Source organism: Clarias gariepinus, chromosome 24, assembly GCF_024256425.1.
Source record: "Clarias gariepinus isolate MV-2021 ecotype Netherlands chromosome 24, CGAR_prim_01v2, whole genome shotgun sequence".
NCBI lineage: Eukaryota > Metazoa > Chordata > Actinopteri > Siluriformes > Clariidae > Clarias > Clarias gariepinus.
The window spans coordinates 18,059,673-18,125,658 of record NC_071123.1 but is presented as its reverse complement, the minus strand read 5'-3'; the positions used below and the strand labels follow the sequence as shown (position 1 = coordinate 18,125,658).

General features: G+C 41.8%; 1 protein-coding gene and 1 long non-coding RNA gene across 2 annotated transcripts; one reads left to right on the top strand and one right to left on the bottom strand.

The window, feature by feature from the left end:
* Window positions 1-16,687: 16,687 nt before the first annotated feature.
* On the top strand, window positions 16,688-28,843 carry LOC128512214 (uncharacterized). Its single transcript, XM_053485385.1, has 7 exons — window positions 16,688-16,833; window positions 19,813-20,136; window positions 25,524-25,555; window positions 25,699-25,731; window positions 26,321-26,381; window positions 26,473-26,652; window positions 26,982-28,843. Exons 2-7 carry the CDS (start codon window positions 19,968-19,970, stop codon window positions 28,247-28,249), a joined length of 1,743 nt encoding a protein of 580 aa, XP_053341360.1. The 5' UTR covers window positions 16,688-16,833; window positions 19,813-19,967; the 3' UTR covers window positions 28,250-28,843.
* A 16,378-nt stretch (window positions 28,844-45,221) lies between these two features.
* Window positions 45,222-47,573, bottom strand: LOC128512220 (uncharacterized). The gene is made up of 3 exons (XR_008356267.1): window positions 47,508-47,573; window positions 47,311-47,388; window positions 45,222-45,275 (listed from the first exon to the last, which is right to left on the bottom strand). It is a non-coding gene; the product is annotated as an uncharacterized LOC128512220 (long non-coding RNA).
* Window positions 47,574-65,986: the final 18,413 nt, after the last annotated feature.

The window sequence follows — 65,986 nt, the reverse complement described above, 5'->3', positions numbered from 1 at the left end:
TATTATTTTAGACACATTACAGTGGTGTGAAAAACTATTTGCCCCCTTCCTAATTTCTTATTCTTTTGCATGTTTGTCACACTAAAATGTTTCTGCTCATCAAAAACCGTTAACTATTAGTCAAAAATAATATAATTGAACACAAAATGCAGTTTTTAAATGAAGGTTTACGTTATTAAGGGAGATAAAAAACTTCAAATCTACATGGCCCTGTGTGAAAAAGTGATTGCCCCCCTTGTTAAAAAAAACTTAACTGTGGTTTATCACACCTGAGTTCAATTTCTGTAGTCACCCCCAGGCCTGATTACTGCCACACCTGTTTCAATCAAGAAATCACTTAAATAGGAACTACCTGACACAGACAAAGTAGACCAAAAGCATTTCAAAAGCTAGACATCATGCCAAGATCCAAAGAAATTCAGGAACAAATGAGAACAAAAGTAATTGAGATCTATCAGTCTGGTAAAGGTTATAAAGCCATTTCTAAAGCTTTGGGACTCCAGCGAACCACAGTGAGAGCCATTATCCACAAATGGCAAAAACATGGAACAGTGGTGAACATTCCCAGGAGTGGCCGGCCGACCAAAATTACCCCAAGAGCGCAGAGACAACTCATCCGAGAGGCCACAAAAGACCCCAGGACAACATCTAAAGAATTGCAGGCCTCACTTGCCTCAATTAAGGTCAGTGTTTACGACTCCACCATAAAAAAGAGACTGGGCAAAAATGGCCTGCATGGCAGATTTCCAAGGCGCAAACCACTTTTAAGCAAAAAGAACATTAAGGCTCATCTCAATTTTGCTAAAAAACATCTCAATGATTGCCAAGACTTTTGGGAAAATACCTTGTGGACCGACGAGACAAAAGTTTAAATTTTTGGAAGGTGCGTGTCCCGTTACATCTGGCGTAAAAGTAACACAGCATTGCAGAAAAAAAACACCATACCAACAGTAAAATATGGTGGTGGTAGTGTGATGGTCTGGGGTTGTTTTGCTGCTTCAGGACCTGGAAGGCTTGCTGTGATAGATGGAACCATGAATTGTCTACCAAAAATCCTGAAGGAGAATGTCCGGCCATCTGTTCGTCAACTCAAGCTGAAACGATCTTACGTGGTGCAGCAGGACAATGACCCAAAACACACCAGCAAATCCACCTCTGAATGGCTGAAGAAAAACAAAATGAAGACTTTGGAGTGGTCTAGTCAAAGTCCTGACCTGAATCCTATTAAGATGTTGTGGCATGACCTTAAAAAGGTGGTTCATGCTAGAAAACCCTCAAATAAAGATGAATTACAACAATTCTGCAAAGATGAGTGGGCCAAAATTCCTCCAGAGCACTGTAAAAGACTCGTTGCAAGTTATCGCAAATGCTTGATTGCAGTTATTGCTGCTAAGGGTGGCCCAACCAGTTATTAGGTTCAGGGGGCAATTACTTTTTCACACAGGGCCATGTAGGTTTGGATTTTTTTTCTCCCTAAATAATAAAAACCATCATTTAAAAACTGCATTTTGTGTTTACTTGTGTTATCTTTGACTAATAGTTAAATGTGTTTGATGATCAGAAACATTTTGTGTGACAAACATGCAAAAGAATAAGAAATTAGGAAGGGGGCAAATAGTTTTTCACACCACTGTATTTTTGTTAATACCTTGACTTAGATAAAGATCGGATAACATTTAATGAAAAATAAATGCAGAAAACCATAATATTTCATTAGGCTCACCTGCTTTTTTTTTTGCCAGTGTAGAATTCACAGCCATTTGAACTTAATGGTTAATGTTCATACTGTCTGCAGAAAGAGCTTGAAGAGGTTAATACACAACCAAGTCTATTAAAAAGATTAAAAAACAATATTAATAATTAATAGGACAAGAAATACCTAGGATAGTGTTCATTATACTTTCTTTCTATACATTTTCTACACATTGTTTTGCCGAATTCTCCCCAACCTGTCTACATTTCTCAGGTGAGTACACAGTTAGACACCCCTACTGTACATGTCTAATTGATATATGGCTATACAGAATATTATCAACTATGTAAACAAATTTAATTTAAATGTTGTTGGACTTAAGGTTAGACCCAGACACGAACCACCCCAACTCCTCTACTCCATGCATTTGCATGTCTTTTTTATTTTTATTTTTTTTCCCCACAGATAGAGAATGGAAAAAAGAGGAAAATACTATAATGGAGAAATCTGCTCTGCTGACTGGTAAGTACAGAAAGATGTGTGAAATAAAACATTTCTGAGACTGCTAGATAAACTGCTAGATAAACCCTTCCTGACCAAAAAAAAAAAAAAAGAAAGTCACACACTTAGATTTTTTGTACAACTGCTTTTATTTTGATTACAGGACTTACATGCTTGCTTTCTCTCTAATATTAATGATGGGACAGTCAGACCTGCGTTACAGTAAATTCTTTTCCACCGCATCCCTAAGATTCTCAGTAAGGTTGAGGTCTGGACTTACGTATCAATCCATGCATGAAAATGATATCTTATGCTCCCTAAACTTTCACAATTTCACAATTTGAGCCCATTGAATCCTGGCATCATCATCTTGAAATATGCTGTGCCATCAGGGAAGAAAAACAACACTTGAAGGAAAAACCTGGTCATTCCGTACATTCAGGTTGTCAGTTGACTTCATTGTTTTGGGCAATTTTTTTTTTGCTGATCCTGTATGTGACCAACAGAAACAACCCCAGATCCTAACACTGCCTCCACAGACTTGTACAGTAAACACTATGATGGGTGCATTACTTTATCCGCCCCTCTTCTTACTCTCAATCTGGACTCATCAGACCAAATGTCCCTTATCCAATGCTCCACAGTCCATAGTCCCTAGGTTTTTTTCTTTCTTTTTTTTTCCGAATAACCTCACATGGTTTTCTTTACATAAAGGAAATGCTCTTACTTTCACTATTAATTTAAAATACACGAGTTCTGCTTTTTATGACTTGATGTCACCTAACAATGTCTTCTCCAATGACAATCATTTAAAATTGTTTTTTTAACCTAATTTTAGTAGTTTCAGCAATCTTCTCAGTTGTTTTCTTTGCCTGATGCAGTCAATTAATTTGACCCTACTGAAACAGAGTAAGATATTTGCCATGATCACATGATATGCTTCCTGACATGATTGTTTAAGAAATAGATAACCTATAGAATGTTACACCACTCTAGTGGTCACAAGATTCAGCTACACATTAAGAGTTTTTAGCAAATACATATGTAGGTCTGTGACACATTAAAAACACTGCAGGAATTATCCAGTGGAAAGTTTGTTTAGTTAAATCAAGGTGGTGACTTTTTTGGCATGGCAGTCTATAATTATAACAGACACAGTATAAATTATGCTTCTGCAAAAAATACCAACTAACAATTACTTTTAATAATTTCAGAATATAAAGCAGTGGATGAAAGGCTTGAGCAGCAGTTAAATTAGAGTAAAAAACAGACAGAGGATAAAGATACAAAACTGAGAAACAGAGACAAAATCATTAAAGGCCTGAAGGAGGCAAAAAGAGTTTTACATGACAGAAAGCAATGGCTGAATGTGAAAGTGGAGGAAATGGAGAACAAACTTGAAAAGAAATGGAGAAATGGAGAAGAAACAATTAATAGAAACAAAAGAAAAACTTCTGACAGAAAATACACAAACACTGCAGATAAAGGACAAGACACTGGAAGAGAGGGACACTTTGCTCAAACAGAGGAACACTCTGCTCAGATTATATTATGATATGGGCCAAGATGGCGGCGCGGCAGTAGCACGCAGCGGCCGCTCTGGAGCCAAAATGGTGCTACGTTGTTTACGTTTTGTGTGTAGCGCGTTTATTTTTCTATTTGTATGGATATCTTCGCAACTGGTGTCCGTACATAAATAACCTAAATAACCCGGTTAATGATATCGACGATGAGCTGCGGGAAAAAGCTACGCGACCTCGGCTTGCTGCGTGAACCAGGTCTCGAAGCCTCGGCGTTGCCTGATGCAGGAGGTCGGAGGAAGGGTCATCGGAAGTGGTGCGCGAGGAAGCGGAAGCGCGGCAAGCGGGCGGGAGTCTGTGCTAGGCTAAAAACAAACCCTAGCCGGCCGGCTCTCCCGTCCATCATCTTATCCAACGTCTGCTCTCTGGACAATAAACTGGACTACATCCGACTCCAGCAGGCTACACAGTGTAAGGTTAGAGACTGCTGTGTCTTTGTTTTCACGGAGACATGGCTCAGCGACAGAGTACCGGACGCCGCTATTCAGCTAGACGGGCTAGCCTCGTTTCGCGCCGACAGAAATGCAGCTCTGTGCGGTAAGACTCGCGGTGGCGGCTTGTGTGTTTACATCAACACGAAATGGTGCAAGAACTCATTGCTAGTGGAGTTTGTGATTGTTAGATGCAGACCTTTTTATTTACCGCGCGAATTCACCACTGTTTTCATTATCGGAGTGTACATTCCACCTAGCGCTAATGCTAAGGAAGCGCTATGGGAACTGTATACAAAGATCAGTGAACTGCAAAATACACACCCGGATGGACTGTTTATTGTTGCTGGAGATTTCAACCATGCAAATCTCAAGTCAGTGCTTCCTAGATTCCATCAGTATGTGGACTTTGCAACGAGAGGGAAAAACACGCTGGATCTTGTTTACACAAACATCCCCGGCGCATATTGGGCAGAGCCCCGCCCCCACCTCGGCTACTCAGACCACATCTCTGTTATGCTAATTCCAGCATACAGACCACTCGTCAGGCGCTCAAAACCGGTTCTGAAGCAGGTGAGAGAACGGAGCCATCTCTGCTCTTCAGGACTGTTGCGAGAACACTGACTGGAACATGTTTAGGGAGGCTGCAACTTACGGCGACTTCACTGACTTGGAGGAGTACACGTCATCAGTGACCAGCTACATCAACAAGTGCACCGATGACGTCACTGTCTCCAAGAGCATCATCTCACGACCCAACCAGAAACCATGGATTACTGCGGAAGTGCGTGCACTTCTGAGGACCAGAGACTCTGCCTTCAAAGCGGGAGACAATGTAGCCCTCAGAACAGCAAGGGCCAAACTTTCTCGGGCCATCAGAGAGGCAAAGCGCGCACACACCCAGAAAATCCACAATCACTTCAGGGACAGCGGCGACACACGGCGCATGTGGCAGGGCTTACAAGCCATCACAAACTACAGGACGACATCACCTGCCTGTGACAGTGACGGCTCCCTCCCAGATGCGCTGAACAACTTTTATGCTAGGTTTGACAGGCAGAACGACGTGGCGGCGAGGAAGACCACCCCTCCTCCGAACGACCAGGTGCTGTGTCTCACTACAGCTGAGGTGAGGAAAACTCTACGCAGAGTCAACCCACGTAAAGCTGCTGGACCAGACAACATCCCAGGCAGAGTGCTCAGACAATGTGCTGAACAGCTGGCAGATGTTCTCACCGACATCTTCAACATCTCTCTGAGCAGCGCCGTCGTTCCCACGTGCTTCAAGGCCACCACCATCGTCCCCGTGCCCAAGAAGTCTACTGTGTCCTGTCTCAATGACTACCGTCCCGTTGCACTCACACCCACCATCATGAAGTGCTTCGAGCGGCTCGTCATGAGACACATAAAGACCCTGCTGCCCTCCTCACTGGACCCACTGCAATTTGCGTACCGTCCTAACCGCTCAACGGACGACGCCATCTCCACTACACTCCATCTTGCCCTCACACACCTTGACAAGAAGGACACATATGTTCGAATGCTGTACATAGATTTCAGCTCAGCATTCAACACTATCATCCCCCAACAACTGATCGGGAAGCTGAACCTGTTGGGCCTGAACACCTCCCTCTGCAACTGGATCCTGGACTTTCTGACCGGTAGGCCTCAGTCAGTACGGATCGGGAACTGCACCTCCAGCACCACGACACTGAGCACTGGGGCCCCACAAGGCTGTGTGCTCAGTCCCCTGCTGTTCACACTGCTGACTCACGACTGTGTAGCAACACACAGTTCGAACCACATCATTAAGTTCGCTGATGACACAACCGTGGTGGGTCTCATTAGCAAGAACGACGAGTCAGCGTACAGAGAGGAAGTGCAGAGGCTAACGGACTGGTGTAAAGACAACAACCTGTCTCTAAATGTTGACAAGACAAAGGAGATGGTTGTTGACTTTAGGAGGACACGAGGCGACCATTCTCCGCTGAGCATCAACGGCTCCTCTGTGGGAATCGTCGAAAGCACCAAATTCCTGGGTGTCCACCTAGAGAAGGACCTCAGCTGGTCCCTCAACACCAGCTCCCTACACAAGAAAGCCCAACAGTGTCTCTTCTTTCTGAGACTGAGAAAGGCCCAGCTTCCACCACCGATCCTGACCACCTTCTATAGAGGAACTATCGAGAGCATTCTGAGCGGCTGCATCACTGTCTGGTTTGGGAACTGTGCCATATCGGACCGCAAAACCCTACAGCGGATAGTGAGGACAGCGGAGAAGATCATCGGGGTCTCTCTCCCCTCTATTGAAGACATCTACACCACACGCTGCATCCGCAAAGCCACCAGCATTGTGGCTGATCAGACACACCCCTCTCACACACACTTCACACTCCTGCCATCTGGAAAAAGGTACCGAAGCATTCGGGCACACACATCCAGACTGTGCAACAGATTTTTCCCACAAGCCATCCGTTTCCTCAACAAAAAGGGACTGGACTGATAAACACACACACACACACACACACACACACACACACAGACACACTAACACAAACATTATCACACAGCTTAACTCAACTACCTCAAAATATTGGGACTGGACTGACTAATCAACACAGGTGCAGACACACTGACCTACACCACCAAATTATTGTACACACCAACCTGTAACCTGCTTCACCTGTAACCTGTAAATGCTTCACTGTTTATCTTTTGCACAATGATCATTACTGGACTAATTTTTGCACTAATTCCTCAATTCTTGCTGCTGTTTTTAAAGAATGTTTACGTTTACCCACTACCTCAACACCATATTTTATGTTCTGTTATGTCGTGGTTGCGCACTGCCACTTTGTTGTTGCTCTTGTTTGCACATTTGCACGTGCACTTTATGTTGTCTGTAAAAATAGTTATACTTAGCTAGTTAGTTTTTTGTTAATTTATGTTGTAATTTATGTTAGGTCTCTCTGTCCTGTCTCTGCTAGCCAGTTAACTAGGCCTCTTGGTTAGCTAGTTTAGTGTCTCTGTTAATTTATGTTGTAAATTTATGTTGCATGTAGCACCTTGGTCCTGGAGGAACGTTGTTTTGTTTCACTGTGTACTAACTGTATATGGTTGTAATGACAATAAAGCCAACTTGAACTTGAACTTGAAACAGGCAAAAGTTAAATTGGATAAAACTGTTATGCAGTTAAAAGAAACACAGTCAGCAACACATGGAAGAGCAAAGCAAAGAACTGAAGAATACAAACAAGCTGCTAAGTGAGAAAGAAACACAACTGAAGAACACTGAGAAAGAGCTGGAAACGAGTAACAATAAACTGGAGACACTGAAACAGGAGCTGCAGGACAAAACAGGTGAACTACAAAAGATGATGATACTGAAGCAACAAAAAACTGAGTTACGAGAAAAGAGACAACATTTACCCGAGAAAGAGAGACACCTAACCGAGAGAGAAACACAGCTAAGGGAAAAAGAAAAGCAGCTTCAGGAAAAAGACAAACTTCTGTCAGAAAATGCTCAAATGCTTCAGTTAAAGGACAAATCACTTAAAGAAAATGATACCAAACTCAGCGATGTAAACAGTAAGTTGCAAGATATGGCTGAGAAATTACAAGGGAGTCAGAGACAGTTGGAAGAGAAAGAGAGACAAGTGGTAAACACAGATAAAAAGCTGGAGAGCAGGAACAATCAATCAGAGATTCTGGGACAGGATTAGGACAAAAACAGTCAAATAAATGAGCTGACAAATTTACCGGAGCAACAGAAAACTGAGTTAGCAGATAAGAACAAACAAGTTGAAAGAGACAAGCAGACACATCTAGACTTTTCAAGAAAAGAAACTGCCTCCCTACAGTAAGTACTTTTATTCAACACATGAGGTGGTAGGAACCAAAGACTGGAATGGGAAATTTAGACCTTTACTGTATTATTTACATTAAAAAAAAAATTCAGTATTTGAACATACATAACACCTGAACATGCCAGTATTTAGTCATTTCTGCAACTGGTTGCACCAGGTACTACCTTATTTGGTGTGCAGGTAAAACTAAAAAGCTTAGCTAAAAGACAAAGAACTTCCTACTATTTAAAATTATTTTTGGAAGATTGTTTGAGATTTGTTGGATGACTTTTATTTTGCAAAGTATCTCACAAAAGTGAGTAGATCCTCACATCTCAGCAACCACTTTATTATACTGTATGTTCTCAACGGACAATACTATAGAAATAAAAATTGGATATATTTTTAGAGTGTAGCTTGTATAACAATACAGATTTACTGTCCTCTACCAATAATTCAACATGCAGACTTTATTGTCAAAATAACTGGCAACGAACATGAGTACACCCTAAGTGAACATGTTAAAACTGTGTCCAAAGTAGTGATGGGAAGTTTGGATCATTTAAGTGCACTGCATAGTGTCTATGGGAGTCACGAACGGACGATTCAGACTAGAAGACTCAAAGATAACAACTCATATCTGTTTCCTGTACATAACTTATGAAGGTTTTGCGATGCCTTGCACATGCGCACCCAGTAGAAAATTAATGAATCACTCTCTGAGACTACTCGAGTAAAAAAAACGTATTCTAAATCACGAGCAGGGCCTTTATCCTCCTGGGCATGGAATTCACCAGAGCTGCACATGTTGTTGCTGGGATCCTCTTCCACTCCTCCATAACGATATCACGGAGCTGCCCATGATGTTAGACACATGGCACTTTGCTCAATAGGTTTCTGGTCTGGAGACACACTCAGCCACTGACAAACACATGAACATGATGAATAGGAGACGTGAATTTGCATGGTGGAAGAGGTACAGCTGTTATTACTTGTACATGTTATGTACTTACTTTTGTTGCCAGTTATTTGAACAATAATGGCTGTAAGTTAAGTTTTTTTCAAAGGACAATAAATCCATACTATTATACAAGCTACTCATTGCCTACTCTAAAATATATCCAGGTTTCATTTCTATAGTATTATTCGCTTATAAGATATACTAAAATGTTTGCAAAAATTAGAGGGCTGTACTCACATTTGTGAGTGGGTGTATGTCTCACATTTATTTTTTCATTGGGTTCATAAAAGGAAAAGAAAAAAAAGCTAAAACAGTATATTTTTTATGTAAAACCATAGAATAACTTAATTTCATAAATACTTAGTTTTCTCTAAACAAATAATTTAACACATGCTCTAGTATAACATGCCGTTAAATTCCAAACAATAAGAATAAAGATGTTAGGTAAAATTTAAACACTATTCTTTATACTCCATATCTAAGAAAGTCTCGATCTCTGAAGCCATACAGTGGAACCTCGGATTACGAGCATAATTCGTTCTGGAAGTTGGCTCGTATTCCAAAACACTCGTAAACCAAATTTAATTTTCCCATAAGAAATAATGGAAACTTAAATTATTTGTTCTACAGCCCAAAAAAAAAATAAATACATAAAAATAATTAATACAAAATATTAAGTAAAAATAAAAATTAACCTGCACTTTACTTTTCAAAAAAGTTAAAAATAAATCCCGGCAGATAAGCTTTTCCCTTTGTGCACGCAGTGTGGCGCTGTGTATGTGTGTGCGTGTGTGTGTGTGAGGCTAGAGTAAGTGGAGACTCTTGCTTCAAATTCAAATTAAAATTCAAAAGCCCCTCCTGTCTCCCCCTCCTCTTCTTACACATTAAAACTTTCTTCTCTCGTTTAAACACACTTACACACACATTAACGGCAAGACTGTTGTTCTCATCCGAATTATTAAAGCTTCTCCGCTTTATTTTAATGTTGCTCGCGACAGCCTAACAGCCTGTTAATTCATGCTCGTGTTATGATGAGATGGACAAACTGCTCGATGCCCCCATTCTTTTATTTTCTGCATTGTCAGGTTATAGTACAAACTTTCGGGTGGATCCTGCACTTAAATCCAACAAAAAAAACTACTGAAGAACAAAACTCAGGCTCTTTATCCTAACTTAAATCTCGCATTCGTGTTCACACACACTGCATTACCCACAATGCATCTCCCGCACTGGACTACACTTCCGTAAACAGCGGTCATAAATCAACATCTCTCTCCCGCTACACTGTTTTATCTAAAAAAAAAAAAAAGCAATAAACATCGCTAATGACACTCGTGTGAGCGCAAACTAACAGAATCACTGCTGTAAAGTAAAACAAACAAACAAATGACCCAGCACCTTACCACTGAAAAGGTTTGCAACAGAGTTTCTTCGGAGAGCAGGGTGTGTGTCTCTTGCCTTCATTTTTGTGAATGGGGGTTTTACAAACACACACACACACACACACACACACACAACCACGATGAGGAAGAAAATAGATTTTTAACCTCTGTATTGAGATTTTCTTTTTCCTTACTCGCGCGCACACACGTGTGTTATAAGAAACAGTACACGCGCTGTACACACGCGCTTCCAAACACAAAATAAAATATGTTTTACACACACATGTAGTCACAGTGTTATAGTAAACAGTACACGCGTGCACAGATGTTGATTATACCAGTAAGAGACAAGCACTAAGACCCAGCAGGGGAGACGATTCCGCAGCGCTAGAAAGAGAAAAACTGTTGGCTCAGTTGTGATCACGTGATGCACATGAAGCACATGCGTGAAACATGATACTCGGTGCTCGTAAACCAAGACAACGGTGCTCATTTTTCAAGTTAGATTTTATTTAAAAACTTTGCTCGTCTTGCGGAACACTCATAAACCGCGTTATTCATAATCCGAGGTTCCACTGTATTTATAAAGTATGAGATTTGCCAGTTTTATTTATTTATTTATTTTAAATAAAGGCTTATTCAATCCATGATTGTTTTGGGGTTGTTTTAGACCTAATAGTTATACAACAAATGTGCAAAACTGAATAGAATTGTATGAAAATAAATACATGTAAATATAATTTTTTTGATTATATGCTAATTTTTGTTATCATTTGAATGAGTAATAAATTGTCCGTGTTGTTTTATAATTCTTGTCCTGTCTTTCTGTATGTTCAATATTAAAATTTAGCTAAGTAAACACTTTACAGTATATAAGAAACAAAAAAACAAAAACAAAAAACAGAACATTTGGGGCAAATGTTTACACATTAAATATGTGCACATGAATATAATATTAATAATAAATATGACATAAATATAATAGTTTTTGACAGAGACATCAGGTTTTTCAACACTGCACTACACACAATAATTTTGGCAATAATTTTGGCATGGCCCCACCAATTACATTATATAAACTATTTAAATTCCTTGTGTGTGTCAGCATACAGTACTTGGTGTATAAAATCCAATTCTTATTCTAATTAACATTTACTCTTTGAAAATCTCAGGCACTCATTCACAGCTCTACTTAGTAATACATTATCAACTTAATTAAAATACTTATTACCTCTTTTAAATGACAACAATAAAAAAACAGGCTTTCTTTTCCACAATGTTGATTTGCTAGCCTTTCTAAATGTTACACCATTGTGAAGCAGAGTACCTGGCACCTTACAGAGCTTCTATAGAGTTATGCTGCATTCTATATAATTTATCATTCCTGACATCTGACCAGGAGAAGCCAATATAGTATATGAACGCATACTGAATGAGTGTGTTGACTCACTATAGCAGATTACTCAACTCTCATAGCTGCTTGTTGTTTGATCATCATCTCTCCATAACAAAAATTATCATTGTTCTTCACCACCAAAATCTATGGTCACAAGAGGCTATGAGTACTATGTTTAACTTTTAAGATAATAAACTATAAATGTATACAGTGACACAGCGTGCATGGTGTAACAATAAGCGTAACAATATGTAACAATAAGCCAAATAGCTCTAAAATATTTACAGGTTTACTTCTCTCTGAATATACAGGTCCTCCTCAAAAAATTAGCATATTGTGATAAAGTTCATTATTAAAGTAGTAGTAGTTCAAGCCTTTTAATTATTTTAATATTGATGATTTTGGCATACAGCTCATGAAAACCCAAAATTCCAAAAAAATTAGCATATCATGAAAAGGTTCTCTAAACGATCTATTAACCTAATCATCTGAATCAACTAATTAACTCTAAACACTTGCAAAAGATTCCTGAGGCTTTTAAAAACTCCCAGCCTGGTTCATTACTCAAAACCGCAATCATGGGTAAGACTGCCGACCTGACTGCTGTCCAGAAGGCCATCATTGACACCCTCAAGCAAGAGGGTAAGACACAGAAAGAAATTTCTGAACGAATGGGCTGTTCTCAGAGTGCTGTATCAAGGCACCTCAGTGGGAAGTCTGTGGGAAGGAAAAAGTGTGGCAGAAAACGCTGTACAACGAGAAGAGGTGACCGGACTCCAGACCTTGGGAGACCTGCGGAAGCAGTGGACTGAGTCTGAAGTAGAAACATCCAGAGCCACCGTGTACAGGCGTGTGCAGGAAATGGGCTACAGGTGCCGCATTCCCCAGGTTAAGCCACTTTTGAACCAGAAACAGCGGCAGGAGCGCCTGACCTGGGCTACAGAGAAGCAGCACTGGACTGTTGCTCAGTGGCCCAAAGTACTTTTTATTTGGATGAAAGAAAATTTTGCATGTCATTCGAAAATCAAGGTGCCAGAGTCTGGAGGAAGACTGGGGAGAGGGAAATGCCAAAATGCCTGAAGTCCAGTGTCAGGTACCCACAGTCAGTGATGGTCTGGGGTGCCATGTCAGCTGCTGGTGTTGGTCCACAGTGTTTTATCAAGGGCAGGGTCAATGCAGCTAGCTTTTAGGAGATTTTGGAGCACTTTATGCCTCCATCAGCTGAAAAGCATTATAGAGATGAAGATTTCATTTTTCAGCATGACCTGGCACCTGATCACAGTGCCAAAACCACTGGTCAATGGTTTACTGACCATGGTATTACTGTGCTCAATTGGCCTGCCAACTCTCCTGACCTGAACCCCATAGAGAATCTGTGGGATATTGTGAAGAGAAAGTTGAGAGACGCAAGACCCAACACTCTGGATGAGCTTAAGGCCGCTATCGAAGCATCCTGGGCCTCCATAACACCTCAGCAGTGCCACAGGCTGATTGCCTCCATGCCACGCCGCACTGAAGCAGTCATTTCTGCAAAAGAATTCCCGACCAAGTATTGAGTGCATAACTGAACATAATTATTTGAAGGTTGCCTTTTTTTGTATTAAAAACACTTTTCTCGGATGAAATATGCTAATTTTTTGAGATAGGAATTTGGGGTTTTCATGAGCTGTATGCCAAAATCATCAATATTAAAACAATTGAAAGGCTTAAACTACTTCAGTTGTGTGTAATGAATCTGGAGGGATGAACGCGAACGTAGTCCTGAGGCGGTCCGGCCTCCACAGAGTTCAATGTTTCCCCGGCGTGCGGCTGGCAAGGCGCAAGACGGTCCCGGTGGAGCAAAACTTGTGCCCGCCCCGCCAACCGCACCCGGTAGATGACATCGGAGAGCCGAGCTATTACCGTACAGGGGCCCACCCAGTGAGACACACTCACGGCCGAGAGCCCCCTCCTTCTCCTTCCGGAGGAACACACCCGCAACTTCGCCCAGTCCTTCCGCTCATCCGCCCGGAGGTCTTCCAACGCCCGGAGCGCCTCGCCCTCCAGCGAGAGGGCCACCCGGACGGCTGTCTCCGCCGGAAACCAGCCCGCGAAGTCGGCAGCTAGCTCCACCTGGGCGAAAATGCGTGGGGCTCGACAGTGCCGCCGTAGGACGGCAGGCGCAGCTGCAGGTCGGCTCGCTGGCTGACGGCGCACGGAGCTGTAGCTTGCTCCGGGGTGCGCTCTAACCCGCTACTCTCCATCCCACTTCTGACACCAATGTAGCGTTTTTCACCGCTAAGCAGGAACTTGGAGAGACGAGTGAGCTTCCTGGCTGCCCAATGCAAATGGCTGGGAGTATTTTATTGAGCACCAGCACAAGACAGCACATCCAACTTCCAAAAAGACACATCCACACTAATTGAAACAAACATCTACCCACACACACACACCCTGGCCGAAACCACTACCCCAAACACCTTTCCCCAACACGGTGAACACATAACAATCCCTCCCGCAAAGCATGATGGTTGTTACTCAAACCCCACCCACGCCACACTGCCCCCACCCGAGCTGTGACCGTCCCCGGACACTATGGCGAACTCAGTCTTGGAGGCGTGACGGTGGTCGGCGCTGGCATTGTGATCGCCTGTAGTCGTTTCGCCTGTGCCACAGATGGACTGTGATCAGCTAATTGCCGAAAAGGAGAAAGATCCGGCGCTGCAGCGGGTCCTGGGGTGGGTTAACGCGGGCCAGAGACCGGATTATGCCGCTGTTGCTCACTTGGGGCCCGAGGAGAAAGCTCTCCACTCGCAGTTCAACCGACTAGCGTTGCGGGGAGGTTTACTCTACCGCCACTGGGAACGGCCGTGCGGCGCTGGCGAATCTTTTCAGCTGCTGGTGCCGCGGAATCTCCGGGCACGAGTGTTGGGAATGGTGCACGGGCATGCGGGTGCAGGACACTTCGGAGTCACTAAAACACTGCGGCGGTTGCGCGCTCGCTTCTACTGGCCGGGCTGCCACACGGATAGTGAACTCTTTGTGCACAGATGCGACGTCTGCACGGCAAAGAAGGGCCCTACCCAGCGCTCGCGAGCACCCCTGCAAGACTTTCGGGTGGGGGCACCTATGGAGCGTATGGGCGTGGACATTCTTGGGCCGTTTCCCATCTCCGATCGCGGGAACCGGTATGTGCTGGTGGCCATGGATTATTTCACAAAGTGGCCGGAGGCGTTTGCTGTCCCTGACCAGAGCGCTTCCACCACGGCTCGAGTGCTGGTGGATGAGGTGTTCAGCCGATTCGGCGCCCCGGAGCAGTTGCACAGCGATCAGGGGCGTAACTTTGAGGCGGAGGTGTTTGCGGCGGTCTGCGAGCGTCTCGGGGTGAAAAAGACCCGCACCACGCCCCTTCATCCGCAGAGTGACGGCCTCGTGGAACGCTTCAATCGAACGCTCACCACCCAACTCGCCGTGCTTACCAGCGACCGGCAGAAGGATTGGGACGAACATTTGCCTCTCGTGCTTTGGGCTTATCGCACAGCAGTGCAGGAGTCCTCACAGCTGACCACAGCTGCGTTAATGTTCGGTCGCGAGTTGCGCACGCCCGTGGACCTTGTGTTCGGGTCCCCTCCACAAGTGGATTTACCCAGGAAGCCGGGTTTGGATTATTTTTTTTTTATTGAAAGACAAACTGTTCCGTGTCCACGAGTTGGCACGTAGACACTTGGCGAATGCCGGTGTTAAGCGGCGCCGCGTGTATGACACTCACAGCCGGGGGCGAGACTTTGCTACTGGGGAGCAGGTGTGGGTGTATTCCCCCGGAAGGAAAAGGGGGCTCTCCCCTAAGCTCATGTCTCACTGGGTGGGCCCCTGCACGGTCATTGCCCAGCTCTCTGATGTAGTCTACCGGGTGCGGTTGACGGGGCGGTCGCGAGTGGTCGTGCTCCACCGGGACCGTCTCGCTCCCTATCGGCCCAACGCCAGTGCAACACCAAACTCTGTGGAGGCCGGCCCGCCTCCAAGACTGAGTTCGCCATAGTGTCCGGGGACGGTCACAGCTCGGGTGGGGGCAGTGTGGCGTGGGTGGGGTTTGAGTAACAACCATCATGCTTTGCGGGAGGGATTGTTATGTGTTCACCGTGTTGGGGAAAGGTGTTTGGGGTAGTGGTTTCAGCCAGGGTGTGTGTGTGGGTAGATGTTTGTTTCAATTAGTGTGGATGTGTCTTTTTGGAAGTTGGATGTGCTGTCTTGTGCTGGTGCTCAATAAAATACTCCCAGCCATTTGCATTGGGCAGCCAGGAAGCTCACTCGTCTCTCCAAGTTCCTGCTTAGCGGTGAAAAACGGTACAATATTAATACTAAAATTGGTCTAAGTTTCTAGAAGCATATGACCTGTAATAGTTTTTTCCATTTTTTAGGTTTGTCTTTTTATGTAAAATCCAAACTGTCCAAGTTTCATCTGTGTGACAATTAAGATCATTGAAAGAGTTGAAATTCAAAGAAGTTACAGACACTACATAAAAGAGCATAAAATTGTAATTGTAATTGTTTCTTTTTATCTTTTGTAAAAAGATAAATGAAGAAGGATCAGGATATAAGAAGCATTAAGTATTATGAAAATTATGTTATACTGTATGATCTTATTTGAAAATTCACTTTTTCACCTTTTTAGCACACCAGTACCATGTTTTGGATATTTCTTCTTGCTCTTTATCTCAATCCACAGGTACAAGTGTGCAACATGAAAAAAAACAAAAAAAAAAACGGACCTGTCTCCATATGCTGGAACAATCCCAAATGCACTACTCTTTACTCAGGGTAGTGTCAATGATGCTAAGCTACAGTATTATAATGAATTCATTCATTATGAAAGTGAAAGTTTCAGCTTCCTGTGTGAATCTTACACAACGGTTAACTGATGTACTTGAGCAACAGGTGTCTGTGAGAAGAACGGCATCAGAAGTTTATATTATAAATATAACATATAGACATAAAACTCATTATATTACACAATTCTCTCTTTCTCTAAAGGATTTTATTGACTCAGAGATGGATGCAGCATCCAACAGTAAGTTTTTTTTTCTTTTCTAATTTTTTATGTTTTTACTGCCTTCTAGGTCAAATTAAATTTTCTGTTTACAATTACTTTCAAGTAACAAAAGTCATAGAAACATTATTAAGGGCTGCCGAATGACATGCTGTATACCACTACATGGGGAAAACATCTTACTCTTTTTAGTGGGTAATGTACTGTAAATGGGCATCACCATTTTAAACGTTATTTCCTGTGTACTTCCTGTTATCATGAATCAGGATTTAATGAGACATTAAGCTTTTCTTTGACTGAATGACAAAATATTGTATATATCAATATACATTTTAACAGTATTAATGAACTAACTAATATTTTCTTGTCATTGCTAAGAAATGCAGTCTCGTTGCAAAGAAATGCAGTCTCATTGACCTGTATCCTAATTTTAGATTTTATGACAAATTTGCATGGTATATTTCAATTCAATTCAATTCAATTCAATTTTATTTGTATAGCGCTTTTAGCAATTGTCAATGCCACAAAGCAGCTTTACACCTTTAAAATAATTATTTAAGTTTGTATGAAATGTGAATGTGTATGAATCAAAATGGTCAGTTTGTCCCTGGTGAGCAAGCCGAGGGCGACAGTGGCAAGGAAAAACTCCCTGAGATGGTAATAGGAAGAAACCTTGAGAGGAACCAGACTCAACAGGGAACCCATCCTCATTTAGGTGAAACAAAATGCAGTAAAAGATCTGCATTTATACAGTGTGTAGGGTTAGAGGCAGTTCAGCTATAAAAGCTGATGTTAATTGATTTTAATATGGAGTCCAGGTAGTTATTGAAAACTCAGGTAGACTTGTAAGAAGTTCCAGTCCTGAACAATCGAACTGTCAAGTCCCCAACAGTTGCCAACACCAGTCGAGGCCAGAACTGTCTTCTAGGCATCCCCAGACACGAGACGCATCCCAGAGAGACACACGGGGCATCCATGTGACGAGATCTTCAACCAGAAGCGGGGCACCAGGATGGGTCAGACAGGTCCGGAGGGCAGAGTGAGTCTGGATCACTGGCAGCTCAGGAACGACATGTGTAGCTCGACAGAGAGAGAGAAAGAGTGAAAGGGGGAGACAGGGGGAGAGATAAAGGGGAAAGAGGGGGAGAAAGAGAAGAAGAGGAGAGATGGCAGTTAGGTATGGTCACAGTCACACAATGTATAATGTGAATGTATATTAACTGTAGAGTGCAAGCAGAGACAGGGAGAGCCAGAAGGAAACACAGACATGAGGGCTCTCTGAAATGTAAAGCAAACAATCACCTCACCGTCAGCAAACCTGAGTGATCAATGAGAGTGAGGAAGACAGCATCTAAACATACCAGTTCACCATAATACTCTACGTCCATGAGTCCCCCAGATCTGCTCCTTTACCTAAGGCAAATCTATTTATAAAAATGCTTGGCTAAATAAATAGGTTTTTAGCCTGGACTTAAACACTGAGACTGTGTCTGAGTCCCGAATACTATTTGGAAGACTATTCCATAATTTTGGGGCTTTGTAAGAAAAAGCTCTGCCCCCAGCTGTATTTTTCATAATACACGGTACTGACAAGCAGCCTGCATCCTTTGATCGAAGTAGGCGTGGCGGTTCGTAAGACACTAGCAGTTCGCTCAGGTACTGCGGCGCGAGACCATTTAATGCTTTATATGTCAAGAGTAGTATTTTAAAATCAATGCGAAATTTCACAGGGAGCCAATGCAGTAAAGATAAGGTAGGTGTGATGTGCTCGTATCTTCTGGTTCTAGTGAGGACTCTCGCTGCTGCATTCTGGACTAACTGAAGCTTATTTATGCATCTAGCTAAACAACCAGACAGTAAGGCATTACAATAGTCCAACCTAGAGGTGATAAAAGCATGAACTAGTTTTTCTGCATCGTTTAGTGACAATATATTTCTCATCTTGGCAATATTTCTGAGGTGAAAGAATGCTATCCTGGTAATATTATCTACATGAGCTTCAAATGAAAGGCTGGAATCTATAATCACACCGAGGTCTTTTACTGTTGCACTTGATGGAACACAAAGGCCATCTAAAGTTACAGTGTGATCTAGAATCTTACTTCTAGCTGTATGCGGTTCTATGACTATATTTAAGATTTCAAATACTATAGACTTCATATAAATTTTGATTCATAGCAAATTACAGTATTATGTGTAATAAAATAACATGAAAAGTGACATGATGGTGCGGTGTCAAGTTTTATATTTTCTTTCTAATTGTAATTCTCTTTGTGTAAGGGGTTTATCAAACTGTCTAAAAACATTAAAATACATGGATTGGCTAAGCTGAAAGTTGTGAATGAGTATCCAGTACATGTGTATAAGTGATTGCCTGTAAGGGACTGGTTCACCCAGTTTTTCCAAGAAAGGCTCTGGACAAACCACACCATTCACCAGTATTATCTGAAAATTACAGAAATATTTAATGGAAAAATAAATAAATAAAATAAAATTACAAAAAAATCTTCAATAGTTACTACAATAATGTGTGTTGCTTATTAGCCCTGTATTTAATTTGCTAAAAATTATAGAAACTGTAAAAATTTATAGAGCTTGATAATAACTTCCAATTAACCAATCCAGGCTTAAGCACCTACTGTATGGTGTTGCACACTTTTAGACAGAAGTAACCCAAGCACCACCCAGCGTCCACTGTTGGGCCCTTGAGCAAGGCCCTTAACTGTTCATGTGTTATAAGATTAAATGCAAGTTGTTCTGCATAAGAGTGTCTGCCAAATGTAAATGATACAAAATTAAAAGAAAACTCAAATTGCTTGAAAGAACATTGAAAACCTTTCTTCAATTTTCCCCATGGAAACCATCAGGAATAAAGAAAACATGTTCATAGTATCACATAAATAATGCTTATACTGTATTTAAAAAAAACAGTTCTACATAAAACAGATGTGTTAAAAATTATTTTGTTACTTTTGTTAATTTTGTAACTTTTTCTTGCAGATGAGTTTAAACTCGTTTCCCACCAAGATAAAGGAGTTCAACTTGGTTCTGCTGTCACATTTACCTGTTGTCTGTCACCTGAAATCAGTGCTGTTGACATGGAGATCCGGTGATTTAAGGGAACAGACTGTGTTTGTCTCTATAAGAACAGACAGATGGCAGAGGGGAGAGCTTACAAGGGTAGAGTGTGCCTGTCCGAGGAGCTGGAGAGAGGAAACGTCTCCTTACAGCTGAGAGAGAGTCGTGAATCAGATATAGGACACTACCTGTGTCGGGTGACTGATGGTGAAAGGACAGCGTGGCTTACGGTACGACTGTGGTGGCGTAAGTATCCCAGAACTTCAAATTCTATTAATCTAAACTCATTCTTAATGAGATTTAAATAAAAAAAGAAAACACAGTTTGCCTTTTTCGTATGAAGGATTTAGAGGTGAAGTTATGACACTGTTCTACAATTTCAGTTAAATTAAATACAGTACAACTCCAAAACACCTTATGGATGTAGAGTGCAAAGTCAGAAGTCTTCTTCCTTAAAATCCCTTTTCAAAAATGATACGCATTTATGCAGAATTGAAGAAGAAATGTGGGAAGAATGTAATATATATATCATAGTCTGGTTCCTACATAGTTTTTGCCATATAGTACATGTAAGGAACAAAACTCTTGGTGTGTGGTGATATACTAAACATTGACAACAGTGCTGAAGTTCATTACAAATAAAAGCATTTCCTCAATTTCAGTGTCAATTTCTGCAGTAACAATTTATAGTTTTTTTTTTTTTTTTAAGTTTTCTTTCTGGAATGTCCACAAAACTACACTGTAAAAAATGTCCGTAATTTTAACAGTAAAATACCGTATTAATGCTACAGAATAAAACCGTATTTCACAAAACATTGGAATAACCATATAATTTACAGTGAAAAACTGTAATTAGTTTTACAATGTAAGACCTTAAATTTAACAGTTCAAAACATATGAAAATATGGTTTATTGCAGTAAAATAAAAAAAAAGTTATGGATGTAACATATAAACTCTCTGAGAAAGTATTTGTTACTAATATACTGAAGCATCAGTTTATATTTTACTAAACCTTTGTTAATAGAGTTTAAAAATCAGAAAAATATCTGTAAATTTTACGGTAAAAAAAAAATCATTATTTTTGCCAGAAATGTCAAATAAAAAATACGGCAGCAACATTATTGGTTGTACGGAATTGCACCCATTATACTGTATATTTTAAGGATTTTAATAGTTTTTTTCTAATTTACATCAACCAAGGACATTAAATTCGTTCCTCCCTTCCTCCCTCTAACCTTTTCCTTCCCTAAGTAAAATTACCTCTTTTCCGTAAGACCTCGCCACATGCCCCCCTTGTGCCAAACCCATTACAAAATACATGAACATATTTGACACCCCAGTGCCAAAAAAACCTTAAAAACCACACTTAAAAACCACAATGCAGGACAGAGGACATAAACACTTTTAACATGTGTGTGATAAAATATTTTTTTTGTGTAAAGTTGTAATAAAAGCCCTTCTATAAAATTATATGCTTAGATTGTCTGCCCAAAACGCTTAAAAATGTTCACCCTGACATTTGTACATTTGATTTTAAGAATTTAAATATTGTTTTGCCTTTTGTCTCTATTAAAAAATACATAGGACCATGCTGATGTCCAAGTCTTGAATAAATTTTGATGGGTTTTGATAATTTGATTTAGGTTTGTATTTATCAATTAGAATAAAAGTACTCTTAATAGTTTCTTAACAGTAAAATATGTAGACTTAGCAATGTAACTGCCATCTGTTTTACTTGCCCTCCAGGCAAGTCGTGAATAGCTGGCACTCAGTGACTCCAGGGTCCGGGTTTGATTCCCGGCCATTCTTGATTCCCGTCTCTGTGTGACATAGAGTTTGTATGTTCTCCCTGTACTTGGTGGGTTTCCTCCTACAGTGTATGTCCTGCATCCTTTAAATTTATTACATCCGTTCTTGACAAGAAAGTACCACTTGTCAGGTTATTGAGATACCACAAAGTAGAGTATGTTAGAAAATTAAAAATAGCTCTTAGAGAATTCATTTCTGAATCACAAAAAAATTATTGGTCCTTCATTTTAGACAAAACTGCTAGGCTGTAATGATCTATTTTAACGAGTACTCTAATTTGGCCTCCTAGTCTAACTTCCTGTTGCACTACAAAATCTACTGCAAGACAGGATGTCACCTATTGTCATTCTTATTTCAGTCATAGTTTATCTTGTCAGATTTGCCGCTCTAATATATTTACCACTTAGAACCTCTTGCAAAAATTACAGATTCACCAGATCTAGAGGACACAGTTTTTTTTTCTTTTCTAATATTATATTATCATATTATGGTTTCATGAAATATACCACAACATATATAACAGTACCAGTCAAAGGATTGGACACCTTTTTATAATTATTTTCTACATTCCAGAACAATACTGGATTTAAAAAAATCAACTATAAAATAACACATATGGCATTATGCAATTAAGTACTGTACCAACAACAACAACAGTTAGTTGTTATTTTAGGACATGAAGGTCAGCTGTTCTGGCACGGTTCTTGCATAAACAATATTGTCAAGTGCATTTGCAAAACCCATCAAGCACCAGAATGAAACTGACTCATGAAGTCCATCACAGGAAAGCATGACCAAAACTTACATCTGCTGCAAAAGAGCAGTTCATTTAAAGTTACCAGCCTTGGAAATCACCAACTAACAAACAGCACCTCAGATTAGAGACAATATAAAAGCTTTACAGAGCAGACATATTTCAATATCAAAGGAGATTATTGGATATTTTGGCCACCATCATTTTTGAACAAAAATCTGGAAAAACCACTGAATTAGAAGGTGTGGCCAAATTACATTAATTTGTTTTAATTAATGACAGCATCAAGTAGGAAAAAAATATAAAATCACTCAATGCTGGAAAGATATTGACTTATCAACAAACAAATCATGATTAGTAATGTGTTTCTCCTCCTCTACCTATCTTTGAGACATCTGACTACAGTAATGAAAAACTATTTCCTTCATGTGAATCTAAATTTATTTCAACTTTCTTAAATACCAGTTTACAGATAAGTTTTCCTAAATGGAAAACCTTTTATGGATCAATTTGCTTAAATTTCCACTATGAACTTTAATTCGGATTGAGGAAAAAAAAAAAAAAAGCTTTCAAACATTCATTATATACCTGTGCAGTGACTGCTGAAGTAATGATTCCCATATCCTTTGGTCCATTACCTAACATGTAATCCATTACCTACTGTAACATGTGACCATTACTGTACCCACCATTATCCCATATAAGTCAGGGTAAGATGTAGAATTTTTTTTTTCCTCGTTATCTTTATGTTGTCACAAATTGCACCAGAAAAAGTTCCAACCTCATCTCTTGGTCAATGCAGATTCATAATTCTTCACTAAATATTACTTCCATCTGATCATGCACACTTGATTGATTCTTTTATGTCCACTGTTACATTGTCTTCTCCTATTTAGTGCTGGGTTTTCTTTGGCTTTTCTATTGAAAGTAAATCCCATTTCAATCAACCAGTTTCTTACAATTTGGCTCCACTTTCAATCAATTTTTTTGTGCTGTTTCTGTTGTGAAGTTTTTCCTTTCTTTCCTGATACTTTGATGTCTACTTTAGTGTACAAATATATTTTCCATCCCATACTGTTTATACCTGCATCTGCATTTTTAGACACAGCTAACAGGAAACAACCGACATATTTTTCCATGCTGGACTTGCTGGAAATTATTCTTTTTATTGTTTAAAGTACTAACTCTCTTGTTTGGACCATGTTCCCTTTCTATTACCCGAGTCCAACAGATCTTTAGGGTCTGTAAACATTCTCTTTTCAATGCAGACTAATTTGCAAAATTAGACTTGTACTGGTATTGTTTTAGAAATGAGAATTACAGTCATCCCAAGTATTTTCTAATGATTGAATGATTCCCATATTATATTAAAAAATACAGTTCATTTATTATGATTATATTATATTTGTCACAGGTGTGTCAAAGTAGGAATGTTAAGGTATTAAATAGAAAATAATTTTGTGTTATAAATGCAATTAAAAAAAAAAAGATAAATAAATAAATAAATAAATATTATAACAAAAAACTACATGAAACCTGGATGAACATGAAGTGTGGTGATTCAATAATATTAAACTGGAGTGCCAATGAGAAACAGCTTAGGGTATGCTATTTACATGCATAATACAGTAAAGATGAAGTGTTTTTATAAAAATATATTTAGCTACATGACTGCACACTGTGTTTGTGTAACCTTGCTATGAGATACAACAGTGTGTTGGTGTATGGCTCTCCCACCGTACACTACATTACCGTAGTGGTAATTACGGTGGCAGAGAAGTGCAAAACAACATAAGAAAACCGAAAACAAAATAACAAATTTAAAAACAAAATAACAAAATGAAAACAAAACAACAAAATTAAAAACAAAACAAAAAATTTAAATCAAAATACTGAAACTGAAAAAAACAAAAAAAAAAACAAATACAATATAACAAATCAGAAAACACAATGACATATCCAGAAACAAAATACCAAATGAGAAAACAAAATGACAATTCACTCAAACCGGAAAAGATAGCTATAGTTCGCAAATTTAATTCTTATCGTTGATTGGATGAGACATCTGTCACTCAAGACATACAAGAAGTACTATCAAGTGAAGTCAGAATAATTTTTAAAGCACATTTACCACAACTTAGTAAACCAAAGTAAGAATCAACAAGCCAAAAAAGGTAGGTGTGGTTTTTACCGCTGATCTACCACCAAGATCAGCAATAAGAATTTCATTCACAAACCACACATAGGCATGTTGATTCTCACCGCTGATTGGACAAGACATCTGTCACTCCAAATACAGGAAGTACTGCAGCCACATGACCATTTAGATGTATTCTCATTTAAGGATTCATTTCAGAATTTTAGAATTATATGTTACTTAGGTCAACTAAGTTGTCTTATCCACCAGATGTCTTATCCAATCAGCGATAAGAATTTCATTCGCAAACTATACCTACCCTATTGTTGTTGTGTTTTCTCATTTGGTATTTTGTATCTGGATATGTCACTGTGTTTTCTAATTTGTTATATTGTCTTCGGTTTTGTTATTTTGTTTTCTGTGCTATTATTTACTTTTCTGTGTTGTTATTGTTTTCGTTTTTTTATTAAGTTTTGCACTTCTCGGCCACTGTAGGTACAGTAATGCACTTCATGGACATTAACTTTCAAACCTTGGTGCAGATACAGACTGAGTTCTTGTTAAAAACAAATACTGTAGAAAATACATGATTTGATTGAAAGAAACAAGCTGTTTCTGTGACATAAAAAATTAGCCACCACAGCTAATGTAGAAGATCCACTATTAGCTTACACAATGTAATGCTTCACCAAACATTTATTTGTTTGTTTGTTGATTTATTTACTTACTATTGAACTAATAGTAGAATTGTGATGTGTTGTAGCAGCATTATTAAAAATTAGTTGTGGATAGTGGATTAGAGGACAGAAAAAAAAATCACTGAAATACAGGGAAAGACAAAATCAAGTTTACAGACAGTTATAAAATACCAACTTTTATTTGTATTTAAATGTTGGTCTGTAACTTACATTTTTGTTCATTACCTCATGCAGACCCTCTTCGTAGCTTAAGAAGACTTTTTCATGTAAGTTTGCATTTTTCATATTGATCATTAAGTAATAATATCTCATATATGCTTGCGATTTTTATTTCTTAAGGTATATAATATTTCTAGTCTAATTATATCTTATTAGATGTCTTATTAGTATCTATTTTTTTTCCTTTTAGTGTGGGGTCATTCCTAATGTGATCATGCAGCAGGTAGGCACACAATCATTTAAACTGAAAGTTTCTATAAAAAGCATTTAAATGTACATTATGGCAAAATGAAGAAACCCTTTAAAGTGAAGACTGGTTTGTGAAGTCTATTTTAAAATGAAGGCTATTTTTCACTTCAGGCCATGAACGATCACATTGCTGCTGCCACACACATCTTATAACATTTCATACTTCCCGCTTTAAATTATACCGCTGCTGTCATACACACAATATATTTTTACACTTTCATATGTTTATATTATTTATTAATTTATATATTACAGTTTACACTTTCATTTTGTAATTTAAATTTCTCTTTGAATTCTATTTAATTTTGTATTTTAATCTCTGATTTAAATTTCTTATTATTTTCAAATTATTTTATTGCATCTATTTTACTCCATCTTTAGTTTATCATACCGTGTATGGTTGTGCATACTGTATGCCAAATATATTCATTTATTTATGTATTTGTATTTGACCTTTCTGGTAATAATACTTATTAATAAACTCAAATTAAAATAGTTAGTATGGTAATAATATTAGTAAACAAACGCATATGTACAGTATTATGCTGTATTCACATTTGCAGTGGGGAAGAAAATGGACAGAAGAGGAGAAGATGAGAATGGAAGAGTCTTCTTTGCTGACTGGTAAGTGCCCTTCATCTATCAAGATCAGAATATAATTTATTTTATATCCAGTACATTAACTATACTTCACTTTTAATGTTGCTAATTTCAGAACACAATATGGATGTTAAAACCATCATAAAGGAACTTCTAAAGACGCATGCCGCACTAGAGAAAACTGAGCAGCAACTGAAAAACACCAAGCTGGATCTAGAAAGAGCAACGAGAGAACTGGAGGATGGTACAGACCTTTACTTATCAGGCTCTGTGCCAAAATTGTATCCTCCCATCAGTAAGTGGCTTTCAATCATACTTATATTAAAGTTCTTCAGTAATACTAATAATAATATAAAATGTAGGATAATTTAGGCAATATTATTGGTATGAACAATGAGATATTTTGTCTCAAGAATATTTGAAATGCAAAACAGTTATACGTTTAATATACTGTACCTACATGGACATTGTTAGATTATCTTGTAACACTGTGTAAATGTTAATTTATGCTTTTTTTGTAATAACTGAATCAATAGGATGCCACTAATAGTTCAGACATCTGCCAAATCCTGTAATTAATTTGATTGACCGTGTAGTAAGTCTCTCAATATTGTCCGTTATCAGTGGGTGGAGCATCATCAAGTTCGGATTCTTCCCACTTGAGGCTGGTGCTGCTGGGAAAGACTGGGTCCGGAAAGAGTGCAGCAGTAAGCACCATCCTGGGAGGAGAGGAGGAGAACCAGGATCTCACACTTAATGCTACATCCACCCAGAAGAGTGAGAGCATACAGGTGGAGGTGGCTGGGAGGATGGTGACTGTGGTGGACACTCCTGACTGGTTCTCTCCTGGACTCCCTCTGGAGAAGCTAAAACAAGATATGGAATGTTGTGTTCGTTTCTCTGCTCCAGGACCCCACGCCTTTCTTCTGGTCATACCTGTAAAGCAGCCTACAGGAGAGGAGAGAGGGATGCTGGAGAAAATGGAGGAGATTTTTGGAAATGAATGTTGGGAGACCACTTTCATTCTTTTCACCGTTACTGATGAACTTCAGAAGAGCAATGTTGAGGAATTCATCCAATCAGGAGACCAGGAGGTCCGGAGACTTGTAGAGAAATGTGGGAACAAGTTTCACTGTCTCAACATTAAGAAGAGTGGAGATAGTTCTCAGGTCTCAGAACTGCTGGAGAAGATAGAGAAGATGGTGGAAGGAAGCAGAAAGAAGTTCTATAGCATTGAGATTTATCTGGAAACACAATCTGAGATTGAAAAAATTATTATGTTGCTTAAAGAAAAAAAGATAGCAAAAGAAGTAAAAGAAATGGAAGTCAAACTGGAGCAGGAGGTCACCGGTTCTCTGAAAAAGATCAAAGGAATGATCCAGGAGCATGAAAAAGATATTACACAGCTGAACAGTCAAATAGCTGAACTGGAAAGAAAAACTAAAGAAGAAATGGATGAATCAAAAAGAGACAAATTGGAAAAGGAACTAGAAGGAGAAATGCAGAAGAGGACAAAGATTGAGAATATAATAGTGATACTAAATGAAAAGATAGAGTGGGAGAGAAAAGAGATGGATGAGAAACTCAAACGAGAGGTGGAGGAGATCAGGAAGGCCTATGAAGGAGAGACTGGAATGGAGGCAGAGAGAAACCTGATAAAGATCATGCATCCTGAAATCCAGAGATATATTTCAATATATTCCAAATCAATGATGGAGGAAGATTTCAGAGAGAAGATGGAAGAAAAGGATAGAGAGCTGGAGATACTAAAACAAACCCTGACAGCACTTAGAGAAGAGACAAAAGAATCCATGATGGGAAAAGAAGCTCAAGAAAGCTCAGGAGAAATTGTCTCCCTAAACAAGTTTAGAAAACGTTGTGGGAGTATATGATTACTGAGAGCTTCCCTTTGTTTGTTAAAGTCGATGAATTTAAAATAGAAGAAAATATCTTCACCTGAAGTTTTGGCAACCAGATTCATACAAAAGTGGTGCAAAAGACTTGTGTGGAAATACAGTTTATACAGTTGCTAAACTTTATTTTATCTTTCACCATCACTAACTTTTCATAATTATTATTATTATTATTAGTCATATTTCATTTTAAGGTTTCAGTAGATTAACTAAAAAAACATTGCTTTTATATCATTTTAATAGTCACAGATACACATGTGGTCTATATTATTATTTTTTTATAATCCTTTTTTTTCAACTATTCTCTCCAATTTCTATTTTAATCTTTTGTCTGTGACCACTGGAGAATATAATATGTTTGGTGTTTAATTCAATCTCTGGGCTGCTTTTTCACAAATCCATCCTTCAGCCTTCCCACTAAGGTCAGCTGTTGCACCCAAGGGCTCACATTCAGACTTTTCTTCCTCCTTGTTCTGATCATACTCCATAGCATAATCCTGAAAAGAATAAAATTGTGTTTACAGTTATAAAGATGCTGCATCCTTCATAACTTAAAAAAATAAAAAACATAAGACTGTTGGAATATTGTCCTATTTTTATAATAAATTGTACAATGGAAAACAGAAATGGGGGCATTTAAACAGATTTACGTTTTAAGGGAGTTTTAAGTTAAAAACTTTGTAAAGTTTTACCTGTAATTTTTTTAGATAAAAAAAAAGCATTTCTTCTTTGCAGTGTTTAGTAACATCAAAATCTCTATTTTAATGTCTTATTAACTTCCAGTAAAGAAAGAAAAAAAGCACTTGTCAGTAAACAACTATTTAAGTCATGAAGTAATTTATTTAGCAAAAATTCCGCAACATTTAATATAACAGTACACCCAGTCGTGTTAAATTTTTTACATATCTGATTTACAATACAGCAATCTAGTACATTATAAAGTGTTTATTTCTAAATATTGCCAAAATGTTTTTCTGTTGTAAAATATAAGAATGGATATCATGGTGTAAATTAGAGTATACTGTATAGCTTATGATACAGTATAGTAATAATTGTCATAAATAACATTACCAGGAAGTTTTTTAAACCATCTCCAGAGCTGTGGAGCTGGCTCATTTTCACCAGCATGAGCTTTCCATTGATCCGTGATTGCAGCCAGTCCTACACACACACACACACACACACACACACACACACTGATAATTCAGTTCATTTGTATAGAACTTTAACAATCAAACAATCATCATTGTCACGAAGCTGAGTTGTTTTGTGATTTATGTTCTACATTTTAAAACAATACCAGAGATTTCAAAACTATAAAATAAAACATATGGCATGTAATTTACTAACAACAACAACAGTTATTTGTTATTTTAACACACGAAGGTCAGCTGTACTAGAATAGTTCTTGCAGGTACAGTATTGTCAAGTGCATTTGTAAAACCAATCAAGCTCCATGATGAAACTGTCTCTCATGAAGACCTTCCCAGGAAAGCAAGACCAAAACTTACCTCTGCCACAGAGGAGAAGGTCATTTAGAGTCACCACCCTCAAAAATCAAATATTAACAAACAGCACCTCAGATTAGAGCCGTTATGAAAGATTTACAGATCATAAGTAGCAGACACATCTCAATATCAACTGTAATCAAGGAGATTATTGCATATTTTGGACACCTTCAACATTGTTTTACAGTGTAAGAAAAAAAATCAGGTTAGACTTATAGTGAGTGTCAGTAATGCACCTAAAATCTAAAAGCTGGCTAACAATCGCTAAAAAATAAAGGAAAAAGAAGCAAACCAAATCCTCAGAATACACCGAATCCTTGGACACATGAACACACACTGAGTCCCTTGCTTTAGGCTGCTCCGCTACGCACTATAAGTCTGGTGGATCTGCTGAATCCCACAGTTCAGGTGACTCAGAGGAATCAGTAGGTGTGTTTTGAGTCTCTAATGTGTTTGACTGTGCATGACGTTTTTTTTTAAACAACTCAGTCAGGTACTTGTACCTAAAGTTACTAGCTAACAACTACTCAGAACAACTGAATGGTGTAATTTTCAGTCTGTAGTTATCTATGTTGTTGTTAACAACAAGATAACTTAGGACTCAGTTGATCCAAGTAAATGAAGAGTAGGATTCGCGGATCACGAGTCATATACAGGATCAGGTTATTTAACCGGGATGAACTCTACATGTGTGTAGCTAGACAGGGATAAAGAGAATTATTGAGTTTTACTTGGCATAACACAAAGACATCCAGTTTGTACTGTACTAGGAGATTGCTCTTTCTATATATTGGTGCTGATAGATCGATCCAGAACTATGAGTCACATGGTACAGATTCTTTTTCTTCTCCAGTTTTTTTTGCGTCCCATGTCGGGTTATTTTTTTCTTTTTCTGATTTTTATTACCTTCAACAGATTTTACCCCTGAACCATGTCCCTTTAGGGGCTCCATACTTAACAGATGCAGATACATATATGTACACCGCGTTCCAAATTATTATGCAAATTGGATTTAATTGTCATAAACATTAAATGTTTAGTTTTTAATTTAAACTCATGGATGGCATTGTGTCTCAGGGCTTTTTGGATCACTGAAATGAATCTTAAACATGTATGATAATTAGTTTGCCAGATAAGCCCAATTAAAGGAAAAGTACTGAAGAAGGTTGTCCACATTATTCAAATTCAAATTTTATTTGTCACATACACAGTCATACACAGTACGATATGCAGGGAAATGCTTGTACGACCGCCAGTGACCTTAAAAAGAAAATAAAAACTATACATAAGGAATAAATATTAATAAAAAGAAATACGAAAGAAAATAAATTTAACTAGTAAAATAAACTGTACAAATAAGGGCATAATAAAAATATTACAAGATATAGAAATATAGGAATATGGGGGGGGAATATTGCAAAGCCTTGGACAACTAAAAAACATTACTGTAGATATTTCATGAAAACTTATGCGTGATCCAAGATGGCGGCGCGGCAGTAGCACGCAGCGGCCGTTCCGGAGCAAAAATGTTGCTACGTTGTTTACGTTTTGTGTGTAGCGCGTTTATTTGACTATGTGTAAGGATATCGTCGCAACTGGTGTCCGTACATACAACAGCCAGACACTTTTCAACCTAAATAACCCGGTTAATGATATCCACAATGAGCTGCGGGAAAAGCTGCGCGACCTCGGCTTGCTGCGTGAACCAGGCCTTGAAGCCTCGGCGTTGCCGGAGGCCGGAGAAAGGGTCATCGGAAGCGGTGCGCAAGGAAGCGGAAGCGCGGCAAGCGGGCAGGAGCCTGTGCTAGGCTAAAAACAAGGCTGTGTGCTCAGTCCCCTGCTGTTCACACTGCTGACTCACGACTGTGTAGCAACACACAGTTCGAACCGCGGCATCTCGTTTCCACCTTTTCAGGGAACAGGGTTACAGCAAAGTAACCCGAGACGTTCTCATTCAAAGGCTACACTCGATGCTGCCTGAAAACGCTATGGGAACGAGAGTACCAACGTCGCCGCACTGCAAGTGTCTCGACCCCAAAACATGTAAAAGCTGCTCTGACTTACGCCACTGGCTGATGCGGTGGACGTAAATCTAAAGAGCATGTACTGGACAGTAAGTGAAGTCTCTCCTGCTCCGAAGCTGTAAGGCGGAGGACAGAAGGCTTCAAAAAATAATAGGGTGCATGTTGTTAATGGAACTTTTGGAAGATAGTTCAGTGAGGCTGCAAAATGGCCCTGACTAGCCCAGAGGCGAGTCTAGGCAGGATGTGGACACTGACAGATCTCCAATCCTCTAAGAGAGGTAAAGGCCATTAGAAAAACCATCTTAAGGGTCAAAAACCTAAGGTGCTGACTCTACCACTCTACCAGTGGTTCAAAAAAAAGGGGATGTTTTCCCACAGTAACCCCATCAATCAGGACATGACAGGCTGAAATAGCAGTTACGTACGTCCTGAGAGTATTCAAACTTTCAAATACATTCCATTTGTATTTGTATTGTATAAGCTGTTCTAGGGGAGGAAACCCTAGCACTTAGAATAGTCTTAATTACGCTGGCTGGGAGACCAGCTTGACTTAGTTGATTCAGGGACTGAATGTGAAGGTTCCAAAGTTCGGGCCGGGGGTGAAATATCGTCCCCTGCGCCTGAGACAGAAGATCCCACCTCATTGGAATCACCCATGGTGAGCCGTTGAAGAGGGATACTAGATCCGAGAACCACACTCTGGTCGGCTAACAGGGCGCTATCAAATAAGAGGCGCAAACGCTGTTGATGGACCCTTGCCAAGACTCCCGGGAGCAGAGTTATCGGGAAAAACACATAAAGGCGTAACCTGGGCCACGTACGGGCCAAGGCGTTCAAACCCAGGGGAGCTGAAAGAGTCAGAAAGTAGTAAAGGGGACATTTGCTGATCTTGCGAGGCAAAGATGTCCACCTCTGCTACATGAAATTTCTCCCAGATTGACTGACTACTTCGGGGTGGGGTTCCCATTCCCCGTGTGTCATAGATTGACTGGACAGTACACCTGCTCCCACATTCATATGCCCTGGAATGTAAATTGCCCTGAGGGACAGGAACCTGGTGCGCTAGCTATTAGCGGTGCGAGCACAGTCCGCCCTGGCAATTAGTGTATTAGACTTCCATAGTGTTGTCCACCCGCACTAGGACATGGCAGCCTCTCAACTGCTAAAGTGAAAGTGCTTTAGGGCCAGAGATAGAGCCATCATTTCGAGGAAATTGATGTGCCACGGGAGAAGATGGCCTCTCCAGCTCCCTTGGGCTGGATGGTCATCTAAGACTGCACCCCAGCCCGTGAGGGAAGCATCTGTCCATAGCATCTGCAATGACAAGACGAAGTTAGAGTGGGACCCAGAGTAAAAACCGGGGTCTGAACCACATAGGAAGGGTACAAAGCACCTGGCACGTAACCTTTTGGGGATTGGCCCTAGAGTGAAATCCCCTGGTTCGTAGCCACAACTGAGATGCTCTCATGTGCAGAAGGCCCAAAGGTGTCACCGTGGATACAGCTGCCATAAGAGCTAAGATCTCTGAAAATGATGGTGACTTTCTGGTCAAGCTTGATTTCCTTAAGTGTGTTGAGAATGGATTCGACACATGCAGGAGACAGCTGTGCCCGCTTACGATCGAATCCCATGTGGCACCCAATATGTTGTCCTTTGAACAGGAAAGAGCTCGCTTTTCGTGGCGTTGGGTCTCAATCCTAAGAAACAAAGATGACGACATGCTGATGTCGCTAGCTACTGAGACTGGGCCAGCCAGTGTATATGTAATTCAATATGGATGATTCAATATGGAGGACCCGATTCTGGTAAGCTTCGCCTTGAAAGCGAACCTCAGGAACCTCCTGTGTTGTGGAAAATTACTATATAAAAGTAAGCGTCCTTCAATTGATTGTCACAAATCAATCGCTTGGTAGGATTTGAGAGCAATCACTTTGACAGTCAACATTTTGAAGCTGTATTATTAATTTTAGATGGCGGGACAGTCCGCAAAATCTAAAAATTGGACGCAGGCCCCCGTTTCTCTTGGAACCAAGAAATACTGACTGTAGTAGCCTGACTCACTGTCTGGTAGAGGAACATGTTCCATGGCCCCCATTCCCCAGCAACTTCTGTCAGCAGATGCGCACTTTCCGGTATCACGGAAATGTGGACCACGCCGTTGAAACGCGGAGGTCAATGTGCAAACTGAATCCTGTAGCCTTTGTCTACAGTCTTTAGTACCAAGGAAGATAAGCCTGGCAGTAGCTTGCACGCTGCCAGCTTCTCCGAAAGGGGTACAAGTTTTAGTACTTAGACTGCACGGGGGGCTGTTAGTGGTTCAGCATCCTGGAATGTAGCAGGATAAAACCGAGGCACTAACATATCTTTGGAGATTGGTGTCGTCCGAAACACCAGGGGCGGCGGAAACTGAACACCGACCCCCATGGGTCCCCATGCTCTTAGGGTAAGAGCGCTGAGTGCCGCTCCCCGGGGGGCATGTAGCGCGTAGGCTATCAGGACTTATTTTCAGCGAAAAAGACAGTGCGGCAATTTGATCTTTTGGAGGCGGTCTGTGAGACGTGACGAGCTGTACCCCAGTCCTTATGCGGGGGTGCCCGGCTGCTGATGCTCTGCTTTTGCGCCTCTCGCCTGGCGAGAATCAGATCTGGTCGAGGCTGGGTGGCTGACGGCCTCGACTCCTGAGCACGGCGTGGGAGAAATTTCCCAAAGGCCTGTTCATACAGCCTAGCCTCTCTGAACCTAGTGGCGACTGTATTAACAGTGTCGCCGAACAGGCCGAAAGGTGAAACAGGAGCATCAAGCAGGAAAGTTCTGTCCTTATCCTTGATGCCTGTTAGATTTAGCCATAGGTGTCTTTCAGCAGTCCCCAAAGAGGCCATAGAATGGTCGATAGCACAGGCTGTCTATTTAGTCGCACGCAGGGATAAATCAGTAGCCTGGCATAATTCAGTGAATGCTTCTTGATTCACCGTGATGCTCGTGCTCAGATCTTTTAGCAGATCAGCCTGATACGCCTGCAAAACTGCCATGTTGTGCAAGGAAGTACCGGCCTGACCTGCTGCTTGAAACACTTTTCCTACAAGGGTAGAAGAAGTTCTATATGGCTTGGAGGGAAGTGTTGGTTTCTTTAATAAAGATGATGCCGCAGAAAAGAGATAGCCCGCAAGCGTCTCTTCTAACCGGGGGCATGGTGTAGCCTCGTGTTTTTGCATCCACGATATTCGAATAAAACGAAGTCGATGAAACAAAAATACGGGAAGAAAAGGGATTCCTCCAAGAACGAGATATTCCTCCAAGACGAATTTATCAAAGAATGGGAGAGAGCGGCGTTGTGGCTCCATCTTCTGGCCACCCGACAGGAATCTGTCATGTAATTTTGAGTGTTTTGCGTGAGCTTGCTCCTGTGGCCAATCAATATGCAGTCATTCGACTCCGCGCGTTATAACTTTAAGCAGCTCCTCATATTCTCTCTCCTTTTTAGAGAAGCGTTCTGAGGAAGCTACTTCCATTTTCACAGAAGCAGGAGAGTGAGTCTCTTCAACGCACCCACGAGAAGCACCGGGGTGCGCTCGTGAAGTAGAAGGTCAAGTAGAGTTCACAGAGTTCGGGATCGGGGGAGAGGGTGAGAGAAAGGAGGGACTCCTTTCTCTCACCCTCTCCCCCGATCCCGAACTCTGTCAGCCTGTGATCCCCATGAGTGCAGTGCGGCTCGTGGCTCCCTAAAGAACACGAGGCGCGCGCGTTGTAGCCTCATGGGAAGAGGATCACAGTGCTCACACTCTCCATTAAGCCCTTCGAGAGCGTGCTTCTCACCCAAACATTCAAAGCAGAAAGTGTGCATATTGCCCTCCGAAAGGAAATTATTGCACGGAGGGGGACATCTAGCTCTAAACTCCACCATTATTGTCTGGTGAGTTTTATAAGCTTTAAATTCTGCTGTTAGATTTTTAGTATGCTTGTGGACACACACACGCGCACAAAGCGGTGAAGAAAAAAGATCTGAGGAATGTTTCCGGTTCACCTGTATTTATAACCTGCAGGTGCGTCTAATCAGGTGACGTCACCCTACCGAGGTTATATAGGCCAAAATTTGGCGTGTTTTATACACACATGCGTTACAACCGGCAACATGAAAAGATTATGAAGTTCCCATAGCGTTTTCACGCAGCCTTGGGTGTAGCCTTGGAAAGGGAAGGAGTGGTTATTTCAGTCAAAGTTGCTCTTCTATCAGCTTGAATCAGTTGGCCCATTTTCCTTTGACCTCTAGCATCAACAAGGCATTTTCGCCCACAGGATGCAACTGCCGCATACTGGATGTTTTTCCTTTTTCACACCATTTTTTATAAACCCTAGAAATGGTTGTGCGTGAAAATCCCATTAACTGAGCAGATTGTGAAATACTCACACCGGTCTGTCCGGCACCAACAACCATGCCACGCTCAAAATTGCTTAAATCACCTTTCTTTTCCATTCTGACATTCAGTTTGGATTTCAGGAAATTGTCTTGACCAGGACCACACCCCTAAATGCATTGAAGCAACTGCCATGTGATTGGTTGATTGGATAATTGCATTCATTAAAAATTTAACAGGTGTTCCTAATATATATAGTATAATAATAATATATATATATAGTGTGTGTGTGTCTAATATATATATATATATATATATATATATATATATATATATATATATATATATAGTCCTGAGCTATAAAAGAAATTGAACTCAAATAACTGTAGGCATTTTCAGTTCCTACAGATATTAGTAGCAACAGAAATGGTTTTATTCCTCGAAGAATATTGCGTTTGTGCAGGCAAAAAAGGGTAAGAAAGCCTTTTAATAATATATAGTAGTTATTCAGTTAACAATTTTTCCACTGACTTTATTTAACATTCTAATTTTGTTGTACTTGTTTCCTAACTCTTTACTGTCTGTACAGCATTCTGGAAAAGAGAACAAGTCGCCTCTGAATAGAATCTGCAAGATGGCGGCGCATGTACTGTACATGCTGCGGCTTCTCTCTCCCCCAACACAACTGTGTTTTCGTGTTTTTTGTCTTGTGAGTCGCAGTGTTTTTGTATATCTTTAACTCGTCTATCTGACTTAAAACACACATACAGTGGAGAGTTTCTGTTAGTTATCGGTAAATCCACAATTTTTAAGTTAAACGCGGCGAACGTGGATGAGCTGCGGGACATCGGTCTGCTCCGGAGGCCTTCGCCATCACGGACCCCCACTTCGGCACCCCGCCCAGTGTGAAAGGAAGCAGAAGAGGGGAAAGCGCGGAGGTATTCGTGCTAGGTTGACGGCTAACCCACACAAGCCGGCTATTCCTACCATCGTACTGGCTAACATACACTCTTTGGACAATAAACTGGACCACATCCAACTTCTTCGCACAACCCTAAGGACTGTAAAAGACTGTTGTGTTTTTGTATTTACTGAAACATGGCTTAACAATAGCATTCCGGATAGCGCCATTTAGCTCGACCGGCTAACACGCTACCGTGCTGCAGAGCTCTCGCTGAGAGCGATAAAACCCATGGCGGCGGACTTTGTGTTTACATCAGTGATGCATGGTGCCGCGATGCAGTGGTGGTCTGTAAGTACTGCTCTTCTCTGGTGGAGGTTATGATCATTAAGTGTCGACCGTTCTTTTTACCGAGGGAATATTCAGCCATTTTAATCGGCGCTGTTTATGTACCCCACAACTCCAATAACAACAGGAGTAAGGCACTAAATTAACTGTACCAGCTCATCAGTGAGCAGCAGACAGCTCACCCAGATGGTTTCTCATTTTGGCTGGGGATTTTAATCGTGCAGATCTAAAAAGCGTGTTGCCAAAAATACAACAGCACATAGACTTTCCCACTTGAGGAAACAATACACTGGACTTTGTTTACACTACTCAGAGAGGAGCTCACAAAGCCCTCCCCCTCCCTCACCTCGGTGCATCAGACTACATCATTGTCATGCTAATGCCTGTGATAGTTGAAGTCACCAGACCAGTCTGCAAACAGATACAAGTGTGGCTGGAAGGGTCTTCTAAAGCACTCCAGGACTGCTTTAGCACCACTGACTAGGATGTATTTAAGCAGGCTGCCACTCACAACAACTTCACAGACCTACAGGACTACACAGAGACTGTCACTGCCTACATCAACAAGTGCATTGATGATGTAACGGTAACAAAGACCATCACTGTCCAAGCGAACCAGAAACCGTGGCTGACAGGGGAGGTCTACAGACTACTGAAGGTTCGGAATGCTGCCTTTAAATCTGGAGATGCAGTGGCCCTGAGGACAGCTAGGGCCAACCTGTCTCGCAGCATCAAACAGGCAAAGAGACAGTACTCCAAGAGAGTTGCCTATCGCTTCAGCAACAGCAGAGACACACAGAGTCTGTGGCACGAGATACAGACCCTCACCAATTACAAGCCCCCACAGCGGACATGTGACAGCTCTATCTCTCTGCTGAATGAGCTGAATGCATTCTTTGCCCGTTTTGACACATTTACAACAGCACCACGACACAGAAACACCCACCTCAGCCCGGCGACCAGGAGATGACGCTTTCCCCAGACAGGGTGAGAAGATCCTTCTGCAGGATTAATGCACGCCAGGCCCCGGGTCCTAACAACATTCCTGGCCGATTATTGAGAGACTGTGCAGGCAAACTCACGGATGTCTTTACAGACATTTTTAACATCTCTCTGAGGCAGGCTGTTATCCCCACATGCTTTAAAACCACCACCATAATCCCAGTACCTAAGAAAACATCTTCCTCCTGTTTCAACGACTTCAGCTTAGCGTTCAACACAATCATCCCACAACAGCTCACTCATAAACTGATTCAGCTGGGGATCAGCACCCCACTGTGCAACTGGCTGCTGGACTTCCTGACTGGCAGACCTCAGGCGGTGCGGGTCGCCAATAACACTTCCAGCACCATTATGCTAAGCACTGGGGCTCCCTAAGGATGTGTGCTGAACCCCCTCCTCTTCACGCTATTGACCCACGATTGCATACCATCAAACAACTCCAACCTCTTTATCAAGTTTGCGGACGACACGACTGTGGTGGGTCTCATTAGCAACAATGATGAGACTAACTTCAGGAGTGAGGTGAGCTGCCTGGCCAGGTGGTGCACGGACAACAATCTCTCCCTTAACGTGGAAAAGACAAAGATGATTGTGGTCGATTACAGGAGAACATACACCCAACACTCTCCGCTGTCCATCAATGGTGTGATCATGGAGAGGGTAAGGAGCACCAAGTTCCTGGGTGTGCACATTACGGAAGATCTCTCCTGGTCCACCAACACTGCAGCACTGGCCAAGAAAGCACAACAGCATCTCTACTTTCTCCGAAAGCTGAGAAGAACCAGAGCCCTGACACCCATCATGCGCACCTTCTACAGAGGCACCATTGAGACCAGCTGCATCACTGTGTGGTTCGGCGCCTGCAACACCCGCCTCACACGAAAAGCTCTCAACATCGCCCATGTCCCTTTCCACCCGACTCAGAGCTTCTTTAGTCTGCTACCATCAGGGAGGAGACTAAGGAGTCTCCAAGCCACGACAAGCAGACTGAAAGACAGCTTCATCCATCAGGCGATCAGGAAGCTCAACTCCCTTCTAGCTCTGCCTACCCTGTGCTCTCCGGCCTCTCCCACCATCATACTCTGACTCCTTCATTTCACACACACACGGACACACTAATACAGACACACAGACACATTCAGACACACAACATTCACACAAACTCACACATACACACACTCACACATACACTTAATCACACTCTTGCACCTGTCACTTTGTGCTCCATGCACCATCGGTACTTTCACTACCTCAACCCAGGAAATAACATAAAAAAAAAAAACGATGTACATACCTTGTTCATACTGTATTTATACCCCGTTTTGTTTACTGGTTTATATTGCTCATTATAATTTCACTTGTTACTTTAATCAACTAAAATAAGCACACTTGCACTATTCCTATTGCACTGTTCCGTTTCTCTCCATATCTGCCTTTTGTGATGTTAACTGTCCCTTTTTGCAGGACAGTAACTAAATTACCTCACCTCTGTTGTTTTTTCAAACATGATTTTGTTTTAGTCTATTCGCTGAATACAACGTGACAACCCGCTACAAGGTGAACACCCACAGAATCCCCAGTTACTGTAATCCCTCTTCTCACCTTTTATTCACGATAAGTGTAAAGTTATCAAACCGGTTTCACTGATGGGGGAATTCGCAGAATTAAGGAGTTTAAACAATTTAACAAGACACAGCAGACGTCTCTGCCTAAAATGTATTTCGCCAGCAAAACAATAACATAAATAGAAATAAAATGTTTATTGATACCAATTAAAGCAAACTTGTTGGATTTGATACTTTGAGTGTAATTCATAAATTTACTAAACATATTCAGATTTTGTGAAATAACAAAACCTGTTTTCTTCCTAAACCTTTTTTCCACATCACAATGAACTGAAGCTTAGCACGTCTACATGTCTACTACGTCTTTTTGTTTTAATCTGTAATTTTTAAGTGAAATACATTTTGCGTATATGCTTAAATATTCCTTTTTATTTATGGATGGGTGTATTATGTTTGTATCTGCATTATTGTGAGAGGCGATGACTTTTTGGTGAAATATGCCTGCATTTTATTGATCAACCTTTTAATTAAAAAACTTTCACGTTTTTGTAAAATGTAAGTACGAGCCACGGGTTCCAGTGACGATTTGCCATATACTGTCTGCTATATTCTATATTTAATAAAACTGCATTGAAACAAAATTGTGTATTTTCATTATTTAATATCGCTCCCGGGAACATTGTTGTCCATACATTTTATGTATATGGAAAACATTTAGGCATTTGGCAGACGCTCTTATCCAGAGCGACTTACAAAAAGTGCTTTAATGTTTACATCATTGGATACATACTTACACTTATACTTACATAAAACAGCTAAACCTAAGCACAAACAGAAAGGACGAATAAAGAAATGTACAAAACATTAACACCTTTACCCTAACCTTTATTTTTTAAATGAATAAAGAGTTACCGCATTATGTTTCAAGACATCCTTAATTTACATTTTTCTCCTAATTATATTGTTAGGAGGTGCAGTGTGAAGAGCCGTACCACGAGATGTTTTACTGATTATAAGAGCCCTGACGCAGGGCTTTAGAGAGGGTCAATGAAATAGGAGTTGTGAGAGTGCTTATGACAGACACGGGAAGACCTTTCAATTTGGAGATAGCGTGGAATTATTAATTAAGAAACTTAAAAGGAAACTAAAAGAAAACTGAAAACACAAAATAACCAGAGCTCTGCCGTCTACGCGAGAACGGACGGGATTCTGGAAACTAAAACAATAAACTAAAGATGCTCCTCGGGCTTAAGCCCTTACCGAGGATTTATAAAAAGAGAGAGAGAGTTTGTGCTTTGTGCACTTTAACCCGAGAGCATGCGCTAAATTGATGCGTGTCACTCTCCCTCACTTTCTCTCTCTTGCTCTTAGACAGACAGAGGCTTGGGCTTCGCCTGTGTCTTCTTCAGTGCACTTTGTCTTTGGCCCTGACACCTTTTACCGGTGCGACCTAATGATCACACGAAGTGTTGCGGTATCATGACTCTTTATATAAACACGCTGCCAGGTGCGGCTCATTCAGGCTGATTGACGGCGGCATTGCCTTGCAACCGCGTGTATAAATGTCCATGCCTTTGCCTGATTAGAACAGTTTATGCGCTGCTCTGCCCCTCGCGCGAGCCGCATCGTTACATATATGTCAACTTAACATACACTTATCAACTTATCATGAATAATAAAGCTTTATATCCTCAGGAGGGGTCATTACATTGTTTTAGTGATAATTTCACGGAAGCAAGTTTAGAACTAAATTGCTTCTCCTGCTCAATCTAAAGCACTGTCACACCAAACTAACATTCGAGAAGCTCAGAAGCTTTAAATAGAATTAACAAACTAATCAATTTTGTCAAAACGTTATAAAATTAAGTAGAGCTTTCGTTTTTGTTAGTTAGTTTATTCGTTTATTTAGTACGAAGCCCCTAGATGGACAAAGGAGGGGAAAAAACAGCATAAAAAGTCAAAAGATTTGGGTTATACAGTGATGCAAAACATAACTTTTTTTTTTCTGCAGTTTTTCTCTCTTCCTTTGTCCCCTTAGAGACTCTGTAGTAGGTTTTCTCAGTTGAATATGAAAAAAAATATTGCTGATTATCAACGCGGTAATGAATGGCGCATTGTCCAAGTGCAAGTTGATCTTGTAGATAAACTATTTGCTTTGGGTGTGTCAGCAACAGCTTTCCATTCAAAACAATAGGCGGTCAAATGACCGGTGAACTGCGTTAAAAGTAGGTGACACTGGCGCGGCGCTTCTAGTGTAAACATGAATATACAATGTAAAGCATACCAATCCACTTAACAAAATCTTGACAAAATCTGTGCCCCTTTCACCACACAAAAACTGTAACTGCGACTAAGGAAATTAATCTTAGTGAAACGTAACAGCGTTGTCTCTGCGCCTTTAAATGGCAAAAGAATCTGGGACCTGATTTTGTCTTAGAGCTGTTTTCCACTGTATTAGACAGTGAACTCTTTTTTGTTGAGGATTTTCCAAAATTAGAATTATTCACCCTCAGAACGATTTTATCCATTTATCCATCAGCCATTTTTTTTTTTATCAATGTGCATTCACACTGAAAATATTGTATATAATTGTAAATATTGGTGCACTGCAGCATCTATTTTTTTGTACAATACACATGAGCTACTTTTGCAATTTGTTTTGCATCTCTAGATTTTTGTAGAACTATGATTCGTTCGTATCTGGAGAAATTCATAACTTAAAGTCAGGAACTACCTGTAAAGAATTTTTTTAGTTGCACAAAAAAACCTTAGTTTACAATACCTCTGACCAGAAGACATGTTGCTACAGATATGCAAATTGTATGCAAGTTTAACTCAACCAAATATACGTGTGTAATGAAATAAAAAAGCAGATATAGTGGCTTGATGTTTTAAAAACTGCACTGGTCATCATAACTACCATAAAGGACACTTCTTCATTTTAAAAACAGTATTTGAAAGAACCGTAAATGTTGCAATAAAGTCTGGTAATGCCAGCATTTCACATATTGCACATGTGTGTATGCATACCATGTTGGATTTTGTTACAGTTGCGAGGTCGGCCGTCCTCTCAGCACAAAACCTTTTAGCTGTGTGACAGTCACCTGCCTTACTCCAGAATAAATAGAACATTTCAGCATGGAGATGCCACATGTCTGAAAGATCACAAAAGATTCCACATGATGTTTTCTCATATACACTTTATGGCCACAAATATGTGGACACCTGATCAGTCACACCTATAAGATCTTTTTCAACGTTCCATTCCAGATTTAGTCCGTTTTGCTGTTATAAGAAGCTCCACTTCTATTTATCATTATAGATAATTGGGATAAGGTTGTTTTTGAAGGTTAGAACAGGCACAGTTTAGTTTGGGTGTTGTGCAAACAACATATTACAGCACAGTTAACATTTTATTAAATACTGCAATGTAGCTGTACTGTACAGATATGACATGACTAATTCCTGAACAAAATTCAGGAATTCAGTAATTTTTCACCTTTCGTTCAAATTAATACTCGTGCCTCTTGCTGCTGATGTCACTTATTTTATTGATTTTTTTTTAACACATAATATTAATAAATCATACTACAATAAATTAAAGAGACAGCTAATACTACAACATTCAAGAAATGCACAAGTACTTTGTGTACAAGAGAAATGAGAAACATGTCAGGGGTAGCTCAGTGGTTAAGGCATCTATCAAATAGAAGGTCTGTGGCTCAAACCCCAGCACCACCAAGTTGTCCTTGTTGGGTCCTTAACCCTCAACTGCTCAGATGTATAATGAGATAAAAATGTAAGTCACTCTGGATAAGGGCGTCTGCCAAATGCCTAAAATGTAAATGTACAGGCACTATGTGCAGAAAGCAGCCATGTTCCTACATTTAATTACATACTTACTAACTAAAAATTATTTTAAGGCTATATTTGCACCATTTGCATCACAACTACTGTACAGTATATAACAACTGTTATCTAACATTAGAGTTTTTCCTGGGCAAAGTTCTTTTACACCAACCTTATCAAATACCATAAACAATATGTTTATGGACCTTACATTGTGCACATGTGCATTATTATTATGCTGAAACTTGTTTGAACCTCTTCCAGTGAGGGGAAATCTAAATCCTGCAGTATACAAAGATGTTTTATATAATCCTGTCCCTCCAACTTTGTGACAGGCTTATAATGATGGAAGGCCCATAATGTTGTAGGGGGTGATGATCAGGTGTTTATATACTTTTGTTCATATAACTAGTTAAAATGTTTTAAGACATTTTAAGATATTTTCATGTAATAGTGACAATAGATTAACATTATGTTAAATAAGATAATTAGAATTGTACCTTGGTTAGACTTCTGGCTGGTCCGTACTTCTTCACGACTTTGTTTAACGTTGTAGTCTACAAAAGAACAAATTACAGTTTTCTACTTACAACCTGAGCCATAATGCAATGCCAATAATGAAACTTCTATGTTTTGTATCTCTATCTGTATTCAAACTTGAAACTAAAGTTGTTAAGTTTTTGATACATTAAGAGTGAATCATGATGGGAACCATGTGCAATAATTGTAAAAGTTATCTTTTACGATATCAGATGAGAATGGTTTCTAAGCTGTGATCTACTGTATGTGTGCTGTATAAAGCAGTGGCTCTGGTAGGAAGTGATGGAGATTCCACATGTCTGAAAGATCACAAAAGAGTCCACATGCTGTTTTCTGATAAGCACTTTTTTTACAAATATGTGGACATCTTATCAGTCACACCTATAAGATCATTTTCAACATTCCATTCCAGATTTAGTCCCTTTTGCTGTTATACGAAGCTCCACTCTTCTGGTAAGGCTTTACAAACGATTTTGAAGCTTGACTATAGGGATATGTGATCATTCTGTCACAAAAGCATTAGTAAGGTCAGGAATTAATGCTGAGATGCTAGAAGGTTGGTGTGCCCATACATACCTGTATGCTCAGTAAGGCTGTGGTCAGGGCCACATAAGAATGAATTTTTGGTTGTCATTTATCATTACAGATAACTGGGATCAGGTTGTTTTTGAAATAGAACAGGATGCTAGAAAGTTAACAATAAATGAAACCTTATAATGATGTGAGGGTGTGATGATCTGGCGGTTATTTACTATTGTCCATATAACATTAAAAATGGTTATACACATTTAACATGTTCATGTACAGTATTAGTGACAATGCATTAACATTATGTTAATTAAGATAATTAGAATTGTACCTGGGGTTGACTTCTGCTTGTTCAGTACTTCTGCATGACTTTGTCTAAAGTGGTAGTCTACAAAAGAATAATTGAAAATGTAATGACAAATGACAAAGTTAAATGCTCCCAAAATCTGTATCTGTATTTGGACTTAAAACTGAAGTGGGTAAGGTTTTCATTTATTAAAAGTGAATATAATGGAAGCCATGTGAAATGAATGTACCATCAGATATGGTTTTGAGCCTGTGGTCTACAATATGTGTGCTGTATAAAGCAGTGGCTCTGGTAGGAAGTGACAAACCAATTAAGTTATATTTGTATATTTGTAAGTGTCACACAAGCCACCACAGGAACATCGTGACATGAGCAGTTTAGAGACCACTTAGAATGAGGGCACCAAACAGGGCAAAAGTTCATAGGACGGCATGCAGCTAGAAGTAAGATTTTAGATCACACTGTAACTTTAGATGGCCTGTTTGTTCTATCTAGTGCAACAGTAAAAGACCTCGTGTGATTATTGATTCCAGCCTTTCATTTAAAGGTCATGTAGACAATATCACCAGGATAGCATTCTTTCACCTTAGAAATATTGCCAATTGATGGAATATATTGTTGCTAAATGATGCAGAAAAACTAGTTCATGCTTTTATCACCTCTAGGTTGGACTATTGTAATGCCCTACTGTCTGGTTGTTCAACTAGGTGCATAAACAAGCTTCAGCTAGTCCAGAATGCAGCAGTTAGAGTCCTCACTAGAACCAGAAGATATGAGCACATCACACCTATCTTATAGGGGATGCAGGCTGCTTATCAGTACCGCGTATTATGAAAACTACAGCTGGGGGCAGAGCTTTTTCTTACAAAGCCCCGAAATTATGGAATAGTCTTCCAAATAGTGTTCGGGACTCAGACACAGTCTCAGTGTTTAAGTCTAGGCTAAAAACCTATTTATTTAATCAAGCATTTTTATAAATAGATTTGCCTTAGGTAAAGGAGCAGATCTGGGGGACTCATGGACGTAGAGTATTATGGTGAACTGGTATGTTTAGATGCTGTCTTCCTCACTCTCAATGATCACTCAGGTTTTAGATGGTGAGGTGATTGTTTGCTTTACATCTCAGGAAGCCCTCATGTCTGTGTTGCCTTATGGCTCTCCCTTTTAGTTATGCTGTTATAGTTAGTCCTGCCGGAGTCTCTGCTTGCACTCTACAGTAAATATACATTCACCTTATATATTATATATATATGTGACTGTGACCATACCTAACTGTTATCTCTCCAAAATGAGCTGCCATTGATCCGGACTCCCTCTGCCCTCTACCAGTCTACCATGAAGACGGTTCTGGCCTTGACTAATGTTGACAGCTGTTTCTCTGAGGACTAGACTTGGCTGCAGTTGCTCGATAGTTCAGGACTGGAATTTCCTACAAGTCTACCAGATCCTCCAATAACTACCTGGACTCCATATTAACATCAATTAATATCAACTGTTATAGCTGTCTGCCACCTAACACACTGTATAAATGCAGATCATTTACTGCTTTCTGTTTCACCCAAATGAGGATGGGTTCCCTTTTGAGTCTGGTTCCTCTCAAGGTTTCTTCCTATTACCATCTCAGGAAGTTTTTCCTTGCCACTGTCGCCCTCAGCTTGCTCATCAGGGACTGTCTGACCATTTTGATTGATACACATTTACATTCCATACAAACTTAAATAATTCTTTTGATTGTGTAAAGCTGCATTGCGACAATGACAATTGTTAAAAGCGCTATACAAATAAAATTTTATTGATTTGAAAAAAAAAAGAATGGCATGGCATGCACTTAATTGAAGGTAAAAAAAACCGGATACATTACACATGGAACATAGGGATAATTTAACCCTATGTTCCGTATTTAAAAGTTAAGAGTTGGAAATACATTATATATGCACATACTATTTAAATCTGCACCTTAAATTTATCCAGTTATGTGTTATTATATTAATTCCAAATATTTCATATAAGGCATTATGAATTAATTTTTAGGAATATATTGACAATCTGCTACCTTACTACAGCCAAAGCATAAAGATACGATAAACACATGACAGATAAATTAAATAACACTCACAATGTATCACAGTGACCAAAAAGATGGTGGTCAGTAAGAAGATAATGATGATGAAAAATAGAACCATCATCTTCTTCCCTATATTTAAAAGGCAAGCAGTAGTAAAACCACAGCAGTAAATGATTATTTATAAAATCTGCCATTTAAAACTAGTTTGTTCAATTATCTGTAAACTCAGCCATCCACCCCTTTCTTACCTGAAGCCTTTCTTGCAGCTACTGTTGGTAATTGTTGCAAAGACTGATATATGTCCTCATTTTTTGATAGCTCCTCTGGATTATCATACACATTTAGTGACCTGGAATGTTTTTGCTGCATTTCCATCATGTAACAATATTAACTTTAATGACCAGTTAATGAGACGAAGGAACCCTAATACTTCAGGCAAGCCTAGAGAATTTTTTACTTTGTGGTGAAGTGTAACCTATGTCAGCACTTTATAGTTCCCGCAAGCACTAGCACAGCACCAATGCAAACCAATGTAAATTTCAGTTTATAGTTTCAGTTCAAGAAAATAAACAGAAGAAAGGTTTTCCATCAGTTTAACACCCTACAGCATAAATCATAAGCATGCATTTACTGAGTGTAATGTATGTGAAAATTCTTGCATGTAATATATACTTAGTCTATTAGCAGCAAAACATTTGAATGGGGCAACATTTGAACATTTGAATGTTCAGAATGGAAAATTGTATTTCCTGAGGACCCTCAGGAGGTAGAGTTGCTGTTGAGATTACAGTACTTTACCAGTGCTGAGGTGTTTGTGGTTCAGGACCACTGTAAGCATGGAGAAGTCTAACAGACTGGTGGTGATCTGTTGGAAAGTCCTTAATCCACTGGCAGGCAGGTTGGGAAGTCCAAGGTGTACAGGTTTGGTGACTAATCTACTTGGGAGAACAGTATTAAAGGCAATGATTGTAAACACATAAGATTTGCATGATAATACCATGACCAGGGCTAGCACACCAGCAGCACAGGTTTGTACAGTATACATTTTACAACAAACTGTTGCTGCCAGTCAGCAGCACCTCAACTAATGAAGTAGTGCTGTTTCATCCCACAGACCTAAGGTTATATAAATAAGCAATGCATACATATTATGCATAGTTATAAATATAACCTCCAAATGCATTAAATGAATATCATTAAACATAGAGGAAAAGTCATTCACTCACGATTAGACATTTTCAAAATTATGAATTAGGAACGATCCATCATGATATTCATATGTTTATTGTTTTAACCTGTACAGAGCACACACATACTCTCACACACTCATTCACACAATGCAGTCAGTTTGGGAATGGCAGTTGTACAGTACTAATCTAAGTCTTTGGACCTTGGGAGGAAACCCTAATACCTAGAGTGAAGCCCACCAAACTTGGGGAGAACATGCAAATTTTCTGAACAAAGACCAGATTGAAGCTGCTAGGGATTACTTGGCAAACTATGCTTTTCTTTAAAATTTAAAAGCAAAGTTTTTATTTAAACTATATATATATATATATATATATATATATATATATATATATATATATATAAAACAGCTGTGTGTTTTCTATTAGCTCTGTATTTGATGTGCTAAAATTTATAGAAACTATAAAAATGTATAGAGCTTGATAATATTTTCTAGTTAACCAATCCAGGCCTAAGCACCTACTGTATGGTGTTGCACACTTTTAGACAGAAGTGACTTTCCAAGATAATTGGTACATTGAATTGATATGTAAGGGGGCAGTTGCCAGTATTGGGCACTTGGTTAAGGCCCTCAACTCTATGCCCATACAAATCACGCCGCTATTACCAGTCTTCCTGATGAGATTGAAGGGCTAAAGGGTAGCTTAGTGGTTATGATGTTAGATTACTGTTCAGAAGGTTTAAACTCCAGCACCACTCAGCTTTCACTGTTGGGACCTTAAGCAAGGCCCTTAACCCTTTATATGTTTGGAGATAAAATGTACGTTGCTTTGGATAAGAGTGTCTGCCAAATGAAAATGATACAGAATTAAAAGAAAACTCAAGTTGCTTAAAAGAACCTTGAAAATTTTTCTGCCATGAAAACTATCAGGAATAAAGAAAACACATTCATAGTATCACATAAATAATGCTTATAATGTATTAAAAAACAGTTCTACATAAGGAAGATATGTTAAAAAATATATTTTTATACTTTTATATACTTTTGTCTTTTTCTTACAGATGAGTTTAAAATCGTTTCCCACCAAGATAAACGAGTTCGAGTTCATCTCTTAATGAGATGTTAAAAAAACTGTTTTCCTTTTTCCAATAAAGGATTTAAAGATCAAATTATACTTATGTGCTACAACTTCAGTTAAATTAAATACAACTCCACAACACCTCATGGATGTAGAGTGCAAACTCGAAGTTTATTAAAAATAACAGCATTTCCTAAATTTCAGTGTCAATTTCTAAAGAAACAATTTATAGTTTTTTTTTTTTTAAGTTTTCTTTCCACAAAACCATGTCTTGCACCAACTTCATTTTTTACATCCTCTCTTGACAAGAAAGTGCAAGCGGTCAGGTTATTGAAATTCCAAGTATTTAGAAAATTTAAGGTAGCATTTAGAGAATCCATTTCTGAATCTTAAAAAAATATTAGTCCTTCATTTTGGACAAATGTGCTAGACTGTAATTATCTATTTTAACGAGTACTCTATTTTGGCCTCCTAGTCTAACTTCCTGTTGCACTACACAATCTACTGCAAGACAGGATGTCACCTATTGTCATTCTTATTTCAGTCATTGTTTATCTTGTCCAGAGTTGCATCTTTAATATATTTACCACTTAAAACCTCTTGCAAAAATTACAGATTTACCAGACTTAGAGGACACAGTGTTTTTTGTTTTGTTTAATTTTGTTAAATAGCTGAATATTATGGCTCCATTAAACATACCACAACATATAGTACAAGTTAAAGAATTGAACACCATTTTGGAATTATTTTCTACATTCCAGAACAATACTGGATTAATATATTGTATGTTATTGTATGTTGTCTTCTGCTGTTGTAGCCCATCCGCTTCAAGGTTGTGCGTGTTGTCGCTTCACAAATGCTTTGCTGCATACCCCGGTTGTAACGAGTAAGAACAACATTTCAGTCAATGTTGTTCTTCTATCAGCTTGAATCAGTCGGCCCATTCTTCTCTGACCTCTAGCATCAACAAGGCATTTTCGCCCACAGGACTGCCGCATACTGGATGTTTTTCCCTTTTTACACCATTCTTTGTAAACCCAAAAAATTGTTGTGCGTGAAAATCCCAGTAACTGAGCAGATTGTGAAATACTCAGAGCGGCCCGTCTGGCACCAACAACCATGCCATGCTCAAAATTGCTTAAATCACCTTTCTCTCCCATTCTGACATTCAGTTTAGAGTTCAGGAGATTGTCTTGACCAGGACCACACCCCTAAATGCTTTGAAGCAACTGCCATGTGATTGGTTGATTAGATAGTTGCATTAATTGATTGTTTGTATATATATATATATATATATATATATATATATATATATATATACACAAGTCTATACAGTAGCATGCAAAAGTATTCGGCCCCCTTGAACTTTTCCACATTTTGTCACATTACAGCCACAAACATAAATCAATTTCTTTGGAATTCCACGTGAAAGACCAATACAAAGTGGGGTACACTTTAGAAGTGGAATGAAAATCATACATGATTCCAAACATTTTTTACAAATAAATAACTGCAAAGTGGGGTGTGCATAATTATTCAGCCCCCTTTGGTCTGAGTGCAGTCAGTTGCCCATAGACATTGCCTGATGAGTGCTAATGACTTAATAGAGTGCACCTGTGTGTAATCCAATGTCAGTACAAATACAGCTGCCCTGTGACGGCCTCAGAGGTTGTCTAAGATAATATTGGTAGCAACAACACCATGAAGTCCAAAGGACACACCAGACAGGTCAGGGATAAGGTTATCGAGAAATTTAAAGCAGGCTTAGGCTACAAAAAGATTTCCAAAGCCTTGAACATCCCACGGAGCACTGTTCAGAAATGGAAGGAGCTTGGCACAACTGTAAACCTACCAAGACAAGGCCGTCCACCTAAACTCACAGGCCGAACAAGGAGAGCGCTGATCAGAAATGCAGCCAAGAGGCCCATGGTGACTCTGGACGAGCTGCAGAGATCTACAGCTCAGGTGGGGGAATTTGTCCATAGGACAACTATTAGTCGTGCACTGCACAAAGTTGACCTTTATGGAAGAGTGGCAAGAAGAAAGCCATTGTTAACAGAAAACCATAAGAAGTCCCGTTTGCAGTTGGCCACAAGCCATATGGGGGACACAGAAAACATGTGTAAGAAGGTGCTCTGGTCAGATGAGACCAAAATGAAATTTTTGGCCAAAATGCAAAACTATGTGTGGCGGAAAACTAACACTGCACATCACTCTGAACACACCATCCCCACTGTCAAATATGGTGGTGGCAGCATCATGCTCTGGGGGTGGCAGCATCATGCTCTCTTCTCTTCAGCAGGGACAGGGAAGCTGGTCAGAGTTGATGGGAAGTTGGATGGAGCCAAATACAGGGCAATCTTGGATGAAAACTGGGGCGGAGGTTCACCTTCCAGCAGGACAACGGCCCTAAACATAAAGCCAGGGAAACAATGGAATGGATATACAAAACATATCCATGTGTTAGAATGGCCCAGTCAAAGTCCAGATCTAAATCCAATCAAGAATCTGTGGCAAGATCTGAAAACTGCTGTTTACAAACGCTGTCCATCTAATCTGACTGAGCTTGAGCTGTTTTACAAAGAAGAATGGGCAAGAATTTCAGTCTCTAGATGTGCAAAGCTGGTAGAGACATACCCAAGACTGGCAGCTGTAGTTGCAGCAAAAGGTGGTTCTACAAAGTGGAACTATTATAATGCCTTACTGTCTGGTTGTTCCGTTAGATGCATAAATAAGCTTTAGCTAGTCCAGAATGCAGCAGTGAGAGTCCTCACTAGAACCAGAAGATATGAGCACATCACCCCTATCTTATCTTCACTGCATTGGCTCCCTGTGAAATTTCGCATTTTTTAAAAAATACTACTCTTGACATATAAAGCATTAAATGGTCTCGTGTCTTACGAACCGCCACGCCTACTTCGATCAAAGGATGCAGGCTGCTTGTCAGTACCGCGTATTATGAAAACTACGGATTATGGAATAGTCTTCCAAATAGTGTTCGAGACTCAAACACAGTCTCAGTGTTTAAGTCCAGGCTAAAAACTTTATTATTTAGCCAATCATTTTTATAAATAGATTTGCCTTAGGTAAAGGAGCAGATCTGAGGGACTCATGGACGTAGAGTATTATGGTGAACTGGGATGTTTAGATGCTGTCTTTGTCAAGAACTAACCTGGAGTGACCAGAAGACGTAGCTTTAGCGGTTAGCCCTTTGTTGCGTGAATGGTAAACCCAAACGCGGAAGAACACGAGTAGGCAGGATAATCACGCTATTTAGTCTAAGGAGTCTCACGAATGGGGAGTAAGGGAAAGACACAATTTAACCCGCATCCTATAAATACACACTCGATCAGGAAATTAAACCAAGAAGGTGAGTACTTACGGTTTGGAGAATTCCGACGTGGCATCGGCGACTCAATGACTGAGCGAGGTGCTATGGTTTGTTTACCTCTTTTATACTTCCTGGTTCGCGACCGCTTAACTTCCGGGTCCTAGTGCTGGTCGCGTTCCGAGTGTGCATGACAGTACCCCCCTGTCCAGGACCGGCTCCAGACGGTCCTGAGGTGGAGGATACCCTGTGACAGTAGTCCCGGATGAGCTCGGGGTCGAGGATGAACCGTGCAGGAACTCAAGATCGCTCCTCGGGCGAATCAAGGATCCGTCGCACGGTGTAGGCGGGACCGCCGTCAATGATTTGGGGAGGAGGAGCAGGGGGGGTGGGTTTTAGTTGCGAGATGGAAGATCCGGGTGGATCCGGAGCGCTGCAGGCAGCTGGAGCCGGTAGGTGACAGGGTTGATCTGCAGATTGATGCGGTATGGTCCGATGAATCGTGGTGAAAGTTTCCGGGATTCTGTGTGGAGATGGAGATTCTTGCTTGAAAGCCAGACCTTGTCACCTACTTTAAACAACCGTCCCGGAGGGTGTCGACGGCGGTGTTGGGTGATGTAACTGGCGTTGGTGCGCTGGATGTTTTGGTTGGCTTGCTCCCATAGTCGTCGACACCTACGGACCAACTGTTGGGCCGAGGGTATGTCAACCTCCGGTTCCTGATGGGCGAACATCGGAGGCTGGAACCAATAGCATACCTCAAATGGGCTTAAGTTGGTAGCTGAGGAGACGTGAAGGTTGTGGGACAGTTCTGCCCAGGTGAGGTAGCGGGCCCAGGAGCGCTGGTGCTCGGACACAAAGCATCGCAGATAATGCTCCAGTTGTTGGTTGGTCCGTTCCGTCTGACCATTAGTCTGGGGGTGGTAACCGGAGGACAGACTAGTGGTGGAGTTGATCAGACGGCAGAAGGCCTTCCAGAACCGGGCGGTGAACTGGGGCCCTCTGTCCGAGACAATGTCTTTGGGGAACCCATGCAGGCGGACTATGTGTTCCAGTATCAGCTCAGAGGCATGGGAGTCCGGCGAGGGCCACCAGGTGAGCTGCTTTGGAGAACCGGTCGACGATCGTGAGGATAGAATTCTTCCCTTCGGAAACCAGCAGGCCCGTGATGAAATCCAAGGCGATGTGCGTCCAGGGCCGGCGAGGAACGGGAAGAGGTTGGAGCTCTCCGGGGGTTGGTCGATTGGTGTCCTTAGCCCTGGCGCACACCGGGCATGCCTGAACGAACTCCTCGATGTCGAACTCCTCGATGTGGAGGGCCACCAGAACGCTCGTCTCACGAACTGTAAAGTTCTTTTGTTTCCCGAGTGTCCGGCGACGGGCGAAGAGTGACCTCACTGGAGGACCTCAGCTCGTAGTGGTTGGGGTACAAAGAGTCGTCCAGGCGGCGCACCTGCCGGCCCAGCCTCCGCAGCCTGAGCCTGGCGAACCCTCGTTTCAAGATCCCACTGAAGGGGTGCCACGATACGTGAGGTTGGCAGGACAGGCACGGGGTCCGCCCGGGGGACGTCTTCCTCCTGTTGTCGTGATAGGGCGTCAGCCTTGGTGTTCTTGGACCCCGGGCGGTATGACAGATGGAAGTTAAACTGTTCGAAGAATAATGCCCACCGTGCCTGTCGTGGATTCAGCTGTTTGAGGTTCCGAGTGGTGATGAGGTTCTGGTGATCTGTCCAGACGACGAATGGCTCACCGGCGCCCTGGAGCCAGTGACGCCATTCCTCCAAGGCCCACTTTATGCCCAACAGCTCGCGGTCCCCTACCCCGTATCGCTGCTGAGTGGGATTAAATTTCTTGAAGAAGAAGCCACATGGGTGTAGCTTCTGGTCTGGACCTCGTTGGGAGAGAACAGTGCCAGCGCCCACGTCCGACGCGTCCACCTCCACAACGAATGGTTGGTTGGCATCAGGATGAAGGAGAATAGGGGCGGTGGTGAATCGGTGGCAGAGTTCTCTGAAGGCCGTGATGGCAGCAGGAGTGAGTTGGAAGGGGTGAGATGCGGGTCTGGTCAGATTGGTCAATGGTGCTGCAACTGTACTGTAGCCCCGGATAAAGCGACGGTAGAAGTTCGCAAACCCGAGAAACCGTTGAAGCTGTTTGAGCGTCCTGGGTAGGGGCCAATGACGCACAGCATCTAGTTTCTGCGGGTCCATGGCCACACCCTGGGGCGAGATGACAAAACCCAGGAACGTGGTGGAGTGCTGGTAAAAAGCACATTTTTCCAACTTACAGTACAGCTGGTGGGCGAACAATCTCTTTAGGACAGCCCGGACATGTTGGGTGTGTTCTGTCATGGTGCGGGAGTAGATGAGAATATCGTCCAGATAAACGAACACCCATTGGCCTAACATGTCTCTTAGGACATCGTTGATAAATTGTTGGAAGGCAGAGGGTGCGTTACATAATCCAAACGGGATGACCAAACTCTCATAATGTCCTGTAGGTGTGATGAAGGCCGTTTTCCACTCATTGCCCTCTCTGATGCGCACCAAGTTGTAGGTGCTCCGGAGGTCCAACTTAGTGAACGGTGGCACCAGGGAGGGCGTCCAGGGCTGAGTTGGTAAACGGCAAAGGGTGTCGGTTCTTGATGGTTATCTTATTAAGCCCCCGATAGTCGATGCACGGGCGAAGATCCCCCCCTTTCTTTTTCACAAAGAAAAAACCTGCGGCCGCCGGAGATGAGGAGGGCTGGATCGTTCCGTGTCGAAGAGCGTTGGTGATGTACTCCTCCATCGCCTAAGTCTCGGTCTTGGACAGAGAGTAGAGATGTCCACGGGGGGGAACGGAACCCGGCTGGAGCTCTATCGCCAGATCGTAAGATCGATGAGGTGGAAGGTGGGTGGCTCTCCTCTTGCAAAAGACTCCAGCCAGGTCACGATAGGCAGGAGGGATGGCGTTGAGGTCGGCATCGGGGGCCTCGGAATCCGTGGAACACTTCCCAGCCTGGGCCCGTAGGCAAAGTTCAGTGCAGGTCGGTCCCCACTGGAGGATACGATTCTGGTTCCAAGAGATGAGGGGGTCGTGCTGCAGCAGCCACGGCTAGCCGAGGATGATGGGAGGAGATGAGATGGAGGTGAGGTGAAGTTGGAGCTGTTCCTGGTGTTGGTCGATTATGAATGTGATTGGTTGGGTCTGGTGAGTGATAGGGCTGGATGAGAGGGGCCGACCGTCAACTGAAGTGATTTGAACCGGCTGTGATAACGCCTCGATCTTCATCCCCAAGTTTTTGGCATAAGTTGAGTCAATGAAGTTACCAGCGGCACCGGAATCGATGAACACCGTCCTTCGAACTCGTTTGTGGCCAAATTGGAGAATTACCTGGACCGTGAGACGTGAAATGGTGGCGTTGGTCGTGGTGGAGAGGCGGAGAGGGCCCGGTGAGTCTCTCCTCACACTCACCGGGGCTGGGCGTTTCCCGGGCGAATTGGACAGATCGCCCGGTGATGTGCCGCTGACCCACAATAGGCACATAACCCCTCTCTGTACTGTCGTTCGCGTTCCGCCACGGTCAGGGAGGCGCGTCCTAGTTGCATGGGTTCCCCGGCTCCGGTGTCAACCACGGCAGGAGGTGGAGATCCGACAGATCCAGTAGTTGGGGCGGTGAGAGCAGTGGGTGGTCGTGGTACGGTGTAGGAGAAGGTGGGTGCAGAGAGAGAGGATACGCTGATCGATACGGAGGGTGAGCTGGATCATCCCCTCCAGGGTGGCTGGAAGCTCTCGCCCGGCGAGCTCGTCTTTTATGCATGGAGCCAGTCCCTCGTAGAAGGATGTCCGGAGCGCGGCATCTGCCCAGTCGGTCTGCACAGCGAGGGTCCGGAATTCAGATGCGTACCGGCTCACAGACGATCCTCCCTGCCGCAGAGTTTGGTGTCGGTCTCCACCTCGCCCGCTGGGTGTTCAAAAATGAGTCTGAGTTGGCAGGTGAACTCATTATATGAGTGCGCGGTGTCTGTATCCACCCGGAGAACTGCCGTGGCCCACTCAGCTGCCTGCCCGGATAGCAACGAGACCAGAAGCGCGATGCGTAGCCGATCGGTGGAGTACCTGGTGGCATTAAACTCAAACACCAGATCAAGCGCAGTTAAGAACACATTACACTTTCCGTCCGTGCCATCCTATTTATCCGGAAGTGCCAGAAATACATCAGAAAGAGGGGGGGGGAAGTTGGTGCGGCGCCGCTGCCGCCGCGACGGGAGAACGGCTAGCCGCGCCATCCACATCCCCATGAATGGGGAGTAAGGGAAAGACACAATCTAACCTGCGTCCTATAAATACACACTCGATCAGGAATTAAACCAAGAAGGTGAGTACTCACGGTTTGGAGAATTCCGACGTGGCATCGGCGACTCAATGACTGAGCGAGGTGCTATGGTTTGTTTACCTCTTTTACACTTCGTGGTTCGCGACCGCTTAACTTCCGGGTCCTAGTGCTGGTCGCGTTCCAAGTGTGCATGACAGTCTTCCTCACTCTCATTGATCACTCAGGTTTGCTGATGGTGAGGTGATTGTTTGCTTTACATCTCAGGAAGCCCTCATGTTTGTGTTTCCTTCTGGCTCTCCCTTTTATAGTTATGCTGTCATAGTTAATCCTGCCGGAGTCTCTGCTTGCACTCTACAGTTAATATACATTCACATTATACATTGTGTGACTGTGACCATACCTAACTGCCATCTCTCCTCTTTTTCTCTTTCTCCCCCTCTTTTTCTTTCCTCCCTCCCCCTGTCTTCCCCTTTCACTCTTTCTCTCTCTCTGTCGAGCTACACATGTCGTTCCTTCAGTCAGGTTTCAGGCCCCATCATAATACAGAAACTGCATTAGTTAAGATTGCATACAAATTGTTTTTAGCTTCAGACCAAGGCTGCATCTTAATACTAGTCTTACTTGATCTTAGTGCTGCATTCAACACTATAGATTATAATATTCTCATAGATCGCCTACAAAATCATATAGGTATTCAGGGGCAGGCATTAAAATGGTTTAGATATAACCTGTCTGATCGATACCATTTTGTAGATCTGAATGGAGAACCGTCTGGTGTATTGCCAGTGAAATATGCACACAACAGCTTTCACAACTCAGCCTGCGTTAAGAAGGATGTACTGTTACTACTAGCTCAACAGTAAAAGACCTGTGTGTAATATTAGACAGTAACTTGTCCTTTGAAAATCATATTTCCAATATCACAAAAACAGCCTTTTTCCATCTTAGAAATATTGCCAAACTTAAAAGCATCTTATCCGTATCTGATGCAAAAAAGCTAGTTTATGCATTCATGACCTTCAGACTGGACTATTGTAATGCATTACTAGGTGGTTGTCTTGCATCCTCAATAAACAAGCTGCAGTTAGTCCAAAATGCAGCCGCCAGGGTTCTCACTAGATTCAGAAAATATGATCATATAAACCCAATATTATCATCCCTGCACTGGCTACCTGTTCAGTTTAGAATTAATTTTAAAATAGTATTACTTACATACAAGGCTTTAAATGGTTTAGCTCCCACATACCTAACCAGTCTTCTGATATGCTATAATCCACCACGCTCCTTAAGATCACAAAACTCCGGACTTCTGGTAGTTCCCAGAATTTTAAAATCTACAAAAGGGGGTAGGGCATTTTCATATTTAGCTTCAAAACTTTGGAATAGCCTTCCAGACAGTGTTCGGGGAACAGACACGGTCTCCCAATTCAAAAGTAGACTCAAGACGCATCTCTTTAATCTGGCATACGCGTAACTCATCCCATAACTTCATACTTCAGTACATTTATCCTGAATGGCAACTACGCTAATTCTCTCCATCTTTTCTGTATTTTTCTACCCATCCCGAGACATCTGGAGATTGTGCCAGCTTTAGTAGACAAAGGCCACCCCTGCGAGGTTTCTGAGGCATCCAGAGAAGGACCAGCTCCAGCTGGATTCTGCTTTATGATGGTTGGAGCTACACATCCTGCTCCTGTGCTTCCAGTGACCCAGACCCCATCTGCCCTCTGCACCTTCTGACCCATCCCTGTGCTGAACTGGACTTCATGTTAAATTAAAGAATTTCTGTTATATTGAACTTTCACCTGCACAACACACATGATGTTATATAATTTCTATCTGTTATCACCCAGATGAGGATGGGTTCCCTGATTGAGTCTGGTTCCTCTCAAGGCTTCTTCCTATTGCCAACTCAGGGAGTTTTTCCGTGCCACTGTCGCCGTTGCCCTTGGCTTGCTCATCAGGGACATTTTATTCATCACTTATTCATCTCATTATTATCTAAATTCTAAATTCTTTCATTTTTGTGAAGCTGCTTTGAGACAATAACCATTGATAAAAGCGCTATATAAATAAAATTGAATTGAATTGAAATGAATATTTGCCAGGGGTTTTTCATTAAACTTAAGAGAGAACCAATAAGAAACAGCCTAGGGCATGCTATTTCTATGCATTATACAGTAGAGATGCACAATGTGATTCTAATTATCATTTACAGATCTCCAGGGCCGTACTCTGTATTTCTTTGTGAATTTGCAGATTTTCTCTCAAACCTAGTCGTTTCTGTAGACAAAGTGTTAATTGCTGGAGATTTTAATATTCATTTTGAAAATCCAAAAAACCCTCTGAGAACAGCATTTATGTTCATACTAGACTCAGTAGAAGTAAATTAGTCTGAAGTTATCTCAGATTAATATCTATTACTATTACACACTTCAATTGTCTTAAGGATTTATTAATTGTGGAAGGAATCAGAAAGAAGTTCTATAGAGAATATAATAGTGATACTAAATGAAAAGATAGAGTGGGAGAGAAAAGAGATGGAGGAGAAACTCAAACAAGAGGTGGAGGTGATCAGAAAGGCCTATGAGGGAGAGACTGGAATGGAAGCAGAGAGAAACCTTATGACGATTATGCGTCCGGAAATCCAGAGATATATTTTGATATATTCCAAATCAATTAAGTTTTGGCAACCAGATTCCTACAAAAGTGGTGCAAAATACTTTTTGGGAAATGCTTTTGAAAAAAAAATAAAAAAGGTCTGAACAGTTACTAAACTTTATTTTATCTTTCGCCATCACTAACTTGTCATGCTTGTCTGCATAACATTGCAGTAATGGTCATAATTTATAAAAAATAAATTTAGAAGAGTAATGATGTCATTTTGTGATTTCACATATTACAATTCCATTATCAAGTAAAAAATTTATACTTTTGTTTTTGTAATTTCAGATTGCAAATTTTATTATTTCATGCACCAAACATATTGTATAAAGCACACATCAATAAACATTTATCAGACATGACTGATTCATTTATTTGCTAAAAACAGTAATGAAACTACATTTTACTACAGTATTATTATTATTATTATTATTATTCTCTGTCAGATTCCATTTAAAAGTCTCATTAGATTAAAAAAAAACAACAAAAAAAAACATTACTTTTATATGTGTCACGAACGAGGTGTAGTGGCAGGTGTTGATCGCTGTGGGCAGTGAGAGCAGGCACAGAGGCAGAGGGGTGTGTAATAAAAAAAAAGAGTCTTTAATGAACATTAAACACAAAATATAAATGAAGAAACAAACAAAGGAACAAACAAACTCAAACAATACTTAACTCTTTGCTAACAGGGGCTCTCTGGCAAGACACAGACTGGAGGACAAACACACATCCCGTGGCGAGACACAGGCAGATAGACACATAACACGTCCTGTGGCGAGACACAGGCAGAGGGACATATAACACGTCCTGTGGTGAGACACAGGCAGAGGGACAAATAATACGTCCTGTGGCGAGACACAGGCAGGAGGGGGACAAACACATAACAGGACACACAAACTATGCGTGGAGCTGAAACTGGACACTAGAGGGAGACACTAGAGAGAAGGGAGACACTAGAGGGAGACACGTAGAGACTAGAGGGAGACACGGGACTAGGGCTAAAGACATGGCAGTCAGCTAGGCATGGCTTTTAGCTAAACATGGTTAAGATTGCTCTTAACCATGGCAGTCAGCTACACATACACCTAGCTAAACATGTCTTCAGCCCCAACATCCCCTAAGCTACACTTACCTTATACTGTAGCTTAACACACACTAGGGAATGGGGGCACAGAAACACAGACGGAGGATACCCAGTGGCTAGGCGAGGCGGCCCTCCCAGGCTAGCCAAGGCGGCACTCGATCGCTAAGAGAGGCGGCACTAACAAGCTCGGCGGCACTCCATAGCTAGGAGAGGCGGCACTCTAAGGCTAATCGCACTGGGGCACTAGGGGGGGATAGGAAACACAGAACAGCTAGAGACACAAAGGGGCTATGGCTAGAAGCATGCTAGTTACTGTAACTCAACATAGATTTTTAGCTAAAAACGCTCCTAGCCAAACACACACCTAACTACTTACCTGACTCTAGCTAAACACACAAGAACACAGGTGGACAACAACCACAGTACTTACTATACATACATTTAGGACAGGACTGAATCAGCTCCACTAACACAGACTCACAGAACATAGACAGAAACATTGCCAATAAGAGAGCCCAAGTCAACACAACTAAAATCAAAATAAAACTAAACAAAGAACAAAACAGAACAAAATGCCCACACACTTGACAGTGGTAAAACCAAAAAATGCTCGACCCAGTTTCTTCTTCTTCTTCTTCTGGTGTTTTATGGCGGTTGGCAAACCAGCTTTATGGTGCATTACCGCCACCAACTGGACTGGAGTGTGGATCAGGATGTATGCATTTATTAATATGATGGGTATAGAAATGTATTATGTATATTTTATATTATTTTACTTAATTCACATTCTTGTATAAACTTGATAATATCATCATATATCCTATTAGCTGTTTTCCCCAATAAACCGGGTAAAGAAAAGTCCTGCTGATTCGCCTTTTTCATTGACTGAAAGAGACGATATCTCTCTTTGTTATATTTGGTACATTGGAGTAGAACATGTTCAACTGTTTCTTGTTGATTACAGTGTCTACATTCCCCAGTCGGGTGCTTGCCAATTCTATATAATGTACTGTTAAGTCCAGTGTGTCCAATTCTAAGGCGTGTAAAAATATTTTCTTCCCTTCGATTCCTAGGGGAGAGTGAGGTAAGATGAGCCACGTTTTACTTATGTTGCCCTGGATGTGAGAAAAAATGACACAGAAATAGAATGATAACATATTCCTTTATTTCAGGATGTCTCCTTTCAAATGTAATGATCAGAATCTGTCTGATGAAGCTATCCAAAATAATGACCTATAAAAAAAAAATGCTTCTGTGGTTCAACTTGCCCCAGATTAGGGGTAAATTGAACCTAGTCAGTGGGTAAACTGAGCCATCTTGGGGCAAACTGACCATGTAGTTTTTAAAATGTAAAACTGATCATATTGTGAAAACAAACCATTTTAACAGTTTTAAACCTGTGAGAACAAACCACCAGTTAGTTTCTAAACAAACCACCAGTTCAAAACCATCTATTCAAAAGAACTATTCAATATTCCAACTATCAAGGTTGCAGGGGAATATGAACTGTTGCTCCCTCCTTGCAGTTCCTCCAGCCTGTTGAGGTTGAGGTAGCTTCTTCAGCACATCAGTGCGTGGGAAAGATGCCTCATCATTTTCCTTGAACACAAAGGTGGGTTTCTTACTGCCAGTGATCCCTCGGATTCTTCTGAGAAATCTGGCACTCACTTCGTTGTCTGCAAAGCTGTCAATCAGGCCAATGTAATGGTGGCTCCTGGATTTGGATGCAAATCTTACGATGACAAAGTCACCAACTACCAGATCTGAGACATCTGGTTCACTTCTTTCATCGCTGGAACTCTCATACTCAGAAGTGTCTTCAAATAGGATGGGGACATCACTCTCCTCAGAGCTGCTTTCCACTGCAATTTTTGTCTGGGTTTGTTTCCTCTTCCGCATTCCTTGCTTTTTGTGGGTTATTTCTGTTTTTACCCGTCGCGGCTAGGCCTCGACTCAGCCCCCGAGATTCCGCGACCACGCCGAGGCCAGGGACTGACGGACTACCGCTGCGACGTTCTCGGGCCTGAGGACAACGTACTCCAGCAGCCGTTAAAACTAGCCGAGGAGAAGCCGCCTCCTACAGCCGTCTTTGCTTCCCCAACGGCCGGGTTCAACTTCCGGTCAGGACGCGTAGGGAATCGCGCGGGTGTCTACGTGAACTGTGGCCTGGACAACGTTTCGCTACGGGCGCTCGTGGACACTGGCTCTATGGTTTCGCTGCTGCGCTGGGGAGTATTAGACCAAGGCGAGCGCGGTTGTATGCTGCCGGACCCGGCTTTGAGCATTCGTACCGTATCGGGAAGTTATTTGAAGATACGGGCCTGTCGCACAGTGCTAATACAAGTAGGTGCAATCATTCTTTCCCATCCGTTCTTTGTGGCAGACATCGAGGATGATTGTATCTTGGGTTTAGACATTTTGGAAAGGTGGGGTGCGGTACTGAATCTCGTGGACGGAACTCTGCGCGGTAACTTCGGGTTAGCCAGGTTGCTAGTGCCCAAAGCGCAGCCGGACGGGTTAGGAGCACGCACCAGGGGGGCGGAACTTCCGGTGGACGCGCCATGTAAACATCCGGTAGCCGACCGAGCTAGGATAATGGCCGAGCTAATGCAACGTAGCAGTGTAGGGCTTAGCCAGTCACAGACCGACACCGTGAAGTCCCTTTTGCACGAGTTCGCGGATATTTTCGCGGTAGATGAGCGCGAGTGCACACATACCAATCTGGTGCAGCACACGATCGATATGGGTAACGCAGCGCCTGTTCGGCTACGTCCGAGACGCCTCCCATTAGCTACACGAGCTATCGCCGAGCAGAAGCTGCGCGAGATGGCCGACTCGGGCGTCATAGAGCCAGCGTCCGGACCGTGGTCTTCACCCGTTGTGCTCGTGCGTAAAAAGGACGAATCGTGGCGGTTTTGTGTGGACTACCGGCGGTTAAACGAGGTGACGCGTAAAGATTCTTATCCGTTACCGCGGATAAATGACGTGCTGGAGCACGTTGCGGGCTCGGCGTGGTTTAGCTCGTTGGATTTGCGTAGCGGGTACTGGCAAGTAGAGCTCGCCCCGGAAGCACGACCAAAAACCGCGTTCTCGATCAGGCAAGGGCTATGGCAATTTCGACGCATGCCGTTCGGCCTCTGTAACGCTCCAGCGACGTTCCAACGGTTGATGGAGAAAGTGTTGACAGATATTTCTCGCAACCGTTGTGTCGTTTACCTGGACGATTTATTGGTGCACGGCAAGGAGTTTGAGGTCGCGCTAGCTAACTTACGTGAAGTATTTTTGGCTATCCGGCGGGCGAATTTGCGGCTCAACCCCAAAAAGTGCCAGCTGTTGCGGCGGGAGACGGGTTTTCTAGGACACGTAATTAGTGCTAGAGGTATTGCCACCGATCCAGCAAAAATTGCGGCGGTACAGAATTGGCCTGAACCGCTAAATGTGTCACAACTGCGCACCTTCCTCGGGTTAGCCTCTTACTATCGCCGGTTTGTGAAGGATTTTGCCACGATCGCCAGTCCGCTGCACGGGCTCACAAGAAAGAATCAGCCGTTTCGCTGGGACAGGGTGCACGCGCGTGCTTTTACTCGGCTACGGGAAGCTTTGGTCACGTCGCCCGTTCTCGGATATCCTGATACATCTCGTATGTTTATCCTCGACACGGACGCAAGCGATGTAGGGCTGGGGGCCGTCCTGTCTCAGGTTTCCGAGGGTAAAGAGCGTGCTATAGCTTACTTCAGCCGCGCGTTGTCAGGACCGGAGAGGAACTACTGCGTCACCCGGCGCGAGCTGCTAGCGGTCGTCGCGGCCCTTAAACATTTTAGGCCATATTTATACGGGCAATCCTTCCTGCTGCGGACCGATCACGCTTCGCTGATGTGGCTGCTTAGTTTTAAAGAGCCCGAGGGGCAGTTAGCGCGATGGCAAAGCAGGACTCGAGCGGTTGCAGGACTACCATTTTACCATTCAGCACCGACCGGGAAAACTGCATGCTAACACCGATGCTTTATCCCGCCGGCCGTGCAGCAAAGAGCGTTGTCGGCACTGCGAGCGGGTGGAGGAGCGCGTGGGTGATCGCGACATTGAACTGCCGAGCAGGAGAAGGATCCGGCGCTGCAGCGGGTACTGGGGTGGGTTAACGCGGGCCAGAGACCGAATTATGCTGCGGTTGCTCACCTGGGGCCCGAGGAAAAAGCTCTCCACTCGCAGTTCAACCGACTAGTGTTGCGGGGAGGTTTACTCTACCGTCACTGGGAACGACCGTGCGGCGCTGGCGAATCTTTTCAGCGAGTGTTGGGAATGGTACACGGGCATGCGGGTGCGGGACACTTCGGAGTCACTAAGACGCTGCGGCGGTTGCACGCTCGCTTCTACTGGCCGGGCTGCCACACGGATAGTGAACTCTTTGTGCACAGATGCGACGTCTGCACGGCAAAGAAGGGACCTACCCAGCGCTCGCGGGCACCCCTGCAAGACTTTCGGGTGGGGGCACCTATGGAGCGTATGGGCGTGGACATTCTTGGGCCGTTTCCTATCTCCGATCGCGGGAACCGGTATGTGCTGGTGGCCATGGATTATTTCACCAAGTGGCCGGAGGCGTTTGCTGTCCCTGACCAGAGCGCTTCCACCACGGCTCGAGTGCTGGTGGAGGAGGTGTTCTGCCGATTCGGCGCCCCGGAACAGTTGCACAGCGATCAGGGGCGTAACTTCGAGGCGGAGGTGTTTGCGGCGGTGTGCGAGCGCCTCGGGGTGAAAAAGACCCGCACCACGCCCCTTCATCCGCAGAGTGACGGCCTCGTGGAACGCTTCAATCGAACGCTCACCACCCAACTCGCCGTGCTTACCAGCGACCGTCAAAAGGATTGGGACGAACATTTGCCTCTCGTGCTTTGGGCTTATCGCACAGCAGTGCAGGAGTCCTCACAGCTAACGCCAGCTGCGTTAATGTTCGGTCGCGAGTTGCGCACGCCCGTGGACCTTGTGTTCGGGTCCCCCCCACAAGTGGATTTACCCACGAAGCCGGGATTGGATTACTTTTTTTTACTGAAAGACAAACTGTTTCGTGTCCA

Coding starts and splice junctions, on each gene's coding strand:
- LOC128512214 (XM_053485385.1), top strand. CDS start 19,968: ATGGCAGAGGGGAGAGCTTACAAGGGTAGAGTGTGCCTGTCCGAGGAG. Junction 20,137..25,523: donor TACGGTACGACTGTGGTGGC/GTAAGTATCCCA, acceptor TACCTCATGCAG/ACCCTCTTCGTAGCTTAAGA. Junction 25,732..26,320: donor CTAATGTGATCATGCAGCAG/GTAGGCACACAA, acceptor TCACATTTGCAG/TGGGGAAGAAAATGGACAGA.